This window comes from Pinus tabuliformis, chromosome 7, assembly GCF_031772625.1.
Source record: "Pinus tabuliformis cultivar Carrire ecotype Pingquan chromosome 7, CPIR1, whole genome shotgun sequence".
Lineage (NCBI taxonomy): Eukaryota > Viridiplantae > Streptophyta > Pinopsida > Pinales > Pinaceae > Pinus > Pinus tabuliformis.
The window spans coordinates 248,936,546-249,008,634 of NC_142293.1; positions in this window are offsets into that span (position 1 = coordinate 248,936,546).

Genomic DNA, 72,089 nt, shown 5'->3' on the forward strand with positions numbered 1-72,089 from the left:
GTGTACAAAGCTACACCCAAGAATTTAGAAAAAGAGCTTTGATTCTAGGTATTTCTTTAGACTCACTTGAAACTTCGCTGAAGCATATAGGTGGTCTACACAACTATTTAAGGCACACCATTCTCATGTTTAACCCTACTAGCATAGATGAGGTGTCTGTCCAGGCTACCCATCTAGAGGCTAGAGGCAAGAATGTGAACCCAGAGATTGGGGGATCATCAAAACCCACTGCAAGCAAGAACAAGGAAAAGAGGAAGCAGAAATGGAAAGAGAGGAAGGAAAATACTGTACAAAAGGCCAAACCTTCATGCACTCACTGCAAGAAGGATGGACATGATGATGAACATTGTTGGTCTTTACATCCAGAGCTGAAACCCAAGAAGTTCAATGGCATGAAGAAAAAGACTGCTGTTGCTATACAAAAATATTTGGGGTCAGACTCAGGTGATGAAACAACAATCTCAGCCACAGGTATAAAATGTAAAAATTCTAAAGCATCTACTAGTAATTCTGCCCAAACTATTGATAGTGAAGAAAATGAGAGGAAAAGACATGAGCTTTTTCACATTGGAGTTATTTCCAAGCATCAAAAGATTGATACTTTGTTTGAAAATGGCTCACAAGTAAACTTAATTTCTGAAGCAATTGTAAAGAAATTGGGACTGCTAACTACACCTCACAAGAAGCCATGTCCATTAGGTTGGGTATGTGATAAAGCAAAACTACAAGTGACTAGAGAATGTAAACTTAGGTTTTCTTTTGGGTCAACATTTGTGGATGAGTTTTAGTTAGATATTGTTCCCTTAGATATATGTGGAATTGTTTTAGGAAGTACTTACTTATATGATAGAAAAGCCATATTCTATAGAGCTGAAAATAAGTATCAACTCGTTAAATATGGAATCGAATATATTGTAAGAGCTCATAAACTCAAGAATAATTATACTCATAAACTCAGGGCAGATGAAAAGAATTATAAATTCATGCAAGCAATTTTTACTGATGGTTGTAAAGGAAAAGAGACCCGATAAAACCAATATATTTGAAGGTTGTGATGCTAAACAACAAGCTGATTTAGAAAAAGTTGTTTCAGAATATGATATCTTATTTCAAGAACCAAAAGGTCTGCCACCCAAAAGGGAAATTGTACATGATATTAATTTGCGACAAGATGCTCCATTGCCTAACATCGGAATGTACAGGTTATCCGCTTCAGAGAATGCAGAAATCAAGAAGCAGGTACAGGAGCTGCTCGAGAAAGGGTTCATAAGGCTAAACACATCACCATGTGGATCTCCAATCGTGTTGGTGAGGAAGAAAGATGGTTCGTGGAGGATGGGCATTGATTACTGAGCACTGAATAAAATAACGATAAAGAATCGTTATCCCCTTCCTCACGTTGATGATCTATTGGATCAGTTGAAGGAAGCTGTTTACTTTTCCAAGTTGGACCTACGTAGTGGTTACCATCAGGTCAGAGTAGCAGAGCAAGATGCATGGAAGACTGCTTTCAAAATGAAGAAATGGATGTATGAATGGCTAGTTATGCCTTTTGGCTTAGCTAATGCTCCTGCCACTTTCATGAGAGTTATGAATGATGTACTTAGGAATTTTATTGATGATTTTGTAATTGTATATCTAGATGATATTCTTGTATTCAGTAAAACATGGGAAATTTAAAGCATGTAAAGTAGACTCTAGATGTTTTGAAGCAAGAAAATCTCTATGTTAAATTATCAAAATGTGAATTTGGTAAAACATCTTTGAATTATTTGGGTCATATTGTAGGGGGCGGTGAATTGAAGATAGATCCCTCTAAGGTTGCAGTCATTGTAAACTGGCCTAAGCCCAAGTCTGCTACAGAAGTTAGAAGCTTCTTAGGAGCAACACAATATTGGGGAAAGTTTATTGCTAACTTTTCCTTAATTGTAGCTCCCTTACATGCTTTGACAAGATTGAACAAGGTGTTTCAGTGGGGAGGAAAACAGTAGAAAGCTTTCGACACCTTGAAAGAAAAAATTAGTACAACAACAGTACTAGCATTGCCAAATCTTCAACAACCATTTGAGATCGAAATCGATGCCAGTGATTATGCCATCAGAGCAGTGTTGATGCAACATGGTAAACCCATATGCTACCATTCTGAGACTTTTAATTCTGCAGTAGTTAATTATCCTACATATGATAAAGAATTGTGTGCATTAGTCCAGAGTGTGAAGAAGTGGAAACATTACTTAATGGGCAAAGAAACAATAATACATACTGATCATCAGCCACTTCAGTTTTTGCACTCACAAACTAAATTACAACAATCAAGACACTATAGGTGGATGGGTTTCCTACAACGGGTTCATTTAGTCATCAGATATAAAAAGGGCATACACAACAAAGTTGCAGATATGTTGTCCAGACCAATTATAAATGCATCTACTATACTTAAGCATAACTCAATAATGCACGAAAGATACATTGAACAATATGCTCAAGATATAGACTTTAAAGATGTAAACGCAGCTTTAAGTAATGGCAAAAAAGTAGAAGAATTGGATTACTATGTTAAGGACCTGTTATCACCCCAAGAAACTCTCCTAGGTTGTATCTCAGAGATGCTCGAGAACATTACAAACTCAACAAAATGTTGGAAATGGATGAATGGAAGGAATGATGCATATTCAAGCCAGATAACCACTTCTACTATGCTTAACTCCAGACATGGGTGAACACCCCCAAACTACAAGGCTTTGGACCACCAATTACTCACAGTTTAAGAATTTGGTGAAGATGGAGAATACTGACCACACCAGCAGATGCACAAGACCATGTGATGGCCAGCTGCAACCAGTAAATAGGTCTGAAAATCTATTTCCTAATGCACAGACAGGATGACAGTTCTCTGGAACTAAGTAAACAGAAACCTGCATAACACATTCAATGATACATACTAGACTTCAACACAGAGGTGGGATGACAGCCCCTCTAATGCTAAATATCAAGAGCACATGAACAAATGCATAACAGGCACAACCTAGAACATAGTAGAAATGGAAAGTGAGCAATTAACAACAAAAGAAGCTTGTATTAGCTGAAAATGAAGACCAGACGCTGCAAGTATCAAAGTAGTTACAGTCTCCAGAAGTTGAACCTTACATCAAAATTACAACCATCAACCCTGATTACATCTGTCTTCTGGATATATATAGAGGTTGATTACAAAAATGCTCTGCTATTCTATGCGTGGAGGGGTCATAATGGACCACCAACCACTTTAACTATCTAATATGGGTCTCTGCTGCAATCTGCTTGCTTTAATAAATGAATTTGATCTTTTCTAATATTCTGTTGTCCTTCTTGAGCAGATGGAGTGTTGTACAGAAGAAGTTCCATAACTGATCAATGCTGCGATCTGCTTGAGGCACATCCTTCTCGTTCTTGGTCATACTGCTCTTAAATGTAGTTGTTGGAGAGAAAATGCGCCGGGTATTGAATACTGGCCTCCTTCTTCCTTCGGGCACACAAGACAAGCTATGGACGTGAAGACAACATGGTAGATGAATGGGTAAGACGGGAACAAATATCAGTTGTTGGATCACATGGATGGACGGCGGATATGGCTCAGTGGGAGGTATCGGGAGGAAACGGGAGCAGACAACCGTGAGCCGTTGGATCCCGGGCGGTGGATATGCACGAGGGTTAACAAGCGGGGATGACGGACAGGCGGTAAGCAGTATTACCCGCACCACTTTTTGGATGTGGGTGGTAAACGTACAAAGGCCAGCGAAGCGAGTTATCGGGTGACGCGTGGCAGATGGGACAGGGTAGAAACCGCTTTGATCGCGCGTTAACGCGCAGTTAGTTTGGGGGCGCGGGAGATGCGATCGCCGTTGGATCGCGAGGTAGGAACGATCGTACGGTGAAAGAAATAAACGTGTTAACGAGCAGGGAAAGTGATGGAGACCATTAGATCGTGATGCTATGATCAGACGGTGGACGATTAGCGCGAATGTTTTTTTGTCGGATGCGGCCGGGGAAGCAACAAGTTAGGGATTTCGTGAAAGCGCGCGGCTATATGGGTTTAAAGCTTAGCGCCTGGGGGGCTATACTGAAACGGGGCTTATGTTGAGTTATGGAGGAAAAATAGATAAGGCGGGGGTTAAGAGAGTGTAAGGAGGATGAAGAAGAAGGAAGGAACACACTACTGCGGGCTCTCTTTTGAGCATAACAGACGGCCAAACTTGTATGCGGTGCTCCAAATTCCGAGTTGAATAGCAAAGCTAACACCGGCTCCTTCTGGGGATGAGATCCTGCTTGTGAGGTCTCAAGAACCTGCAGATCAATGCCTTTCCGATGAAAACCAATTAACAAAATTTCCTAGTGTTCCATTAGGCATGGAGTCTAACTAGAACTGATAAAACAACATATTTACAACTGTAAGGCCCCAAGACCTTAAATCATATAAATTTTCAGAAAACACCCATTAAATGGGCCATCAAAAACTGTCTCCCCTCCCATACTTTTAAGCATGAAGGTATTGTTCCCTTGGATCTGTGAAATAATAAAAGGGTCTGTCCAGAAAGCATCAAACTTCCCATGGTTGCCTTTCTTTTCTTTCAATGCATCCCACTTCAGGACCAAGTCTCCAACCTGAAAATTATCTGATTTTGTCTTTCTGTCAAAAGCCTCCTTAATCTTCTTCTGATGTGCTGCAGACCTTTCAACCAACTGTTCTCTGATTTGATGTATTTCTACTAAATCAGTGATCCTTTTTGCCATGTCCTCTTCCTCGTTCTGCTCTTCTTGAAGGAATATTGCCACGGGGAGAGTTAATTGAATTGGGAATACAACGTCAGTGCCATATACCAGCTTGAAAGGAGAATTCCCTGTGGATTTCTTAACGGTCACTCTGTCAGCCCGTAGTGCATATTTGAGCTTAGAATCCCAATTCTTTTTATTGTCTTCTAGCAGCTTTTTAATTATCCTTATGAGGCTCTGTTGGAAGATTCTGCTAGACCATTGTCTTGAGGATAATATGAGGTGGAATGAACCAGCTTAACTCCCATTGAATCACACATATCCACCAAATCTTTTGCCCTGAAGGCTGCTGCATTGTCTGTGACTAATTTATGTGGACAACCAAATCTGCTGAAGATATTTTCTGTCAAAAACTTCATGACCACATTATGATCAGCCTTCCTGATAGGGATTGCTTCAATCCACTTGGTAAAGTAATCAGTGGCAACTAAGATCCATTGGTGCCGGCCACTAGAATGTGGATTGATTTCTCCAATGAAATCCAAGCCCCACTGCTGAAAAGGTCCTTTTGCATGTATTGGTTTTAAGAGCAGGGACTTCGACTGCTATTTTCCTTCAAATCTTTGGCACCTGTCACAAGATCTAACAAATGAAAACACATCAACAAACAATGTGGGCGAATAGTACCCAGCTCTGAGGATCTTGTGGGTTGTAGTTTTCCAATAATGATGCCCTCCACACATGCTGGAATGAAATTGCTGCATAGCCTCCATTGATTGTTCTTTATCCAGACACCTTAGCAGGATTCTAGAGGGATCCTTCCAATAAAGCAGATTTTCATGAATGCAATACTTTGTTGCCCTAAGTTTAACAATTCTGGCTTGACTTTGAGTAAAACCTGGAGGAATTTCTAGCTTCAGCAAGAATTTAGCTATTGCTAAGTACCAATGACAAGAAGCTAGATTTTCGGCCAGTGTCTGATTCTTTTCTGGTTCAACTGTTTCTTCTTCATCTGTCTAATCAATTTTTCTAATTGTGCACAGGAAATCTATATCCAATGATCTGCAATTTTCTTCAGCTAATAGTCTGGCAAGACCCTAACCTCTAACAAGCTTAGTGGGCTTTAGTTCTATATTAAATTCAATCAACTTTGCAATCCATTTAGCCCTTTTTCCATTAGCATCAGGTTGTGTTAAGACATCTTTTATTGAAGCAGAAGGCACATATACAATTATCTTGAAATGAAGAATGTAAACCCTTAAGGCCTTCAAAGATTTGATAAGAGCATATGCTTGTTTCTCCATAATATCATACCTCAGCTCAGCATCCCTTAATGTTTTGCTGAAAAATGCCACTGGATGCTCTGAACCTTGTTCATCTGCTTGCAATAAAACTGTTGCAATGGTGTCTTCAGAGGCAAATGAAAATATATGGAACTCCTTGCTGCAATCTGGACTGATTAAAGTAGGAGCCTCCATAATAGCTTTTTTAATGGACTCAAAGGACTTTCTAGCTGCATTAGTCCATTTGATTTCCGACCCCTTCTTCAACATGGAGGTAACATGCTTCACCAGTTCTGCAAAATTTGGTATAAACCTCTTCACAAAGTTAATCTTGCCCAGAAAGGACTGGATGTCCTTCTTTGATCTCGAGACAGACAAGGTCTGTATTGCTTTTACTCTTTGTGGGTCAATTCGGACACCTGCAACAGAAACAACATGTCCTAACAGCTTTCCCTCTTCCAAAGCAAACTGTGACTTTTTAGGATTGACTGAAATCCCAAACCTTCTACACTTCAGAAACACTTTTCTCAAATGCTGCAAGTGGTCTTGATGGCTGTTGGAGTATACTGTTATGTCATCAAGGTAGATAAGGACAAATTTATCCTTCTCTCCCACAAATTCTATGTCCATAGCTCTCCGAAAGGTGGCTCCAACGTTCATCAATCCAAAAGGCATTTTGGAATACATAAAGGTGCCCCAAGGAGTGGTGAACACAGTCTTCTCTTGGTCATCTGGATGTACAACAATCTAGTTATACCCTGAAAATCCATCCAGGAAAGACATCACTTTGGCTCCTGAGACCTTCTGCAGCAAATGCTCCATCTTGGGCAGAGGGTAATTGTCCTTTTTAGAGCACTTGGAAATCAACACAGAGTCTGATTTCTCCACTTTTCTTCCTCACCACAACCAAATTGGCTACCCATTTTGAATATCTGAGAGGGACTATGATTTTGGATGCCAAAAACTTTTTAATTTCTTTTTCAACCATAGGGAGGAGCATAGGATTTATGGGTCTCAGCTTCTGCTTGAAAGGAATGGTGTCCTTCTCTAAAGGGATTTTATGCTGAATAATCTTTTTATCATAGGTTTTCAGGTCACTATATTCCCAGGCAAACACATCAGCAAGTTGCTTCATTAAATTGCAGTATTTAGCAATTTGGGCAGCAGATAGATGGGTGGACAAATTTATATATCTAGGCTGGTCTGGACTCCCTATATTATGTTTACGGACTGCAAATTGATATTCTGTCTGGGCAGCTTTATAGGGCACGTCATTCTGGTCGAACAGTCTTTCTAGAGGAATTAAACCCTTAGGAATATGATTGCTGGGATGCTGGACAATACTATCTTTACCAATTTTGTTTCTAAGCTGGGATTTGGGGCTTTCTTCCAAGGCTTCATTTTCTTGGTCAATTTGCATTTCGGAAAATTCATCAATGACTTGTAGAAACCTATTTATTTCATCGTCATCTTCAAAAACTTTCCATTGGTGGACATTATCAGGCAAGGATGGTCTGTACTTCATTTGGACTTCTTAAACTAGTCTGGGGGGCATGGGAGGGATAAACATGCTGGCAGACACAGCAAGGGAATCATCAAGCTGATTTTTGGCTCTAGGGATGTATGAGATACAAAAACTGTCAAAAGAATCTTTGAGTCTCCATACCTCATCTCTGTATGCTTTCAACCTTGGATGCTTTGCTTGAAATGTCTTGTTTACTTGCTGAATGATCAAATAAACATCTCCAAACACCTTTATGTTTCTGATTCTTCTGTCTTTAGCTGCAGTGAGCCCCAATATCAGAGCCTCATACTCTGCTATATTGTTTGTGACTTGAAAAGCCAACTTGAAAGACAGATGTGTGCTTTCTTGCTCTGGAGATACCAGCACCACCCCTGCTCCTGCAGTCTCCCTGGAACATGCTCCATCAAAGAACATCTCCCAAACCTGACTTCCTTGCTCTTCCTCGGCCTGATTTGTTGGTTTCTTGAGCTGAATTGAGGCCTTCTAGGATTCTATTTGGAGGATACATGCTCCAAAATCAGTGTCCACAGCATATATGGGATGATTAGTAGGATTCTTCTCATCACTGATGATGTATGCCAACTGTGCTTCCCTGTAAAATCTCCTGCTTTCTCCTCCAAAAATTGGGACAGTGGCATAATACAAATCATTTTTCAATGTCCCACCTAGTATCTTAATCCATCCTCTAGACAACAACATGCCAAACTTAGGAGGGACATCTACTACCACAATATCCATCATCATACTCTTCATGGGCAGCTAAGTTAGGGTAATAGCTAAATCTTTAATCAACCCAAACTTTTCACCTTTCTTGAATCAAATGAGAATAAATCATGATATGGTCTAGTGATGTCAAGGCCTAACTCTTCCATCACAGCTTTAGGCATCAAATTGTGGCTAGCCCCCATGTCTAGCAGGCAATTGTGGAGGATTTTGTCATGAATGGTCAAGGAGACATAAAATGATGGAGAATTATTATCAGCAGGTTCGATCATAGGGCTAAGCGCAACTGCAGGCTTTTCATCTTGCAAATTGACAGAGTTAGTGGAGGTATGTGTGGTTTCCAGCTCAAGAGCTTCAAGGATAGGTTTTCCAAACACTTCACCCTTTACCAACTCTACCAGAGGCACAGACATTTTTAACTTCTGGACTTCTGACTCAAAGCTGAAAGAAGAAGGTAACTTATCAGAACCTCTTACCTCTTGAACAAGTGTTTTGAGGATGACTGGGTCAGCTGCTGGTCTTCTCTGTCTGATATTCTGTGACTCTGTTTGGACAACAACTCTTTCGGCAGGATTCTCCCTGACATTTTTTGCATTCGACCTCAGATTATATCTTTGCTGCTCCTTAGTTTGTAGAACAACCTCTCTATCCCACTCCTGACTGTCTTGTTCCTGCAGCAAACATTCTTCGTATGCAGCCAATGTCAAAAAGGCAGCACTGCCTTTACCTTCCATACAATTAATTTCATCCTCATCTTCAATCTGATCCTCCTCCATGACTACATTTTGAAAAGGAGCTTTAACTTTTTGATCTTCGTTAGCTTCTTTACCCTTCTAAATTATTTGTAACTGTTCATTTGCTCTTCTGAATGGATTGGGATTTCTTGGAGCAAATGTATTTGGGAGCCTTGTCTTTCCTGAGTTCTGCTCAACCTCCAACTTAGATATTTTAGCAGCCAATGACTCGAGCATCTTAGTCATTTTATCAAATTTTGGATCGGAAGGTGAGGCAGAGGAAGAAGATGCCTCACCTCTCTGCCTCCTCCTATCAACATGACTCCTGAGCTTTTCTGCAGCCATAATGTTAGATTCTACTTCTAGTGCTGCATCTTGCATTTCAGCTAGGGTAGCACATCTTCTTTCTCTCAACAACAGGCAGAAATCAGAGTCAAAAGCATTGGCATAAGCGAGTTTGGCAGAGGTGGGGGTAGGCTTTACTTCAGCTGGTATCTTACTATACATACGATTGAATCTTTTATTAAAATCAGGCAATGATTCCCCATTTTCCCTCTTTAGGTTTCCAAACTCAGTATGGTAATAGAGTAGATCCTTTCTATCTCCCCATTGCTTTAGGAATGCATCATCCAATGCTTCAATGTCTGTTATGGACCTATGGGGTAATTCTCTGAACCACTTCCTAGCCTCACCATCAAGGCTCTGGACAAAAACTCTCATCCATACATCATCTTCACTGATATCTAGGTTATCTGCATAGCTATAAAAAGACTCAAGGTGTTCTTCAGCAGTTACTCCCTCTGTACCCGTGAATTTAGGCATACATTTTTGATACTCTCCTATGGGCATGGCATTCAAAGGAACAGGCAAGACTAGGGGTCCATACCTAGCAGCAATAATTCTTTCCATCTTTGTAGGTGCTTGCTGTCCTGCCATGACTAGGGTATGTGGAAGGACACTGGCAGATTGAGTAGTATAGGAAAATGCAATGGATGACAAAGACACGGGGATGTTAGGGACCGTATGGGATGCTTTCTTTGGACTGAGATCCAAAGGGGAACTAAACGGACAAGGAGCCTTATGAATCTCTGCAGGTATTTCTTCACTAGCAATACAGGGCTCTATATCTTCAAATTGTGTATTCTCAACTAAAAACTCCTCATGCAGAGATAAATAAGATTTCTTGGGCTTACCTAATCCTGATGCTCCTTTCTGTGATGTTTTCTTTGGTTTAACAATCTTCTCAGGGTCAGGCACTAGAACAGCTGGTGATTTCTGAGGATTTCTCCGAGTGTGTCTCACGAACTAAGCCAGGACTATAATGTGGAGTCGCCAAAGGTTGGTCTTCCTCTAGTGGAGTCGTCAGATAGATGATTACAACCAGAAATGTGCCCAGACTTTGTCTATCATCAAAATCTGGAACTATGTCGTTTTCCCAGGGAAGCTGAGCTTCAATATCCTCTCCTCGGCAACGACACCAATTAACTTGTCCTGACGATGAACCACACTAGTTGGTTCGAAATGCATCGACAAATGATACTCCATGTGATTTTCGCTGAAAAATCTTTCACGACACCAATTAATGTTATCACCCCAAGAAACTCTCCTAGGTTATATCTTAGAGATGCTCGGGAACATTACAAACTCAACAAAATGTTGGAAATGGATGAATGGAAGGAATGATACATATTCAAGCCAGATAACCACTTCTACTATGCTTAACTCTAGACATGGGTGAACACCCCCAAACTACAAGGCTTTGGACCACCAATTACTCGCAGTTTAAGAATTTGGTGAAGATGGAGAATACTGACCACACCAGCAGATGCACAATACCATGTGATGGCTGGCTGCAACCAGTAAAGAGGTTTGCAAATCTATTTCCTAATGCACAGACAGGATGACAACTCTCTGGCACTAAGTAAACAAAAACCTGCATAACACATTCAATGATACATACTAGACTTCAACACAGAGGTGGGATGACAACCCCTCTAATGCTAAATATCAAGAGCACATGAACCAATGCATAACAGGCACAACCTAGAACAGAGTAGAAATGGAAAGTGAGCAATTAACAACAAAAGAAGCTTGTATTAGCTGAAAATGAAGACCAGACGCTTCAAGTATCAAAGTAGTTACAGTCTCCAAAAGTTGAACCTTACATCAAAATTACAACCATCAACCCTGATTACATCTGTCTTCTGGATATATATAGAGGTTGATTACAAAAATGCCCTGCTATTCTATGTGCGGAGGGGTCATAATGGACCACCAACCACTTTAACTATCTAATATGGGTCTTTGTTGCAATCTACTTGCTTTAATAAATGAATTTGATCTTTTCTAATATTCTGTTGTCCTTCTTGAGCAGATGGAGTGTTGTACAGAAGAAGTTCCATAACTGATCAGTTTTGTGATCTGCTCGAGGCACATCCTTCTTGTTCTCGGTCATACTACTCTTAAATGCAGTTGTTGGAGAGCAAATGCGTCGGGTACTAAATACTGGCCTCCTTCTTCCTTCGGGCGCACAGGACAGGCTATAGACGTGAAGACAACATGGCGGATGAATGGGCAGACAGGAACAAATATCAGCTGTTGGATCACATGGATGGACGGTGGATATGGCTTAGCGGGAGTTATCGGGAGGAAACGGGAGCAGACAACTGTGAGCCGTTGGATCCCAAGCGGTTAGATCCAACAGTCACCGGGCGGAGTATATGCATGAGGGTTAACAAGCGGGGATGACGGACAGGCGGTAAGCGGTATTGCCCGCACCACTTTTTGGATGTGGGTGGTAAACGTACAAAGGCCAGCGATGCGAGTTATCGGGTGACGCGTGGCAGATGGGACAGGGAAGAAACTGCTTTGATCGCGCGTTAAAGCGCGGTTAGCTTGCGGGCGTGGGAGATGCGATTACCGTTGGATCCTGAGGTAGGAACGATCATACAGTGAAAGAAATAAATGTGTTAACGAGCGGGGAAAGCGGCGGAGACCGTTAGATCGTGATGCTATGATCGGACGGTGGACGATCAATGCGAATGTTTTTTTGTCGGATGTGGCCGGGGAAGCAATAGGTTAGGGATTTCGTGAAAGCGCGCGGCTATATGGGTTTAAAACTTAGCGCCTGGGGGGCTATACTAAAACGGGGCGTATGTTGAGTTATGGAGGAAAAATAGATAAGGCGGGGGTTAAGAGAGTGTAAGGAGGATGAAGAAGAAGGAAGGAACAAACTGCTGCGGGCTGCCTTCTGAGCATAATAGACGACCAAACTTGTATGCGGTGCTCCAAATGCCGAGTTGAATAGCAGAGCTAACAGGACCAACTCTTGTATCATTTGGGAAAGCTATGCATTCCAAAAACAGAAAGAGTTAACATAATTAGGGAGGCACATACTTCTCTGATATCAGGTCATTTTGGTGTAAGTAAAACAGTTGCACAGCTGCAAAGATACTGCTATTGGCCAAGAATGCATGAAACGGTTTCTAGATATGTAAGAGGGTGTACCATGTGTGCTAAAAGTAAGCCCAACAATAGAAAACTAGGCTTGTACACTCCACTACCAGTCCCTTCCCGTCCTTGGGAAAGTGTTTCCATGGACTTTGTTGGGGGATTACCAAAATCTAGAAAGGGACATGACTATTTATATGTTATTGTGGACAGGTTCAACAAAATGTGTATTTTAATACCTTGTAATAAGTAGATTACAGCTGAACAAACAACGAAATTGTTCTTTCAGCATGTCTGGGTACATTTTGGGTTACCCACTTCCATAGTATCTGATCGAGACTCCCGATTTGTTGGGAAGTTTTGGTCAAGTCTGTGGGAATTAATGGACACCAGACTGAAGAAAAGCACAGCCTTCCATCCACAAATAGATGGCCAAACAGAGGTAGTCAATAAGACAGTGATCCAGTTGCTTAGGGCTTATTACAACAAGCATCCCTAGCTTTGGGATGAACATTTATGTTATGTGCAACATGGTTACAACCGTGCTAAACATTCTTCTACACAAAGATCTCCTTTTGAGACCTGTTTTGGTTTTATACCAAGGTCTCCCTTGGATTTTGTCTTTGAAAAAACATATCAGTTGTTGGACACAGTGATGTGGACAGGGCAACCAGATTCATTGAATAGATCCAAGAAATTCACCAGGCAGTGCAGGAACAACTGGAAAAGAGCCAAGCCAAGTACAAGGCAAGGCATGATAAACACCGAGTGGAGCATAGCTTCCAAGCTAGTGATCAAGTCTGGCTGTATATCAACAAGGACAAAATGCAAGGTGAAGGAAAGAAGATGAAGCCAATAAGGTATGGGCCTTCTAAGGTACTTGAGAAAATTGGTGAGAACGCTTTCCGCCTTGATCTGCTAGCATACATGCACATCTATTCAGTGGTAAATGTGGAAAATTTAAGACTGTTTGAACCTTCATTAATTGAATATCCTGAAGAGCAAAGTCAATTGCCTTCCATTGATGATTTGTTGCTTGAATACCTCAATGAGCTGCAGGAAGATACAGTTCTGGACATGAAGGTGAGGACTACGCGAAGAGGGGACATGGAGTACCTTAGAATTGGACTCAAAGGTTCAAAACCCAGCAGTGCCAAATGGATAGAGATTGGGCAAGTGAGGTAGCTGTATCCTCACTTAAGCAATGCTTGAAAACCAACTTTTGGTGGTCCAAAAGCCTTTTTCAGTGGGAAGGCGTGATCCAAATGGATCCAAGAACACTCTCTAAGTCTTGAAATCTCTCAAAAACATGCTAGAAATCAAAACCATCGCATGCCAAGAGCCATTTGAATGACTGGAAAACACTATCGGGAAGCAAAAAGACTGAGAAAACAGTGGAAACAGGCGTATCGACAGTTTAAAGCAGTGTTGAATCAGAGCCATCGGATCTGGCCAATCAATGGTCCAGATCCGATCGGTGAATCGCAATTGGCAAGGATGGACAGAGGATATCGGCGCAGACCACATGCCACTTGCGATGGCGATTGGCAGAGTTAATCTGGACCGTCGATCAAGCACACAGATCGAAGGCCCATATTACATTGCAGGATCGCTATCGGGGGGTTTCAGGAGCGCTTACAATGTCCCGGGGGCATTGCGATGAGCGATTGTGATATTGCAATCAGAGCAACCATGATGTGCGACCTGATGAACCAGACCCGATGGGTTTATGAGCAATATTTCATAAGATTTGAGATTCGCAGCAAAGCCATTTTTAATGTATTTTCGCGATTTTCACATATTTCAAAAATACAAAGGGGAGCTTTGGAGCAGGGCCATTGCGACATGCGATGGCGACTTCCAGGCGGACCTGATAGGGGAGTAAACCATGTTTAAGGGATTTTGAAGTTCGAAATGAATTATGTTTGGCGGCATTTCACAGTTATGCATGCATTTTCCTGTGTTAATCAGAAAATGACTGCGTTTATAATTCTGAAGGATTTCAGGGGACCGAGGCACTCTTACGTTGTGAATAGGTGGCCACCTCCCCTTTTGGCATTATGCAATGATTGTAAGAGGGATTCGAGTAGACAGAGGCTCGAGAGACAGAAAGCCGGGAAGGAGAAACACAACCCAGATTGGCTTTAAAGCCACAAACAGATAGCAAATGGAGGAAGCAATATTGCAGGCAAATGCCGAGACAGAGTTAGGACAGAGACAGAGAGCATTGAGGGAGTCTGTGTACTCAGAGAAAGCTTGAGAGGTGCAAGCAAAGCTCTTATTGTTCCAACTGTTGTGTGTGAGGCTCAATTTGAGGTCACTGTTGTAAAAGAAAACTCTGCTTGAAGACATAATAGAGAGGCCACTACTGAAGGTTGGACTAGGAGATGTAGCCCAGGAGTATTGGGTGAACTACTTATTAAATTTGATGTGTTATGTGTTGTCTATTATGTTTTTTTTGTTTACTGATTCATTGTCTATGCATTTCACAATCTTATCGATCTATTGCGTAAAATGACATAGACAAATCCATGCACATAAGTCTGTAATACCTTATTATTGTCTTAGATCACATTATCAGATCAATTTCGCTATTTTTGAAAACCACACCACAGGAATTGGCTCCAAAATTTTGAAGAAAATGGGCTATGAAGGAAATGGCTTGGGCGTTAATGGCCAAGGCATTGTCAACCCATCAAAGTAGAGGAATTACCATGTCGAAGAGGACTTGGTATGTCAGAAAGGAAGTTGGGGAATGCGCCGAGACAACTAGCGAACCACCAACAACAGATGATGAGAAGCCCTCATCAGTTCTTTCCAAATTGGAAGAGGAGGTAAAAGATTTTGATTTCCTTTCGGTTTCGTCTTCAAATAGTATGATTTCTGTTGGAGATTTGGAGATCCCAATTACAGGGACAAACATGAGGCTCCTTACCAGGATGAAGCACGAGAAGGAAAAAGAACTTGGTGTCAATAACCAAGACATAACTCAACCATTGGAGGTTATGCAGAGACCTCAATTTGCAGGCTCGAGATACACTAAATGAGAAAGCTCGAAGGTGTCAGATTCGTCCGAGACATCGTCGAAATGGTTGAGGAAAGAGAATGATGGGAAAACATCCCCATCATCCCATGGTAGTTTCCATTGCAAGGAAAGAGCTGAGGCAAGCTCTTATTGCCATAATGACATCAGAGACAGCAAGGGAAGGTATAACCACTCTCGATGTTGGAATATTCATTTCAATTATAATCATGTCATTAATGATGAACGTAAAACATGGCATCGAAAAACATGTACCTTTTGTGGATTACATAACCATACATTTTCTAAGTGTTGGAAAAGAATGGCAACACCCAAAAGGAGGAGGCGTGAAATACCCTCTCAACAGCAGGTAAAGAAACATGTTAAGCATATCTGGAGGAAGAAAACCTATTGTAGTCATTGCAATATAAGTGGCCATCAAAGAGCCACTTGTTGGAGGCTCCATCTAGAGCAACGCCTTAAAGACAAAGTGTTGGTGCATGAACCAGGTGAAACGATTGTTCGACAAGAAAAATCACCACAAGGAGGCGACCCCTTCACCTTGATAAGTGAAAAATGGTTTCTAGATATGTTAGCATTTCATGGTCATGCTTTTGTAAATCATTTGTTGCATTTTATCATGTAAAAGTGATGATGTGTTTTCCATCACTTGTTCAGCAACAATGATGTCTAGTCTTATTTTTAGTAGCATGGTAAACTGTGAAAGTGATGTCGTGTTTCCATCACTTGTCAAGACAATAGTGTTTGGCCTTATGATTGTAAATCATGTGTTGCAGTGATGATGTGTTTTCCATCACTTGTTGAAGCAACAACGATATTCTGACCTTGTTTTCGTAGCTCGGGTATTGCATCCATCTTGTTGTAAACTTGACCACCGAGTATGTAAACTCGTGGCCAGTGTGGGACGCTTGGGTCATTAGTTTATCATGAAAGTCAAGCACGTAATTTGAAAAACAATGTACTACAGGTTGCAAAGGTTGCAGGTGTCAGCTCATCGCTTAAGGATCCGAAGAACAAAGGTGAAGGAGATGGAAGTGAGACCTTTCAGGATGCTTGTGATGCAGACAAGGTACAAAAAAGTTTCAGATTGTTTTTTATGCTTTTGGAGGACCAAAATCTCCTCAGTGGGGAGGATTGATCCAGGTGGCTCCGGAGACACACACATGACAAAGAGGGCCTATGAAATCTCAAAAATCAAAGTGTTTGGATTATGCTTGAACCAGTTTCATGTTAAAGATCTCGTCGTCGTGATTGTGGTGGTGTGAACGGTTCGTCAATCCGAGTCCAGATGAGGAAGTTAGAAGCAGTCAAAGTTCGGTTGACTTTTGCTGACTCGACAGGTTAAGGGAGACATAATTTGGACTTTTTTCGGCAAACAGAATCTGGCCAACTATGGCCAGATTCCGGGAAAAATTGTTGCCTCACTAAAAAGTTTCCTTCGGTCCAAATTCCAGATTTTAAAAACGGGCATATGGTTATATTAAAATAAAAAAATATTAAAAAAAGGGTGGTGGGCCACTAACCCCACCACCCCAATCCGTATCAACATGTAATGTTGGAGGGGCAGGCCACTACCCCCATACTTGGAAAGCCCGTGGTTTAAGTGCGGGCCTTCACCGTTGCACGGGAGATTGGGTGGTGGGCCGGCCCTTGGGGCACGGACCCAACCACAACACCATTTAACAAACTGCCCATGGAATATGTATGGGCCACCGTAAAACAAGGGTTAGGTGAGGTGGACGGGCCGCCCAAGGCTGGCCCAACCTGACCGCCCTTCTAAAAAATGGTATTTCTGTTATGTAAAATGGGAGGGGGCGGGGTTTGACCACTCGACCTCCTCCTTGTAATTCGGATCTCTAACCACTTTGCCCAATGGAATTTTGAAAAAATCTGCCCACCTGTAAATATTTAAATGCTATTTTCCCAGTGCACCGAGGAGGGAGGAACCAGGGGCATGCACGAATTTCGAGGTGGAGGAAGACAATACACGCCGTTCGAGGCAGAATTTTGCAGGAGGGCCGAATTTTCATTTTGTCAGAATTTGTCATATGGTTTCAGCACTTCTTGACACCACGAACGCAATGGAGCTGTCCATTTCTCCATCAGAGTTTTGCAACTTTTGGCCATTTTTCAGTATGGAGGTGGAACCATGACTGCTGCAGAAACAAGGAGCGGAACCATGATCATTGAAATTTTTCAGAGGAGGTAATTTTTCTCCATGTCGGAATATAGTCAAGTTTATAGTAGTTTTTCATGTTTTTCCGCAGGGATCACAATGGCGAGGTTAGATTCACCCTTTGAGTTGCAAATTTCCAGTCCACCCATGGAGCAGAATATTTGAGGAATCTAGGGGGAATCTAAAAGATTCCTTGAGCCCCAGATTCTCAATTTCTCAGAATTAAAAAATTGGACAGTCGATTTTGCACTATTCGACGCCGCAAATCTGATGGTGCGTTCATATTTCTCATTTTCTCATTCTATTCTTCAGCCACTCTTCTAAGTGGAATGTAGGGGTAAACATTCATGTGCGAGCAGCCATTTCCATGCGATTGATGCCGTGAGATTGATGGAACGAACAACTTCAGCAGTTTGACATCTGCTTCTTCAGATGGCCCTTGGTTGTGAGGTATATGCAATGTGTTCATGTACTTCTTTGCTATGGAGTTGCAACACAAATCCCTGTTTGATGTTGATGATGGATCTTGTTTATTAGATGTTTTCATGATTCTTGCTTGATGTAACACAGAATCGTCTATGTGATGTACTTGTTGTCATGATTCGTCATGCTATGCTTTGAGATCCCTTTGTTGTATGTTGATGGGATACTCATGTTGTCATCATGCATGTTTGCATTGAGATCCATTTTATGCCATGTTGGCAGGATGCTCATCATGCATGAGTTTGTGTCATATTGATAGGAGTCCTTTTGGCTGAGAGTCCCTGTAGCGGAACATCTCTTGGAGCCACTCCTGCATGAGGGCATTTTCCTAGTAAGATAAAGACATCACCTCTTATGTACGTCATCACTATTGACAACACTTAATGCAGTGGCCTACACCATCTTGACACCGGGGCTCGGAGACATAGTCCCTCTTGGACGAACTCCGTTATCAATGGCTTATGTTTTCATGTGTTGATGATTGATATGTTCCTGTTCTTTACAACATGCAGATGTATTCATTTATGTTCTTTTAAAAATGCAATTTAACACATCACTAAAGTAAAAGGTTTTGGAAGGGTCCTTTGTCACACCCAGATCTGGATTAGTAACTGTCTTGAGTGTAACCAAGTCAACTTCACATTAGAATAAGATAATTTTAAAATGAAATAACTATTTGTTGTGGTGCCTTCACATTTAGAGGATTTGACTTTCTTTGTTGAGCCTATGGGGGAGAATGAGTGGGCTCCACGCATCCTAATAGTTGGTGCTTGCGTGGTGATCAAAGGGATTTTTCCCCAATCCTCTGGTTGCTCTGTCACGGACTACATTGGATGTAATGGCGGAATGGATTGTGACATGGAAGAGACCTTATCTATCACAAGATTTTGTTTAAAGTGATTCCTCAACTTAGCAAATTTGTCCCACTCCGAGGTAGACAACTAGGGCACATTCTTATATTTGGTGATTACCACCACCAGCCGAGATTTGATATGATACCGAGTAGTAGGAAGATTCTGTATAATCTTATTAATCCTGACTAGAATGGTAAAATCCCTGTAGAGACCATTTACAACTATATATGAATATATTTCTTCCTTGCTCTGCATAACTAGACATCCCAGATCTTATTATGTACTCTTTAGTTGATCATAGAAGTTTTCCTAAGATACCACCCAATTATCATTTCCCTAGAATGAAGGCACACCAAACCTCTCGAGATAATTCTAGTCAGTCCTGAAATCATTTATCTCTTTAACAACCTTCTCAAATTCATCCTACATTATTTGCATAGCAAGCCCTTTTTCTTTTAGCATGCAGAGGGAGAAAATACACTGATCTCTGGGAGGTAGATCTAGTCCTTCCAAAGTGTCATCTTCTAATGTATTGACGAGGTCAATGAGGGAGTCAATATCTTTCAGTATTTCATCAAGGGTTGCGGCTGTGCTCTTTGCTTCCAAATTCACACTTTTTATTATGCCCTTTTCACAATTTGAGAGGATCTCTACATAAGCTCTGACTGTGGAGATCTTCTGCCAGATCTCCCTCCATATCTCTCCCTTGGCTTGCACTAATATTTGCTTACTTGTTGAAGTGAGTCGAAGCATTTCCCATAAATACTTAACTTCGTTATGCTCATCCTTCAAGGCAACTTGAATATGCTTGATCTCTTCATTCTTCCGACCTACTAAGTTCTCCACTCTATGTTCAACTCTTGCCTTCCCTGCTTCGGCCAATTGTAGTTCTTGCTCCAGTTGGGTTATTTTGATGTGTAATAAATTAGAATATTTAGTTTCAGATGTTTACGAAGAACTAATAGCTTGATTGATCGAAGTTTTGTATTCTGCCAAAAGTTTCAGATGACGTTCCTCCTTTTTGAGAGATTCTGCTTTCAATAGCTCTCTCTGTTTGAGACTACATTATCATTATTCTTCTTCTTTAAGTCATAAGGTTACATCACTTTCTTGGAGGTGAGATTCAATTTATTCCTTCCTTTCAAAATCCCAGATCAGGACGTGAGGATCATGACCAAGGATTTTAAGGATTGACTTAAGGGTTTTGATTTCCTTTTCTTTCTCCTCCAACAATTTCTTAATAGGCCCAATATCTTTGGGTTGGCCAGATTGTCGAACGAATATATCCTCTAACTCCTTTATCCGATTAGTCTTAGTCTTCAAATACATGCGTGCTACTTGTAATTGCTTAGACACTTTCTTGAACATTGCTTGCATCTTTTTGTTCCCAACAATAAAATCAAGTAATCTTTGGGCCACGATCTCACCTACTTGTTGTTGCAGGTTGATGACATCCATATCTGACACTCTTCCCAAGTTAATGGCCAATAAAGAGGTCCTAAAGCCTACCATCTATTGATTCTCCCTATATATGGCTGGATGATTGTAAAGTTTAAAACATTCGTCTTGAAGTCAATAGTAGAGATAAATCAGGGTCCACCTTCAGGGATCACACCCTCAAGTGCTATGGTGCCTACTGACTAGGATTTCTCTAGGAATATGACCAAGTCCGCATGAGTCACAATTATTTTCTTATGTTCAGTAAAAGTATGTTTAATGTCAAGGGCTTGCATCCCCGAATCCTTGGGTTTTATATCTTCCAAGGCCTGCCAAATTTCTTTATTCAACTGTTCAACTTCCCATTTGAACATGTCAACATCCACATCATTTTCCTTTGGCTTTACCCGTCGTGACACTTTAGGCAAGTTAAGGCTTCTGATTTTCTTTTGGATGTAGGGGTAGTGGGAAAAGAAACCACATGATCTACATCCCCTTTGTGTATCTGGATTTCAGAATTACTTGAGCCAATTTGGGTGGCTGTCTCTGTCATTCCTATAGATGTTGTTGATTGTACGATATCATCAACAAGAGTTGCAATGTTTGCCAAATTTTCCACTTCTGGTATTTTCTCATGAACATAGGCTGATAATCCAGCTTGCTTCTTTAAACCTGAGATGATTCCCATAGGATCATAATGCCAAAGGTCGTCCTACAGAAATCCAAAAGACAACATTTCCTTTTCCAAAGCATCTATTGCATTTTTATTTTTAGCAATCAAAGGGGAAATAGCATATAGATAACTAAATAATGATCCTTTTTTCTTGGAAACAAAGTGTGATTCATTTACTATCATTTTCTATCTAAGGACTTCATAAGAAAACAATAATGGCGACACATACTTAGGTAATTGAAAAGGTTGCTTATCGAATATGTATAATTGAATTATAATATAATCAGGAAACATAAACCAACTCCCGATACTCTGTTCCTTAGTCAATCTTAATGTTCTGATCTGTTCTTCCGAAAGCCTATTTATCCCAACCTCCGTTAATTTAATATTCAGAGGATGTGCAAAATAGTCAGTTTACTATGAGTACGCAAAGGGAACACGATGGGGATAGATGACATCAAACCAACGAAAATTTTATTTCTCTTCGTTGTCGACATTTGTAGTACTCAGGAGAAGCTTAGAAGATAAAAAATAGGAAGGGTAATTAAAAAGGACCAAATGGATGAGATATGAACAATGACAACAAGAACTAAAAGGAATAGCAGTAGATAAATCGACTGTGAGGGCTCGGTCAAGTATTTGGGAAAATTAATGGTTTGATGATCAAGCTGGAGAGTAATGAGTCATATAGCCAAGAATATTGACTCATCTATTTTAGTATCGTCAGCCAAACCAAATATGACAAAGAGGCGAGAGGTCAGAGGCTAGAAGAAAGGTTTTAAGGGATACATAGTTATAGGAAACAATAACTTTAATGTGAGATATGGGCTTTCAAATAGGGTCTTCAAGAATTCAAGCTTATCATTCTCTGCCCAAGTGATAAACTTGCGGTCTAGCCCTTTATCAGTTATGTCGATTCCTTGGGCAGGAATACCTAGCATTTTAGAAATTATCTCATCTACCTTTAGAAAAAGCCTACGACTAGACTTAAAAAAGAACGCTTGTTGTTCGAGCTCATACTGCTCAACCAACAACAAAATTGAGTCAGGGTCAAAGTGGACAGGAGGCAAAGTTGCATGCAGAACCCCAGATTTCAATAGACACATCAGTAGAGAGGGTAAGAGTCCTCTTGAGGGTAAGGACGTCTGTGAGACACACTTTCGTGCCTTGAACCCCAACCAACTTGTTAATCAGAGCTTCTTTCCCTGATGACTCAGACATCATAGCTTCCTGTGATTAAATTACCGACCCGACAAGAAGAAGGTGAGCTAGGATGACTTACTGAATGAAGGAGGTGAGTCCTTCAGCATGAGACCTACTTCGCACTTGCTCCCGACCATGGACGAGCTTTCCCAGAGGACATGAAAAAATAAGGTCGAACGAGGGAATGGCGAAAGGTTGGCGACATTAAGGTTAAATTGCTGATTACGAGGATAATTAAATGTCAGAGACAGGTGTCAATCGACCATTGAGAAACTCACCAACTGAGGAGAGGGGGAACTGCTCATCGCACTAAGGTGCACGGTTATATCTCGTGCAGTTTTTGGTGCGACCGTCGTAGATCTATGAAAGATCAACGACTAGGATGACTTTGGGTCGGAAGGGAGGCTGTAATGGTCATGCAGGTTTCGATGCGGTGTGATTTAGTGGCCTTTCAATTGAATGTACGCCAACGATCGAGATTTGTCAAGAGGGAAGCTCGCATATAATCCTCATGCTAGTTTAGGGGCGATGATGATTCTTAGCTGATGGATTAGGCATTGAACAACTAACTCACGGCAAGTCGATCAGGGCTTAAACACATTGGGGTTTCGGCAATGCATTAAAGAAACAATACAAGTAAGTGTAATGGACGTGTTTGCACCGTCGATCTTCCTGCTGGGAGATATCTGTTTCTCATACCTACGCACTCCATAACACCCACCCGACTTCTTCGTAGTTCAAGGATATATAGCTAATTAGTTTTAATTATAACTTAAAAGCTTGAAAGGATGAGGGATTCTTAAGAACCTAACATACACTCCTTCTGGATATGGTTCTCCCATGCAGAGAACCAAGAAAATATTAGGTGCCTTACGGTTGGGCCATGGAGTCAGGATTAATTGGTTGCGAGAATTCTATGATGAGACAAATCCGTATAGATATGGCACGAGGGATATTTCTGCGATGTGATGGGTTAAAGTGAAGAATGAATGAGGAGACGACATGAACTAATTAAAGGAATATAATGAAACTGTTAGCGCTTGAGATTTCACCCTAGGCTGAGGAAGGTAAACCTTCAAGGCAACATCAAACCATTTCACCTCGTAGCTAGCCCTCGGGGTATGAGAAGGCTCTCTCCGGTCTATCTCAGTAAAATATTCAATGGCGAGATGACCCACAAAAGTAACACTGATATTAGGCTAGTAAACTGATTAGAATGATTGATTTGGGGGTTTTAATTAAATAACGGGGTTTTTCTGGGCTGCTTGGGCAAAATCACAGCTTCAAACAGAGAAATATAATGAACAACACAAGTTGACGACTGAGGCAAGGTAGGCAAGGAATTTAGCATCAAATCTAGATTTTTTAAATGGGATGGCAAGACTGGTGAGGAGCTAAGGAGGGAAAATAATACTTTGAATCCTCCTTAAACAGAAGAAAACATTGAATTGAACAAACTTAAAAGTGGAGCATGGCAGGCATGAATTCTCACTTTAACACTTCATTTGTTCAGCTAGAAATGATCGTGAAATGAAATGAAACATAACGGTTTACATATGTAACAAAGGAAAAACTAATGCTAAATTAACATAGCACATGAATCTCAGAAGTTAGAGCTGTGAAATTTCATTAAAAATCCCTGCAAAAAACTGTACATTGAAAGCTCTGTTCCAGCACTCAGCACTTAGAAAAAACTCCCCTCTAACTCTCTCCTACAAATGAATTTTTTAATACATTAAATAAAACTGCTGCCCAAAACAGGGGCGCTGTTTTAACTAACTACACAAAAATTGGAAAGAACATTTTCTTTTTAATATATGAAACAAAAAACCACTGGGGGAAAACAAACCGACCCCAAGACCCGGCATTTATTTTTATCATTATTAATAAAAATAAACTAAAAAACCAATCAGCCCTTCCTGAAGAGAGAATGGCGCTCTTTCCACTGAAATCTGTCGATGATTTGGCTAATTTCGAGGCAAATCTGGTGAATAGGTGGCATTACAGGTGTCCTTCCATTTGCTAAAAATAACATAGGCAATCGCTCCTTGTTTTCTGCTCGAAATCTTTAACAATTTCACACTTGTGTGCCAGTTGTATTCATTGAGTGCTCTTATCGGCCTGCGCTGTCTCAAATGGCCCATAGGTAGTATTTGCGGTGGACATGGTTCAAATATAGGTACTGTGAATGTAAGTTTCTATGGACCTGATCATTTTTGCCTTGTCTAGTGCACGAGCAGCATCTGTAACAAGTGCTCTTCTTCTTGCAAACAATGCAGGATCTAAGCATATGCAACGCCTTCCAGTAGCCCTCATAAAGGATACAGTCACCATACAATACAGTAGAAGTCTTTGTTTTACAATCTGCAAATTATGCTTCAAGCCGTAATTCATATACCTGGCCAGTGTCCTCTCCAATCTGTACACAAAACTCATCTCGAGTTTTCTCAGATAACAAGACAAATGGACTGCTGTCTTTTTTGGCCTTTGATTCTCTTGATTGACTTTGTAAGAGCGTTGTCTCATTTGCATAGACTACTCGATGTTCCAGTGATGAAGGCATTTGTGGAAATTCATCAAAAGCTTCCATTGTTATTGGATCCAATCGTCCTTCAGCAATGGCAATCACCATTGACGGTGGCAATTCTCTGAATATTGTCAAATGCCTGAGAGAATCCTTCTGGTAATGGCTTCAAAAATGAGAGGCATTTCATATCAGCATTATACACTCGAGCATGATGGAAAACCGCATTTGCTTCTGTTATCATCTGAATATTTTCCAACTGGAAATAGAAGCCCATGTATTCCATCTTCAATATATTTTTGAATTATGGGGAGTTTGGGAACAATTATTGGCTTTTCCAAGGACATTGCTCGTATCAGAATAGCTGGAAACGCTTGTTCCTCATGAAAGGATCCATAAACCACCAAATCTGCAGTACTCAGTAAGATGTTTACATTGTCATCTTGAGAAGCATGTTGGACAATTCCAGTTCGAAATCCCAGTTTGAAGTGCAACTGTCTGCAACGCCATCCCATAGGTGCTGTTGAAGTTGTTACTCACAATGACAAGCCTTAAAGAAGTACCAATAGAATCATTCATTTTAAACTTTGCCATTAAATGCATGGTAGCTTGCATTACCAGTGCATGCTCCCTCCATATACCTGTGTAAGAAAATTGACTTTCAACAACTACAATTACAAAATCATCAGATTTGAAGCGTAATTTGGATAGCAAGTACTTTTTCCTGTTCAATGCCATAAAATGCTTCACCTCCCATGTTTCCTTTGGGGAGCCAGGGATAACAAAGAAGTTGCCAGAATTAAATACAGAATACATCATCGCCATAGCATAGTCTGAAAAAACAACCACATTAGCTCTCTCAAATGCAGACTTCCAGTTGCTAATAATGGTTCTGTGTGTGTCTGAAGCATAAATCCTTAGACGCTTTCCTAATGTATCCTCATGAATGATCCATATGACAGGTACCATTCTAAAAGGTTCCTGCATGAGGCTAGAGTTTATGACTTTTGCTTCAAGAGAGCTCACAACCACACCATCAAAATTTAGCTAGTCGACTTGAAACTGTTGATGTGAATTACTTTGCAGTATATTGACAATAGTTCCAATCTTCTCCCAAGCACCACGGACAGACCCTATCTTCAAATGGAAACCAGGTTCAGTAATTCTCTTCGATAGAGCACCGCCTATCCAGTAAGCGCCAACATGTCCTTTTAGAACTTGGTGCAGAATACCAAAACAAGAACTGACAGCTTGAGGGCATTATCCATTGTCAAAGTAAAACCATTCTTTAATAATGGCAGCAGAAAATTATATATATTTGCCAAGGCAGAAAGAAATTCTCGATTATCTTCATTGGAAAACCCTTCGTGAGATGAAATATGAGGCAGCAGCAGGATATGCTTTCACAATAGCATCCAGAGTAGCAACAACATCATTAAAACCAAAGTAATAGATGCTAGTATAGGTAAATAATCGATTCTCAATATAGCAGACTAGCAATGTGTGGATTATAAGACCGCATTCTATCACAACACAAGCCTTTGGAGGAAGAAGCGCTAGGCCCAGAATCATCATGGCCAGCACAACACTTGCAAGTTGAAGTCGCTGCCAGTTGAAGAGCTGAAGAACAAATTACATAATCTAAAACAACACATTAATGATTTCTTCTTCAAAACCCTGTTTTGAAGAAGAATCAATCTCTGACATGAGACAGAGTCTAACATCGGCTCCATTTGGGATGGCAGCTGCAGCTTCCTGGAGGTGCCAAGAACCTTAGAACTTTGGGAGAGCAGACAGTGCCTCCACCCATTGGGCAATGGAGTCATCATCAACACAACTCTTGACTTATTTTCAAACTGAAACTGAACTCAAACAATCTTCAAGCAAACTAAAACAAGATGCTGCCCTTATGGCTGCTTATTTATTTACAAAACCTACTCTAATCTGCTGTACAAACACTAGATCAGGTAATACTAAAATGCCAAATTAACCATGCAAGTAGACCTGAAAATGAAGCCGCTTGAGAATGCTGCCACGAAGTCACAGATGCAATTGCTGGCAGCCCTTCATGCACGAACTGAGCCTGGTCACGGAAAATACAGCCTGATCTATCAATCAAACTGAAAAATGTGTCCATGTATACCGCAATAGGATCACGGAAGCCAGTCTCTGTTGGCTGCCCCAACTCTGCAACACATACTTCCAGCTGCACATTGTCAATGTAAACCTCTATAGGCAAGTCTATGATTTCTTGTTTCGATGGAGGAAGGATTTCCAAAAACTTTTTAGGGTCTTGGAAATCATATGACTGGATCTGCTCATCGAGATACTGAATCTCCTTTTCAACTCTTTCAACAACTAACTCACAAAATCTAGTTTTGCCTTCAAGATGAAGCTTCGGAGATTTCAAACATTGAAGGAAAATACTGAAAAATTCTTCATTAATTTCAATATCCACTAACCACTCTCTAATTCTGTTTAGAGCTTCACAAAGTGCAGGGTCTGCCACATACCCTACCATTGCATGAACAGATCAGCATGCGTTGGAATGTCTGGATCGAGTTGGAGTCGCCAGGTGAATGATTCAGCCTGCATAAGTGTTTGACTGCTGTCCACCATCAGCATCAGATCTGCACCTTGATTGCATGTACTGGGACAAAACAATCAACAAATTGAATGTTCTCCCCAGCAGAGTCGCCACTATGTTAGCGCTTGAGATTTCACCCTAGGCTGAGGAAGGTAAACCTTCAAGGCAACATCAAACCATTTCACCTCGTAGCTAGCCCTACGGGGTATGAGAAGGCTCTCTCCGGTCTATCTCAGTAAAATATTCAATGGCGAGATGACCCACAAAAGTAACACTGATATTAGGCTAGTAAACTGATTAGAATGATTGATTTGGGGGTTTTAATTAAATAACGGGGTTTTTCTGGGCTGCTTGGGCAAAATCACAGCTTCAAACAGAGAAATATAATGAACAACACAGGTTGATGACTGAGGCAAGGTAGGAAAGGAATTTAGCATCAAATCTAGATTTTTTAAATGGGATGGCAAGACTGGTGAGGAGCTAAGGAGGGCAAATAATACTTTGAATCCTCCTTAAACAGAAGAAAACATTGAATTGAACAAACTTAAAAGTGGAGCATGGCAGGCATGAATTCTCACTTTAACACTTCATTTGTTCAGCTAGAAATGATCGTGAAATGAAATGAAACCTAACGGTTTACATATGTAACAGAGGAAAAACTAATGCTAAATTAACATACCACATGAGTCTCAGAAGTTAGAGCTGTGAAATTTCATTAAAAATCCCTGCAAAAAACTATACATTGAAAGCTCTGTTCCAGCACTCAGCACTTAGAAAAAACTCCCCTCTAACTCTCTCCTACAAATGAATTTTTTAATACATTAAATAAAACTGCTGCCCAAAACAGGGGCGCTGTTTTAACTAACTACACAAAAATTGGAAAGAACGTTTTCTTTTTAATATATGAAACAAAAAACCACTGGGGGAAAACAAATCGACCCCAAGACCCGGCATTTATTTTTATCATTATTAATAAAAATAAACTAAAAAAACAATCAGCGCTTCCTGAAGAGAGAATGGCGCTCTTTCCACTGAAATCTGTCGATGATTTGGCTAATTTCGAGGCAAATCTGGTGAATAGGTGGCATTACAGGTGTCCTTCCCTTTGCTAAAAATAACATAGGCAATCGCTCCTCGTTTTCTGCTCGAAATCTTTAACAATTTCACACTTGTGTGCCAGTTGTATTCATTGAGTGCTCTTATCGGCCTGCGCTGTCTCAAATGGCCCATAGGTAGTATTTGCGGTGGACATGGTTCAAATATAGGTACTGTGAATGTAAGTTTCTGTGGACCTGATCATTTTTGCCTTGTCTAGTGCACGAGCAGCATCTGTAACAAGTGCTCTTCTTCTTGCAAACAATGCAGGATCTAAGCATATGCAACGCCTTCCAGTAGCCCTCATAAAGGATACAGTCACCATACAATACAGTAGAAGTCTTTGTTTTACAATCTGCAAATTATGCTTCAAGCCGTAATTCATATACCTGGCCAGTGTCCTCTCCAATCTGTACACAAAACTCGTCTCGAGTTTTCTCAGATAACAAGACAAATGGACTGCTGTCTTTTTTGGCCTTTGATTCTCTTGATTGACTTTGTAAGAGCGTTGTCTCATTTGCATAGACTACTCGATGTTCCAGCGATGAAGGCATTTGTGGAAATTCATCAAAAGCTTCCATTGTTATTGGATCCAATCGTCCTTCAGCAATGGCAATCACCATTGACGGTGGCAATTCTCTGAATATTGTCAAATGCCTGAGAGAATCCTTCTGGTAATGGCTTCAAAAATGAGAGGCATTTCATATCAGCATTATACACTCGAGCATGATGGAAAACCGCATTTGCTTCTGTTATCATCTGAATATTTTCCAACTGGAAATAGAAGCCCATGTATTCCATCTTCAATATATTTTTGAATTATGGGGAGTTTGGGAACAATTATTGGCTTTTCCAAGGACATTGCTTGTATCAGAATAGCTGGAAACGCTTGTTCCTCATGAAAGGATCCATAAACCACCAAATCTGCAGTACTCAGTAAGATGTTTACATCGTCATCTTGAGAAGCATGTTGGACAATTCCAGTTCGAAATCCCAGTTTGAAGTGCAACTGTCTGCAACGCCATCCCATAGGTGCTGTTGAAGTTGTTACTCACAATGACAAGCCTTAAAGAAGTACCAATAGAATCATTCATTTTAAACTTTGCCATTAAATGCATGGTAGCTTGCATTACCAGTGCATGCTCCCTCCATATACCTGTGTAAGAAAATTGACTTTCAACAACTACAATTACAAAATCATCAGATTTGAAGCATAATTTGGATAGCAAGTACCTTTTCCTGTTCAATGCCATAAAATGCTTCACCTCCCATGTTTCCTTTGGGGAGCCAGGGATAACAAAGAAGTTGCCAGAATTAAATACAGAATACATCATCGCCATAGCATAGTCTGAAAAAACAACCACATTAGCTCTCTCAAATGCAGACTTCCAGTTGCTAATAATGGTTCTGTGTGTGTCTGAAGCATAAATCCTTAGACGCTTTCCTAATGTATCCTCATGAATGATCCATATGACAGGTACCATTCTAAAAGGTTCCTGCATGAGGCTAGAGTTTATGACTTTTGCTTCAAGAGAGCTCACAACCACACCATCAAAATTTAGCTAGTCGACTTGAAACTGTTGATGTGAATTACTTTGCAGTATATTGACAATAGTTCCAATCTTCTCCCAAGCACCACGGACAAAACCTATCTTCAAATGGAAACCAGGTTCAGTAATTCTCTTCGATAGAGCACCGCCTATCCAGTAAGCGCCAACATGTCCTTTTAGAACTTGGTGCAGAATACCAAAACAAGAACTGACAGCTTGAGGGCATTATCCATTGTCAAAGTAAAACCATTCTTTAATAATGGCAGCAGAAAATTATATATATTTGCCAAGGCAGAAAGAAATTCTTGATTATCTTCATTGGAAAACCCTTCGTGAGATGAAATATGAGGCAGTAGCAGGATATGCTTTCACAATAGCATCCAGAGTAGCAATAGCATCATTAAAACCAAAGTAATAGATGCTAGTATAGGTAAATAATCGATTCTCAATATAGCAGACTAGCAATGTGTGGATTATAAGACCACATTCTATCACAACACAAGCCTTTGGAGGAAGAAGCGCTAGGCCCAGAATCATCATGGCCAGCACAACACTTGCAAGTTGAAGTCGCTGCCAGTTGAAGAGCTGAAGAACAAATTACATAATCTAAAACAACACATTAATGATTTCTTCTTCAAAACCCTGTTTTGAAGAAGAATCAATCTCTGACATGAGACGGAGTCTAACAGAAACCATCATACTAAGTGTGATTATTACCCAACTACTTGTGATAGGAGAAGTTGATTTCCATGGTAGGTGTTGGGAGCAGTAGCATATGCAGGCAGGAGATGCTCCATGACAAACTGGACATGGTGCTATGTTGGGGAAAATACTGAGAGGGGCGAGGGGTGGGGGTGAATCAATATTTTAAAGACTCCAAACTTTTTAATTTCATAGCATATTTCTGTACGCGAATTTACTGAAAGGAACCCGTGTATGTACGAGATTGTAATGCAGACAACTAGTGTATATCCAAAAGAAAAAAATTAGTTGATTTATCATTTGTTTAACTTGAAACAATGTATCAATACCTCACTAAACATTATTTAAAAAGTAACCATGTGCATAAAGAACAAAATAAACCATCACACATAAGAAACACATCAACACACATGAACACCATGATTTTTAGGTGGAAACAGAATGTGGGAAAAAACCACTGCTATTGTCGTCTTTATCTTCATATTTTATTATAATGAAAACTTCATACAATCTTGTACTAATGCAAACACATACCAGCATGCAGGAAACCACCCGTAGAAGGATATAACCTTCTCTCGTTCTCCAACAACCACTAGAAGGGAGCTCCAACCCCCTGATCTCGTTTACGGACACCCACCGGAAGGGAGCTCCTACCGCCCAATCTAATTTACCAGCTACCACTGGAAGGAAGCTTCGACTCCCTTACTGAAGGCACTAACCCTCAACACCTCTGTGGACCATGTTTCATAAATTTTCATACTGTATCCACCTGCTACAAAACATCACAACTTGTAGGCCACGTTTCATCAAATTTTCAGACTGGACCCACTGCCATCGTTTAAGCCCATTACCAAATATAAAAACTGAAACTGATCACTGCAAAAAATCACTAAATCATTGAATCCACTCAATCAATCAATCACTGAATCAACCGAACCAACCAATCACTAAAACTCAACTCAAAAAAATTATTTTCAAACAACCAAAGCAATTAGATCACTGTAGCCAGAACACCAATACTAAACCCAAACATTACTTCAACTCACTGAATCAATTGAAAACCACAATCAATAAAATATCATAATATATACACTTTACTATAGAAAACCCACGTGTATATGCGCTTTCCATGATGCATACCCGCGTACATATCTTAAAACACTGAGCCTTGAAACTAAATCACGGTTATTCTGAAATAAACTCATTGTCACAGACAAAACCAATGAATCATTACGAAATATTCATAGAACCATCATTGATCACATACAACTAGTAACATCATCATTCTTCAATCAATCAATTCAACTTCAAATATCACTGTTAAACCCAAATTATCAGGTAAGACTTCATTGACAGACAACATAAACACAACAAGACTGATTACACTGATAAGACAACCTTTTGAACAAAACCCTAGCTTATATACATGCTTTCCATAAAGAATTTCCACGTGTATATGTGCTTTTCAGGAATGAAACCCACATACAGATCTGAATAGATACGTGACTTACCAATGTTAAACCCGTGTGTGTACGTGCCTTTCAGGTTATCAAACCTGCGTACAGATATGCAATTATTGACACAAAACCTTCGCTGCACAACAAAACTTTAGACATACCCAGATCTCGACATACACAGAATAATCACATGTCAAATCATTATCATCTCAAATCAAATCAACCCATAATCAATATTGTCATTTCAGATCTATTGGATCTAATCCATCATCAAATTCCTGGGTGCAATCGTAGTTTCAGATCAAGCAAATCATTAATAACCCATTACATGCACACTTGCTTTGGATCTAACTATTCATGAAATATTCATCACTTGCACACACTCAGTAATTTGATCTTCATATCCTTATATAGCTTTGCCCTTAGACAATACCACAGGTCAAAACCATACTAGTGCCAATGGTATTCTTGGAGTGGATCAAATATCCATTATTGGGATCAATACCATGGTAAAGACCCTTGGTATTTTGAATACCATGTTGCGGAATATGTATGTGCCTTTTCTTCTTCATACCCATGTGTGTACGTGGCTTTTCTTCATAAAACTTGCGTATACTCTACTTTTCTTCACCAAACCTGAGTATGTACACGACTTTGCTTCATAGAACCTGTGTATACTCAACTTTGCTTCACCAAACCTGCATATACTTCTTCAAACTTCATCTTTATCATTCTTATGTCTCTGAACTGATATTCCTTTTCTGTCACATGTAGACATATCCTGTTGACATCTTCATCAAGTAGGTTTCCATCAAAGGAAAACTCATCAAGTAGGTTGCCATCAAGGACAACACATTAGTCATAATGCCAACAATATCACCCTTTGGACTTGATGGAAACCACTTTGGTGTTTGGTCACCACTACCTGTAAGACACATCAAGCTAAGCACCAAGCTTTTCAAACACCAAGTTACTCTGCACCTTTGACATCAAGGAAAAAAAAACGTTGACCAATGTTGAATGAAGGCTTCTCTCTTGAGTGGTGTAGATATGAAATGCTGAGTATGAACACTGAATACTGACCATGCTCCCCCTGAGCACATGCTGAAATTTATAAAGGATGTACAATGAAGTACATGACTCTATGACTCAACTAAATATGACTTTTCCTATCACCAAGGACTCAAACTTACATCAATCACCCAATCACAATGGGGTTAAAATTACATTACAAATTACATCACATGCCCAAAAAGACTTGACCACAATAGTCCATACATGACTGAATTTGATAATTATTACATCATAGGTCTTTACATGACCTTTACATCAAATGAAAGATATGACATGTATAACCAAGACCAAATACCACTATAGTGAGGTATCAAGACCAAGATAGTCTTCAACAACCATCATATACTATGTACGATGTGCACCATAAGCATATGCCAGCAACAACCTACACATTTTCATCATCAATTTGTAGCTTTAATACCATAAACCTGTGACCAAGTATGCCATGTATCCTGCATTAACCTTTAGGAGATGTCTTCATGAAATCTTGCAGTAACACCATTTTCTTCATGCAAGAAAAACTATCACACTAACACCACTTCATCAAGAGCTATTTCACCAATATGCAACTCAAACAGACATCATAATCAACTACTCATCCCATAGGTTTCATCCATGATAACAACATTATCAACAAGATCTACATGTTCTTTCCACAACTGATAAGCATCAACCATAATTAACAACTCATGCATCATCATTCAAGAACTTCAGCAACATAAGCAACATCACCATTGATAAGCATCATTATGTACCATGGGTGCTATGTTGATATAGAGAGCGGAGGTCATCACATTTAGCGGGGCTCAATATATATATATATATATATATATATATATATATATATATATATATATATATATATATATATATAAGCATGTTTAGTAAAAGCTCTAGTTTTGAGGCTTTGATGATGAGGAGTCATTAAGCCTAAGTAAAGTTGAGTGGAAAAAAAGAAGAAGGATAATTCTATCCCATTCTTCTAATAGTATTTGAGGGGTTGGGTTTGATATAGGTGGTGTTAGAGCATCCAGGGTCAATACTTGGACTACATGGGTTCTATCATAAGCGAGTAATGATTTTTAGAAGAGTAACCAATAAATTATTTAGGCATTAAAAGTTGGCCTAACTAATTAATTGCAGGTCTAATGGGTGTATTGAATCTGCGATCTAATATGGAATGTACACAATCTAGCTGCTTCTCTGTTGACGAAATTACATATTGTGTGATTAATGCATATGCATTATTAAATGTGGTTAGTATGCTAACATGATTGTTATGTTATAATAGGGTTCTCCATGATAGCTCCATGAATGCAAGGTTCATGATTATTATGATGTTTAATCAATTATTACATGAAAATCTAATAGTGTGTGTGGTTGAAAACACATCACAAGTAGAATAAGACAAAGGAAATACAATAATGGTGACTGTTACAGGCCATTTTATCACATCAACCCAAAAGGCCTATAAACCGGATCAATCAACATCCTTTAACACTTTTCCATATTTCATTTGTAAATTCCTAAGCATAATTTCTCCAAAAAGTCAGAGTTTTTGGGTTTATCTATTAAAAAACCATCTAATTAGGGCCAACACACTTGTCCTCTTTTCCACCAACGTTGGGTGCAAGTTGCATTCCTGAGCATTAGCACTGAACATCACAGGTTGCCCCATTCTGCAGGTGCACTGATTCTAGAAATTCAGGAAAAATAAAATTAATTTTGAATCTTCTCCTTCCATAAGCTTTTGAGGTGGTTTTAACTATATGCCACGGATAGAGATCTTAAATTCCTATCTCATCCTTTATTGGAGACCTTATCTCTTGACCCTTGAGTTCATCCTCCCATCATAAGTGGATCTCAAGCCTGGATTGGTAAATCCTAAACTACCTCTTTCACCCTATAAATTTACTGCCTCCCATGGAGTTTGGGTTGGATTTTGGATATTGCTAGTGCCCTTATGTTGTTGCTTTGAGCTTAAGGAATCATCATTCATTTGCATTAGGGTTGAGTGTGAAGGTGTGATTTGTGACAAGGAAGGACAAGTCAAGTGGGGAGACACATCTACAAAGTCAGCTTCTATTTATGGTTGTAACTCTCTCCTTTATTATTAATACAAAAAGCATATTGTTTTCCTATACTTGTGTTATGCTTATGCTCTTATATTTTAATTCCATGTTGACTCATTGAATAAAGATATTGGATTATGCTATGTGGATGGTGTAGTTTCTTTGCTTGTTTTAGTCATTGTTGCAGGTTCCTTTTATAGTGCGTGGAGCTAGGATTAGAGCTTACAAGAGAAGAAGAGAGAAGGACTTGCTACAAATTCCAGGTAGGTTCCTTTTCCACATTCCAATCTCTTTAAGAAAAGTGTTTGGTAAATTTAATGTTCTTAAATTGCAAGCATAAATTATCGATCGAAGTTGGTAAACTTATGAAGTGCAGGTGCACTATATATGCTAGAAGCCTATTCTTTCATTTAGTAAGATGATGGTTATGTTTGTTTTGAGATTTTTGTTGTTATCTAGATTTCATTAGAGTTAGATTTCTACAAATTAATACTTGTAAGTTAATCTACTGTTAGAATAAATGAGAGTTAAGCTATTGTTATATTAATCTATCAAATCGTATCTAATTGAGTATCATTCTAAAATGATTTAAGCTATTTTATCCTAAAATCATGAATCTATATAAACACCTTGCTGCTATGAAAACAAAGTATTGGAATTCAAACAAAAGCTTGCCTACAATATATATATATATATATATATATATTCTGATCTTAAAGAGCATGAAAGAAATCTCTAATTACAAACTATAGAGCGATATAAATTTTGATTCTAGAAAGCATGAAAATATTAACTGTGATGAAGCAAAAAACGTTGAAGGACTAATCTATTAAACGACTACAAGCATAACGAAATACGAAATGGTAAACGAAATAATCTGAGCTATACGAAATAATGCAATCAACGAAGTAATTAAACCTGAATGCAGTGATAACATCAAGCAATTGAATGAAAACAATCATGAAGCAATAAAATGAAAATAAACTAAAAACATTGACTGTCTATCGGGGCCCTCCGTATCCAGTAGGTATGATTCACAATCACATACGCATCGAATCAGAAAGGTAACTTCAAATTAATACAAGAATGAAGTGTTGGTTCACAATTTCTTCAGCAGTTAACTAATACTTCCTCCCTGATACGTTTACAGGGGATATATATTTATATAAAATGCGTGCTCAATCAGTTGGGATTTCTATTCCTACAGGTCTATTGTTCAATCCTAATTCAAATATGAAACTAGACAGGAAAAGCGTTATTTCGTTGATTTTCTATTTGGAAAGAAAATCAAGAAAACATGTTGTGCCTGGACTCTTGCAGCTGCGTGTTGACCTGTATTTTTGACCATGCCAATGTGTGATTCCTTCGGTGAATTGGCTTGAGCGAATAGGAGGAGATCCATGAGGGGATCTATCATCAACTACCCATATTCTTAGTTTCCTCATTAGCGCACTAGAAATCTGCGAGCCATGGAGGTAGCTGCAGATTTATAAAAATGGCCGCAGAATCATGTTAATTCTGTAGCTAATGCACTCTTTAATATAACAATAAGGAACATTAACGCATATGAAAAATAAGACATGTAAGAGTTGTTACCTTATCAAAATATTTAGTTTACTTCCTTTATTGAGTTGATAGTGATGATGAAAGAGAGGAAAATGGTGGAAAAAGGGTGTCAAAACAAAACAACTATGGAACTCTACATTACCCCACACTGAAGATTTGTATGTCCTGCCCTCATACAAATTGCAAAATTGATATCTTGAACTACTGCATTTGCTTGGACACTTTTGCCAGTACATCCAACTTCATCTTTTTCACTTTCCTTCCAGTAATTTCCATGCTTGGTTTCCTCATGAGGATCTTGTATTTCAAGTTTATAACCTGTTTCTGTAAAGCCTTGTTTTTCTTCTTCAGTTTCTTGTTCTTATTAAACCACAAACTTATATGTAAGAGGATGTTGTCACTCTTAGCTATTTGAATTTCGTTTTGTGCTTTCAAGGCTTGATTTTCATTTTTAATGTACCTGTTTAATGTCTCCAGTTCGAAGATTTCTTGTTTCAATATATTGACTACTGGAGGTTCTTGTGGCTCATTAAACTGACTTTCTTCTTCCTCTTGAATTGGAATTGATGTTCTTGCTGCATCCCTTTTCTCCAAGGACTCAATATAATCATAGATCTCCTCCTGCACCAGATCAATCTCTGGCGTTCTTCGTCTTGGACTTTGAGGAGGCGATGTGACAGTTGGTGATGAAACCCTCGGTGTTGAAACCCTTGGTGATGAAACCCTTGGAGCCCTTGGTGATGAAACCCTTGGAGGAGTTCCTGAATCTTCTTTTTCAGCTTCTGAGTTTTCTTCTATTTCTATATTGACATGCTCTATGCTATTTGAGGGTAATCCTTTTGGTGAGTTGAGTCTGGTACTCCTTCAAGCTATGACAGGGGTCTTTTGAGTTTTCTTCTTTTTTGTTTTAGGCTTCTGTGCTTGTGATGAAATCTCTATTTCTTTTCTGTCTTTCTTTCTTATAACATTTCTTTTGTTTATTTTCTCTAGAATTTCTGCAAGTGGGATGTCATCTTTTGACAGTTTTTGTGGCTGCTGTAGTTCTTGTTCCTGTGTATTATCAATTTTTATTTTCCTTCCCCTCTTAGGTCTGCTGCTATTTGGCTGCCCATGAGTTTCTTCCTGAAAGTGATTTCTTACTAAAAATCTCTCCCAATTATCACCTATGTTTTGGAGATGAAATTCAACAAGTATTTTGACTTGACCATGGTGATACATTGTATTATCTATAAACTGAATTCTCCTCTGAACATTTCCTGACATCTTTCTAAGACTATTTAGCAAGAAATATGGAAGGTTTATCTCATTTTATTCAAGAAAATTCATTAGCAACCGAATATGATAAAAAAACATACATCCAAACCTTCCTTCACAGGTAACAAATTGTTGCATTATTAGAAGTAGGTTCCTCCACTTACTTTTCAATGCCGTGCTTGGGATTACCTTCTTGAAAATGGTGGTGTCCCTGTTTGGTTTCTTCAGGAAAACCATCCAGTCCTCTGTTTCAATACCTCTGTTCTTGAACCATTTCTCACCAATCTATGGCAGTCCAGTGGCTTCAATTATAAATGACTCTATCACTATAAATTTGATGTCCCCTATCTCTAGTTTGACTCCATCAAAGGCCTTGACGAAGGATTTGGTAAATTATCTATGGAAGACATCAGATTTCTCTACAAATTCGAGCCACTGTGCTTTCTGCAGTAATTCTTTTGTTTGTGGATACCCCTCCAAAAATTTCTTGCCTGTCAGCTCCGTTCTGACTATCACACCCATGGCCGAGAAGCATTGTTTCAAAACTATTTTATTTGATAGGGTAGGATGGTTTGGTAGGGTTTTTAGAGCGGAAAGGCCAAGAGTGTGAGTGATGGAACAATGAGAGCATAGGTAGTGAGGGTATAAGGAAATGAGGTAGAATCTAACTGTTAAGTTCATTCATGTTTATGTTTTGGATGACCGATTTAGTGGATGGGGATATGAGCGATGATGATTGTAAGTGAATGGTGGATTATGCAAGATTTGACATGACACGACCAATCTTTGCAATAATGATTTGATTTTTCGATAGTACTATGTCTTACAATTCATATATGTAATGTTTTAATCCCTATTATTGAATTAAAGAAATGTATACCTTTAAGTTATTTGCTTGCTAACCTTTGGTTTCCTTTTATGCTGTCTTCAGGTACTTTGCAGTGGAGGGAGTCAATCATTCCTTCAATTGCATGATCATAGGTGTCTGTCACATTGGCTGCAGAAAGTCATCAGAGTTGAAGAAAATCAATAATTTTGTATCTATTTATTCTTTTTGATAAAAAAGGGACAAAATGGATTTCTAGAAAATGGGATACAAATAAAATTTAAGATGCCAAGAATTCTTGGTTTTCGTCTTTAATTTCCTACATAAACATGCCAATAATTGTTGGTTTTCATGTTTATACATTTTTATTTTTGAGAAGAAGAAGAATTCTTCTTAACGAACTTCAAATCAGAGTTGTCCTGGAAAATTTTTACGAATTCCTCCTTTTTCATTGGCTTGTTATAGATCCCAAGTCGATGTCCATTCACTAGGAGAGGAACTTTTTCTTCATCAATAGTCCTAATTCTGATTGCTCCATTATCAAAAATATTTTCTTTCTCATAAGGCCCAAGCTAGTGAGTTTGAAATTTTCCTTGTAAATTTTTGAACTTTGAATCAAAGAGTAATGCCAAATCTCCTGGATGAAATTTTCTTTCTTTGATATATTTATCATGCCATCTGGATCTCTTTTGCTGGACTAAACTAGTCTTCTGGATAGCATCTTGCCTTATTTCATCAAGCTCATTGAGTTGTCCCATTCTTTGCTTTTGTGCTTCTGATAAGTCAAGTCCCAACTTGACTGCTGTCTTGTAGGTATGAATCTGGAACTCAATTTGAAATAGGACATGCTTCCCATAAACAATTTCATAGGGAGTATGTCCTGTATTGTTTCTCCATGTGGTGCGGTAGGCCCATAAAGCTTCTGGAAGCTTTTCTGCCCAGTCCCTTTTGTGAAAGTGAACTATCTTGGTGAGGATTGCTTCAATCACTTGGTTGGTAGGCTCTACTTGTCCATTTTCTTGTGGATGGTATGGAGTAGGCTTCCAATGCTTGATTTTATATTCTTCTACTATCTTTTTCACTACTCTGGATGTAAATTGCTTTCCTTGATCTGTTACAATTTCTCTTGGGACACCAAAACGAGTAAAAATATCCTCAAAAAGAAATGAAACTACAACATTTTCAGTAGCAAAAGAAAGTGCTTTAGCTTCTACCCATTTAGTAACATAATCAATGCATACAAGAATATATATTTTTTGTTTTGAAGATGGATTAATTGGTCCAACAAAATCCAAAGCCCATTTTTCAAAAGGTTCAATGAGTACCTGAGGCTGTAGTGGCATTCCATCTGAAGGAACAGGTTCCCCATTCTTCGACAATTGTCACACCTCTTAACATATTCCTTGGCATCCTGAAAAAGGGAAGGCCAATAATATCCTAAGAGAAGGAATTTATAAGCAATTCTTTTGTCAGCAAAATGATCTCCACATGGTTCATCATGGCATGCTTTAAGTATTTCAAGTATTTCATCTTCTCTTACACATCTTCGGATGATGAGATCTGGTCCTGTCTTGTATAATTCTTCATTTATCCATGAATAAGATGCACTTGATTGGATTATTCTTCTCTTTTCTCTAGGAAAAAAATAGGAGGGTTACTTTACTAAAACTAAATAATTGGCAATATCTGCAAACCAATGTGATTTAGTCGACACTGCAAAAAGATATTCATCAGGAAACTTATCCTCTACAGGTATATCATTGTTATGATTTTTAATTCTAGATAAAAAGTCAACAATTGTGTTTTGTTTTCCAGGTCGGTCCAGAATGGTGATATTGAATTCTTGTAACAGTAATAACCATCTTGTTACTCTACCATTAGTAACTGGTCTATTCATTAAATATCTAATGGAAGAATGGTCTGTATGAACTAAAGTTTCATAGCTAGTAATGTAATGTCTAAATTTATTAATGGCATGAATGACAACTAAAAACTCCTCCTCAGTTACAGGATAATTTAGCTTTGCAGGAGTTAATTTTTTATTTGTATAATAAATGGCATAAGGAGTGAGATATTTTTGTCCTAACACATATCCTAGAGTTGTATCTGAAGCATTAGCAGATATATGAAAAGGCAATTTCCAATTAGGTCCTTTTAAGATGGGTGCTTCAGAGATCTTCTTTTTCAAAGTTACAAAATCCTTTTGACAATCAAAGTTCCAACTAAATTCACAGTCTTTGGTGATTAATTTGAAGAGTGGAGATGCAATCTTTGTGAAGTTTTCTACGAATCTTTTATAATATCCAGTAAAACCAAGAAAACTCCTAACATCTCATTGACAACTTGGGATTGATAATTTGAAAATAACTTCTACCTTAGATGAGTCTATCTTAATTCCATTTCCTGAAATATGGTGACCTAAAACAATTCCTTCATTAAACATCATAATTTTTTTTCATGACTTAATGAAAGATTTGCTTATTTTGCATCTTATGAGAACTTTTTCTAAATTTTCAAGTGCTTCTTTAAAAGAATTTCCATAAACTGAAAATCATCCATATACACTTCCACACAATCATGAATAAGATCAGAGAAAATTCCTAGTACTGCTCTTTGGAATGTTGCTGGAGCATTGCATAATCCAAAAGGAAGTACTCAGTAAGCATAAGTCCCCCATGGATAGGTGAATGTGGTTTTGTCTTGATCTTCAGGTGCTACCTGAATCTGATTATACCCACTAAAACCATCCAAAAATGAGAAATATTTCTTCACTGTTAATGTATCTAAAACTTGATCTATGAAAGGAAGTGGAAAGTGATCTTTCAAAGTTTCTTTATTTAGTTCCTTGTAATCAATGCATACTCTCCATTTTCCATTTTTCTTAGGAACAATTACTAGGGGTGAAACCCATTGACTGTCTAATATTGGATAAATGAAATTTACATTTAATAGTTTCTGCAATTCTTATTTAACAATTTCTTTTAAGTTTGGATTCATTCTTATTTGTGGTTGTCGAACTGGTCTAGCATTTTCTTCAATATAGATATGATGCATGCAGGTTTTAGGATCAATTCCTTTCATATCAGTGTATTCCCATGGACATGCAGAAGAGTCTTTTTGTAATATTTCTACCAGTTTATTTTTCTGTAATTCTACCAGGTTTTCGTTGATGTTCAAGGTTTTTCGTGGAAAAATATCTATTGAAGATTTTCCAAATTTTTCCATAGAATGTAAAGACATTTGTCTAGATGATAGATTGTCAAAATATAAAGATGGTTCATGATTTTCTATTGAAATTAAAATTTGATCCTCCTCATTTATTTGTGCAATAGTGAAAAATGGTTGTATATCATTATCTTCATCTATCCATTCTTCATTTTCTACTTCTATCATTGTTTTTTCAGGTGGGTACAATGTAAATTTCTTTGTCGAGCTTCGATTTGAGATAAATATGTCTCCTGATCTACAACTGATAAAAACATCGGCTGTAGCTAACCATGGCCTTCCTAAAATTAATGGATGTCCTCCTAAATTATTCTTGGGGGTTATAATCATGAAATCAACAAGATATTCCCAAGAATCTAAGGATACATATATATCTTCTAACACACCATCGGGTTTAATTACATACCTGTCTGCTAATTGTAACAATGTTGGTGTGCATTGAAGATTAGGAAGCTTCAATTTATCCATAGTTTGTTTTCTCATTATGTTTGCGGCTGCTCCTAGATCAATCAAAGTGTTTGGTATTTCAATTCCATTGATGTGTGTTGTTACAATGGGGCTTCCTGGATCTAAATATTTCTGAATTGTCTTCCCCATCATAATATTTGCAATTTTCCCAACTAATTGAATTCTTTTTATTTCTTTTCTTTTTCATTTTGATCCTTTAGTATTCAATTCCTTAATTTTTTTTGCAAAATCGACATTTCTTTTATTTCTTGTAATAAAGGAATTTTTATACAGACATTTTTTAATTCATCTGGCATATCATAATCAGGCAATATGATTTTTTTTTCTACTCCTTTATCGATTTTCAACCTTCTAGGAAAAGGTGGTCTTGAGATAGATACTGAAGGTTGTTCTATAATAGGAGTATTATTAGAATGTGTGGTACTTTTTTCTATTTCAATATTTTCTTTCTGAGGAAGGGAAATTCTTCTTCAAAGTTATTATTATCTTTTTGAAAATTCTTTTCTGTTTCCTGAATAACAACAGATGGTTTCTTCCTTTCTAATACTCTACCAGACCTTAATTGAACATTATTCATATGTAATAGAGTTATCATATAAGTTGAGGATTCCGTCCTTATAAGTTGTAAAGGTTGTGAAATTTTATTGTTTGGATTTGGAAGTGGTTGAATGGGTAATTGATTTGTTCTTTGTGCAAATGGCAAAGAAAGTTGTGGATTTGCATTTTGAGCTTGATCTTGAGGTAATTGGTTGGTTTGAGGGAAGTATTGTGGTGTAAAATTTGGATAAGGTGGTGGTCTTGTTGATATTGAGAATATATTCTATAAGGATTTTTCCATCCTTGATTCCATGATTGTGGTGGTTGAGCCCAAGGTTGCCATGGCATATGTGGATTCCAATTATTTTGTGAAGATTGTGCAAATTGTTGAGGATTAAAACCTTGAGTTTGATTTGTTTGAGGATTTTGCCATGGTCTTTTGGCAATAAAGTAAAGGGGGTCTACCTGATTTGGCATTCCTTCTTCACTAAACACAACCTTAAGACTTGGTATAGAGGGACATTCTTTTGTATCATGATTTTCTGCACATATAACACAAGTTTATATGTTTTTTAAATCTAAAGGACATTCTCTTAGAGCATGTTTCTTTCTACACCTAGGACAAAAGATAAATAATGCAACATTTTCGGCTTTCTGCTTGTTTTGTATTTTAAGGGTGTCAATTTGCTCACTGAGACTCCCTAAATTATTGGTTTTAAATTTATCGAGAAATACCTATTTCTTCCCTACTTACTATCCCGGTTGCAGATTTATTTACTCTTGATAAAAGAGGATCCCTTGAACTTTTCCCTGTTCTTGCTTTACCTCTTGAAATATGTACACATAAATCACAGATATCTGCAAATGGTAACTGAGAAATATCTCCCTTTCCCATTAGATTGAGAAGATCAATCCACTCATCTTTAATGGATTTGAGTAAGAGAGCTTTCAAAGTTTCATCATCCAGATTATTCATTTTTTTCCCTTTTGATTTTATAAACAAATCTCTCGACAAAGTCTTCAAGATTCTCATCTTCTTTTGTTACCATTTTGAAGACTACATCTTTGATGCTATGAGGCATACAATAATCCTTATATTTCTCTAAGAACACATCTTTGATTTGTGCCCATGTCCTTATAGAATTTGTTTCTAAACTCATAAACTAGTTTAATGTTGCATCCTTTAAGGTGGCAGGGAACAATTTTAGTTTTTGAGCATCATGTAGATAGTCATATGATCTACATAATACTTCAAATTCAAAGAGAAATGTCTCTGGGTCTTCACTTCTTATTCCATGAAAATTGGGGAGAATAGAGGGTGAGATGTTCTTCATTGTTAATGTTGTATCCTCATCAAGGATAGGGAATCCAAAAGGTTCTGGATCTCCTCTTCCTCTACCTCTACCACCCCCTCTTCCACCTCCTCTGTTTCCTCATCCTCCTCCTCCTCCAATCCTATGTTGTTCACCATTGACATTGTGTACTTCTCCTTCTCCTTCTTCAGCCATGATGGATTCCTCAGAAGATATATCTGGTTCTACAATAGGATTATCTAGTTTTTATGGTTCCTATATCAATGGTTTGAAGTAAATTTATTCCTCTTCTTCTTCAGAAGGAACTTCTAACTCTTGAGATAGAAGTTGTTCTCCAATTGAAGATAGAAAAATTATTCCAGTTGTTGGAGATGTAGGATCTTCTTCTATCACAGCCTCTGTTGATGAAGTTGGTGAACCTTTAGATTGGATTTCAGATCTTAAGACTTCAGGAAGTCTATATTGGTCTGCTATGGATGGAATTCGAGTTTGTGTGGGTGGTATGGCACTACGAGGTGGAGTGAGTGATGATGTAGAAATTGAAATTCTTCCTCGACCTACAAACCTACCTCTAGAGTATCTTTCCCTATGCATGTCATGTTTTTATTTGATTTTTTTTTAAGGCTTCTATTTACACTTCCCTAGCAACAACACCAAAATGTTTGGTCAATTTAATGTTCTTAAATTGCAAGCATAAATTATTGACCGGAGTTGGTAAACTTATGAAGTGCAGGTGCACTATATATGTTAGAAGCCTATTCTTTCGTTTAGTAAGATGATGGTTATGTTTGTTTTGAGATTTTCGTTGTTATCTAGATTTCATTAGAGTTAGATTTATACAAATTAATAATTGGAAGTTAATCTATTGTTAGAATAAATGAGAGTTAAGCTATTGTTAGATTAATCTATCAAATTGTATCTAATTGAGTATCATTCTAAAATGACTTAAGTTATTTTATCCTAAAATCATGAATCTATATAAACATCTTGCTGCTATGAAAACAGAGTATTTTGATCTTAAAGAGCATGAAAGAAATCTCTAATTACAAACTACATAGTGATATAAATTCTGATTCTAGAAAGCATGAAAAGATTAACTGTGATGAAGCGAAAAATGTTGAAGGACTAATTGATGAGCCCCAAAAATGGATAATTATTTGGGCTCATTCAACCTCCTAATTCGACTTAATCCACCATTCTCATTAGTTTATTGCATGTTTTTGATTATATTTATGCTAATAGAGTGAATTGGGTTAGTCATTATGCCAACAAGTCTAATGTGTGCTTTGTGTAGCCTTTTTGGTCAATTTGGAGACAAAAATGAAGGGTTTAATGAGCACTTGGCAGCCAAATTCGTGGGAGAACAAGGGAGAGGATTTGTAGGAAGGTGTCCCCTTCATTTATGGGCCCTTACCTCGAATTCTCCACCATCAGCTCGGAGTTCAAGGGCCACCAAATCAATTAACACAAGGGCAGCCAAGCAAGTCAAGTAGGACTGCTGTTAACTACAAGTTTTGGGCAGCCGAGTCCCTAAAGTTTAGGAGGACTGTTGGGGTCCTCAATTTGTATAAATAAGAAGGCTTAGGGCCTCATTTTGGTTAGCTAGTGGTTAGTCATTTTTGTAGCTAATGGTTAGTCATTTTGTAGGCAGAAGTTAGCTAGTTTGTATTTCAATTTTTAGGCAATAGATTAGCTTTGCTTCTAGCTCATTTTCAAGTTCTCCTTGTGGACAGTTTTGATGCAACTCTTCTTTTCTTGCTCAATAAAGATGAATCTAGCTTTGCCCCAGCTCTAAATCTCTCTTAGGAGGTTGTAGCTCTTGGGGTTGGGCCCATCTCAAGTGCCCAGTACCTCCTTTGATTATCTTTATGTGTCTTTGCTGCATTCTTAGAATAAAATCTGCCATTTAGATCTAAATCTTGTTTTGTTATTTAGGTTGCTTTTGATGATTAAAGTAGATTTTCATATTCAGATTGATTTGATAGGTTAATAACATAAAGGATCCTTGGAAAAAGGGCTCAATCACCTCTGGTCTTACCTCTCCCTTAGTGGGATCGTGAGTTGGGACAAAGGTGACCTTGCTGCCCAACAAAAACACTAGTTTGCTTGTCCATGCAATCTTTGGTGTAATGTTTTCATTTGTAGGAGTTAATCATGCATTCAGGCCTTTTGAAATGTTTCTTTGCTTAAGTGCTGTACATGGTTCTCTTTATGAATAAAGCTACTATTCATTTGTTTCATTGACAGTTAGACTAGCTTAGCTAAGATTTCGATCATGTGCAGGACTTAGTTGATTCGGTTAAGTGTACACCGTGCAGGGCATCTCCATCTCCCTCTCATTCACCCAAGCTTCGTCCAGGCCAACTGCTCCATCTCCTAGTTAGGTTCCCCATCTCACAACTGTCTTTCTGCCCACGTAACCCTACCTTATTGCTCCTCCATTGTCTTAGCCTTCTTTAAGCCAAGCCAGCTTTCCACACCCTCTCACCACTCCAACCATCAGTCCTTAGGTCATTTCAGGCCCCTACCCTACCTCCCTATCCATTCATGCACCTTACCTCACTCACCCATCCTCCAAAATCCAATTTTAAAACATCCTGTAGAAATTTCTGAACATCCTATAGAAATTCCTGAAACATCCTGTAGAACCCCTGCAGACTTCCTGTAGAAGCTCACAAACAAGATTTTTTTGGCAACCAAACTTTGTGAAACTCTCTAGAAGAGTGTTGGGGACTCCTTAGACCCTCTCTGAACCTTCCCGACCTCTTCCAAGCATTTCTCCTCCTTGATCCACCTTTGCACAGTCAAAAATAGTTAAAAGCACATGCATGCTAATTCCAACAACTTAATCAAAAATACAAAAAGATGTTTTCTTCAGATAGAGGTAGTCTAGACACATGTATTTTACCTTCATAGAAGTAATGGCATCTCTTTCAGTAGTTTGCATGCTCTCCTTTGCGTCAGTAGGACTAGCTGGTAGAATTAGGGTTTGCTAGGGTTTGCGTTTCTTTTTGGCTTTCAGTTACTTTTTGCAATTAGATTAGCTTCCTTCGAGTTAGCTTTCATCCATCAATTAAAAAGCTTCTTCTAAGAGCTCATAGAAGTTGGCTTAAGCTCCTAGTGGACTTGTGCCAGCTGACCAAGTGACAGCTGCGGCAAGAGCTAGTACTTGTGCATACAGCACCGTCGCTTCCAAGTTTGTTACGAACTACCGGGTTGATAAAATTAAAGAAGGGAGTTCCAGGAGTTGTAGCATTATTGCTACAATACTGGAGCCCACCATCTTTTTGGCGCCGTTGCCGGGGAAGCGTCAGAGTATTGGTGATTGCTGCTATTCTTCTATTTTCTACTACAACCTTCTGCTAAGTAGTTTATTTCATTTCCATTCTGCAATTTCATTTCCGCAAAAGTAGCGTAGACATTTCCTGCTTTCATAGATTAGCATTTCAATTCCGCAATTTCATTTCTGCAAGCGTAGATTAGCATTTCAATTCTGCAAGCGTAGCCTAGCATTTCATTCCTGCAATTTCATTTGAGCAAAATAGATTAGTCCTTTCCTGCTTTCATTTCAATTCCGCATTTTCATTTTAGCAAGATAGTTAGTTGCAGTTCAATCTATTTTAGTTTTGCAGGTACAAGAAGAAAAATACAAAAATCAACCAAAAAGATTTCTTTTCATGCCTTGTAGGAGTAGAGATAAGTTAGAAAAATGATTGCACAACACCCCCACTGCTTCACAGAGTCAACCTTCTCTCTTTTTCGATGGCTGTGATTAAAGAACCCTTAGGTGGACAGCAAGACATATTTGAAGAACCTCAAGGGAAGAAGAAGAAGAAACCATTCCTCTGGAGCAAATGGCTACAAGCAGAAATGTTGGGAGCAGTCCCTTGTCCAAAGACGAATTTGAAGATCAGATAGAAGATTTCAAGAGTGATATGAGGCAGTTTCTTGCCAGGCAATTGGATACCCTGTGGATCCAAAAGAAGCAAGAGGAAGCCAAGAGGGCTTTGGTCATCTTTTGTCCCAGGTGCACTAGAAAGCATCCTAGGAACGAATGTCCATTGTACTCTATAGAAGTGTGTTTTGTCTGTGAAGAATACCATCCTACAGATCAGTGCCCTTCCTTGCCCGGAATTAAAGCTGCATATCAGAGAGCCAAAGGAGCCACTGAACCACTCTATTATATGAACCAAAGGAGGCCGCATGGACCTAGATCTTACCAGCAGGAACTGCAAGGGACACACGAGACCTATTATGACCCCTATCAAGCCACTTTCATGTCTTCTTGGGGTCCCCCTGCTCATCCTTCCTGGTTCACACCTCCTCCTTGTTCCTTCACAGATCCATATTATGCCCAACCAGTTGCTCATTCGTTTCACTCTTATGCTCAGCCACAACCTCAGTGGAATGCACCTTATCAGGGGTGGAGGCCCCAGTACAACTCTCATCCCGCTCATTTTCCTCCAACACCTGCTCATCCACAACCATCACCTCATGCTCCACCAAGGCAACCCCAAATGCCTACCCAACCACAACCCCATCCACATCCATCTCAAATATACACCCCCACTCAGCTTCCCGTACCACCATTTCCAAATCCACACCTTGGAGTAGCTCAACTCCATTACAATGCTGAGGAACAACATGTCCAAACAACTCCTCTTGAGCTCCAAGATGTTCACCATAGCTCAGGAAGAGTGTTGCAAACCAGAGACTATATTGAAAGCATTAAAGGACCACATCCGGAAAAAGAAGATTCAAAAGAGGAGATCAAAGAACCATGGGCTGCACTTGATGAAGAGAAGAGATCAGAATCAGAGATTGAGAAAGCTTCCTCATGGTTACCATCAAATCTTCCATGTATTCAAGAGAAAGATCATCAAAAAGAGGAAGATGAGAAAGTCATGATATAAGGTAACATGAAGAATGATCCAGATCAGCAAAAGCACCAAGGATATCAAAGCTATATTGAGACATGGTTCCAGACAGTCACTAAGTTGCAGCAATACTCTCTTCCTCAGCCATGTTTGATCCCTTCAAAGTCAGATCATTTGGTCTCTGAAATCCGGATACTTGTCAAAGAATGCATTTCGAGCCTTCACATCATCTTGTCTCTAATCTCGATGTGCACATGGCTCCATTGGAAGTATTCTTACACTTGAAAATGGTTTTGTTTTTCAAGTAGGGTAGGGTAGAAAAAAAAAAGATAAAAAAGAAAAAGAGAAAAATGAAAATAAGATGAAAATAAAAATCTAAGGTGAAAACCTCCTCAGAGGCACCTTAGATTGGCTCATTGATTGAAAACCTCCATGAGGCGGTCAATGGGTTGGGAAAAAAGAGAAAAGAGAATAAGATCTCTGGGTGAAAACCTCCCTTGGAGGCGCCCAGGGCAGGCAATTAGGGTGAAAACCTCCATGAGGTGCCCTAGTTGTTTTTCCAAAAAAAGAGAAAAAGAAAAAGAAAAATAAATCTAATTTCCATTGAATAATTTCAAGTTGCAGCAATGACATTGCAGGTCAGGAGGATCACTCAAAACAAAGACAAAGGAGTTTTTGTGCCTTCTAGAGGAAGTTCTATATTTCTACAGGAAACATCCTGTAGAACCTTCAAGCGAGCCAGATTCGATTTTGGAAGGGGATCTAAAGCTTGGAATCCATTGGTTATGCCTACAAGCATCCATGTTCCCATTCCTCACCCTTTTCCATCATCTTTTCCACCTCATTGTGCTTCTTCATTGTGCTTCTACAGGAAGTTCCTGTAGAAATTGTAGGAAGCTAGAAATGGATTTCAAAAAGGCGGTTTGGTGAACATCGTAGCTTCCTCAAGGGTTCAAAAGTCCTCCTGCAATCTTCAAACTCCTCCTCCATCATCTCCATACCTGCATCACAGCCCAAGCTCAGTTTTTCTTTCCATGCAAAAACTTGCAAAATGCTTTGAAGAGAAAATACATAGAACAAATTTTTTTTTTCCCTAACTTGAAAACCATGCATCAATTTGAAAAAATGTTTTACAGGGAATTGTATAGGGATGATGGCAACATGCTCGAGCAGTTTCAGGCCATTCCGGTGCACGGTTTCCAAGAAATCAGCCTCCATCACCATCAGCCATTTTTTCATTTTCTCCATATTCGTGCATCCGTTTCAAAAACTGTTTCATGGGGATATGCATATGGGTGATAGTAACCTACCCAAGCAGTTTCAGCCGATTTCGATGCATGGTTTCCGAGAAATTGATCTCTGAAATCTTCGGCCATTTTCCAGTTTTCTCGAAATCTGTGCATCCATTGATCGCAATTTTGCTATGGGAGATGCATAATGATGATAGGAACGTGCTCAGCAAGTTTCAAATCGATCCGGTTTACCGTTTGGGAGCAATGGCGAAAACAAGTTCTGGTCCTGTGAAATTCAGTAGCAGCATCTTGAAGTTGCAGATTTGAACGTGGAAACAAATGCTTGTAGCTTAGATCTGGTCAGAGGACACCTGCACAAGGAAAACAACCAAAAAAAATCAGCAGCCAAGCCACATGCAACCGCAAAAACCAGTGCATGCAGCAAATGACAGGCCACAACACCTCACAGCAGCCATTGGACTTCCAGGTACGTGACTGAAACTCATTCCTCTGATTGCATGAATGTAATTTAGAAACTGCATGAGCAATGAGATGGTCGGGATTAAAAAAATCAGTGGCCAGCTAACTGACCACCGTCATCCAGTTCAATAGCGCTCGGTGGGTGAATGAGGCACATGCACTCAGCCATCTCAAGAGGGAATTAGAAAACAGGTAGTGATGGACAATTAAACTTCAGCCGGATTGATGGACGAAATTACAGGCAGAGAAAAAATAGTTAAGCACTGTAGGGGACCAACAGTTTGCATGGGCCAACGCATGTCTCTGCCACCTCACCACAAATCACACCACAATTAAAAATGCTCGGCTGACTCTCACCATCCGCTGATTAATTTGCACTTGCAACATTCTTAGCTGAAGTATGTGTCCTCTGCTCCCACAATTGTTTAACCTATCGTCCTCCACTGAGCTTTGCGGCCTGGTTCAAATTTCTCTAGTGTATTGGGCTCACTCAAAGGCAGAATAACATTCTACAGGAAACGGGAGGGGTCTTCTACAGGAAGTACGTTATATCCTTCTGAAGTAGAGGAGCCTGAGTTTTTCTTCATCAAGTTTGGAGCTTGAAGAAAGGTAGGCTCAAAAACACCATTCCCATGCATGATATTTCGAAACGTGGTGAACTAGCTTGGTTGAAATGGGGACAATTAAAACCAGTCTGCCTGTGGGTCAAGAATGGTGGTTTGCTCGTGGGATACACGGAATTTCTTTCAAATAGCGCTGCATCACATTCTCTTCCAAGGTTCCTGTTAACAAATGCTCCATATGATAATGATAAACCACTGTAAGGCTTAATTGTGCATAAAAAAATTTGTGACTGTTATGTGGTTGGAATAAAAAAACAAGCTCTGTGCCCTGTCTGAGAGAGCCTAATTCCCTTTTGTCTGTCGAATTTGGGCAGCAGCAGCATTCTAAATGGGAATTTGGTGCAAAGGAAAATACAAAAAAATTGAGGGGAACTCCCGAGGTGGTAGACCTGTTTACCCATGCCAATTGGATGACCTTCTGTGACAGAATCCAAGGCTATGATGATGAGGTAACCGAAGAATTCCTAATATCCCTGCAGCCTAAATCCAAAATACTGGCCACTGTAAATTTCAGAGGGTTGACCCTAAAACTGACCCCACAACTCATTAGTCGAGTCACTGAGCTGCCATTGGGGACATCATGGAGTAAAGAGGAGAGGTCATTGGGCAGAAGCCAAAAAGGAATTCTTCCTACCAGAAGAGCAGTATTCAGAGGATAAAAATGGGATCTGGAGAGCTAGCCTACAACCATTTTGGAGTGAAGTCAGCCTTCAAATTATGAAGTATATTACCTATGAGGGGCAATTTAGCATTGTGTATGGTTATCACTTCCGCTTGTTAACAGAGCTCAGGCACGATGGATTTGCCCTCAAAACAAAAATTGAGCATTCCATACTTCCTCCTATAGTCATTGGTTGAGTGTAGCATGAAACTGAAGGAGGGAACACTAGACCAGCTGGCCCATCATGGGCTTATCAAGATCCTTGTAGAAGATGCCCTCCATACTTATACTGTCCCTATTTCTTGGGAGGTTTTCCACAATATGTCCAAGGGTGATGACATCCAGACACTGGCCGAAGAATTCACCTCATCCAACAGCGAGGACAAGGAGCACATCGAGGCAGAGAGGAAAACAAAGGGGAAGAAAGCTAAGGTTAAGAAAACCCAGGGCAGACCATCACAGGAAAAATCACAGGAGAAGCCACAGGAAAAGCAAGAAAAGGACAAGCTGTTGAGGCAAGCGGGTGAAATAAAGACACAAATGCCAAAGGAGAAGCGGTTGCAAACTCGGGCAGAGAAGACTGAAAAAGGCCAAACAAGTAGGGATACACCCAAGGCAACCACAGCACAGGTCAAGGAGAAGGCACCCCCAGCCAAGCAAGCCAAATCAGAGAAAGTTGGTTCTACAGGAAGCCAGCAGACTATTTCTATAGGAAGAGAGAGAATTGTTTCTACAGGAAGCCAAAAATCAGCTACAGTACTTTCTACAGGAAGTCCTGAAAAAGGGAAGCAGAAGGAGAAATCGGCTGAAATCCTAGCTAGGGAGGCAGCAGCTGTGCTGGCCACCCTAAGTACCTCTCCCAAGCTGAAGGAGAAGTGAAAGAGGGAGCTTCCACTATATTTTAAGGCAAGAAAGGGCATGCAGATACTCTAGAAAAAGAAGCACAGGCAGTGGGAAGAAGCAAAGAGAAAAGCATGGTTTCATGACAGAGAAGAGGGCATCACTTCAAAAGCTTGGCATGACAGGGAAGCCACCAGGGCCATCAAAGATGAGGAGATAAATTGGTTGCTCAGAGGATGAGCAACACTTTCAGTAGGGGGTGATGATGAGCCCCAAAAATGGATAATTATTTGGGCTCATTCAACCTCCTAATTCGACTTAATCCACCATTCTCATTAGTTTATTGCATTATTTTGATTATATTTATGCTAATAGAGTGAATTGGGTTAGTCATTATGCCAACAAGTCTAATGTGTGCTTTGTGTAGCCTTTTTGGTCAATTTGGAGACAAAATTGAAGGTTTTAATGAGCACTTGGCAGCCAAATTCGTGGGAGAACAAGGGAGAGGATTTGTAGGAAGGTGTCCCCTTCATTTATGGGCCCTTACCTCGAATTCTCAACCATCAGCTCGGAGTTCAAGGGCCACCAAATCAATTAACACAAGGGCAACCAAGCAAGTCAAGTAGGACTGCTGTTAACTACAAGTTTTGGGCAGCCGAGTCCCTAAAGTTTAGGAGGACTGTTGGGGTCCTCAATTTGTATAAATAAGAAGGCTTAGGGCCTCATTTTGGTTAGCTAGTGGTTAGTCATTTTTGTAGCCAATGGTTAGTCATTTTGTAGGCAGAAGTTAGCTAGTTTGTATTTCGATTTTTAGGCAATAGATTAGCTTTGCTTCCAGCTCATTTTCAAGTTCTCCTTGTGGACAGTTTTGATGTAACTCTTCTTTTCTTGCTCAATAAAGATGAATCCAGCTTTTCACCAGCTCTAAATCTCTCTTAGGAGGCTGTAGCTCTTGGGTTTGGGCCCATCTCAAGTGCCCAGTACCTCCTTTGATTATCTTTATGTGTCTTTGCTGCATTCTTAGAATAAAATCTGCCATTTAGATCTAAATCTTGTTTTGTTATTTAGGTTGCTTTTGATGATTAAAGTAGATTTTCATATTCAGATTGATTTGATAGGTTAATAACATAAAGGATCCTTGGAAAAAGGGCTCAAGTACCTCTGATCTTACCTCTCCCTTAGTGGGATCGTGAGTTGGGACAAAGGTGACCTTGCTGCCCAACATTGTTAAACACTAGTTTGCTTGTCCATGCAATCTTTGGTGTAATGTTTTCATTTGTGGGAGTTAATCATGCGTTCAAGCCTTTTGAAATGTTTCTTTGCTTAAGTGCTGTACATGGTTCTCTTTATGAATAAAGCTGCTGTTCATTTGTTTCATTGACAGTTAGACTAGCTTAGCTAAGATTTCGATCGTGTGCAGGACTTAGTTGATTCGGTTAAGTGTACACCGTGCAGGGCATCTCCATCTCCCTCTCATTCACCCAAGCTTCGTCCAGGCCAGCTTCTCCATCTCCTAGTTAGGTTCCTCGTCTCACAACTATCTTTCTGCCCACGTAAGCCTACCTTATTGCTCCTCCATTGTCTTAGCCTTCTTTAAGCCAAGCCAGCTTTCCACACCCTCTCACCACTCCAACCATCAGTCCTTAGGTCATTTCAGGCCCCTACCCTACCTCCCTATCCATTCGTGCACCTTACCTCACTCACCCATCCTCCAAAATCCAATTTTAAAACATCCTGTAGAAATTTCTGAACATCCTGTAGAAATTCCTGAAACATCCTGTAGAACCCCTGCAGACTTCCTGTAGAAGCTCACAAACAAGGTTTTTTTGGCAACCAAACTTTGTGAAACTCTCTGGAAGAGTGTTGGGGACTCCTTAGACCCTCTCTGAACCTTCCCGACCTCTTCCAAGCATTTCTCCTCCTTGATCCACCTCTGCACAGTAAAAAATAGTTAAAAGCACATGCATGATAATTCCAACAACTTAATCAAAAATACAAAAAGATGTTTTCTTCAGATAGAGGTAGTCTAGACACATGTATTTTACCTTCATAGAAGTAATGGCATCTCTTTTAGTAGTTTGCATGCTCTCCTTTGCGTCAGTAGGACTAGCTGGTAGAATTAGGGTTTGCTAGGGTTTGCGTTTCTTTTTGGCTTTCAGTTTCTTTTTGCAATTAGATTAGCTTCCTTCGAGTTAGCTTTCATCCATCAATTAAAAAGCTTCTTCTAAGAGCTCATAGAAGTTGGCTTAAGCTCCTAGTGGACTTGTGCCAGCTGACTAAGTGACAGCTGCGGCAAGAGCTAGTACTTGTGCATACAACACCGTCGCTTCCAAGTTTGTTACGAACTACCGGGTTGATAAAATTAAAGAAGGGAGTTCCAAGAGTTGTAGCATTATTGCTACAATACTGGAGCCCACCACTAATCTATTAAACGACAACAAGCATAACGAAATATGAAATGGTAAATGAAATAATCTGAGTTATACGAAATAATGCAAACATCGAAGTAATTAAACTAGAATGCAGTGATAACAGAAAGAAATTGAATGAAAACAATCATGAAGCAACGAAATGAAAATAAACTAAAAACCTTGATTGTCTACAGGGACCCTCGGCATCCAGTAGGCATGATTCACAATCACATACACATTGAATCAGAAAGGTAACTTCAAATTAATACAAGAACAAATGTCTGGTTCACAATTTCTTCAGCAGTTAACTAATACTTCCTCCCTGATATTGTTTACAGGGGATATGTATTTATATAAAATGTGTGCTCAATCAGTTGAGACTTTTATGCCTACAGGTCTGTTGTTCAATCCTAATTCAAATGTGAAACTAGACAGGAAAAGCATTATTTCTTTGATTTTCTATTTGGAAAGCAAATTGAGAAAACATGTTGTGCCTGGACTCTTGCTGCTACGTGTTGACCTGTATCTTTGACCGTGCCACTGTGTGATTCCTTCGGTGAATTGTCTCGAGCGAATAGGAGGAGATCCATGAGGGGATCGATCCTCAACTACCCATATTCTTAGTTTCTTCATTAGCGCACAAGAACCCTGCAAACCATGGAGGTAGCTGCAGATTTATAAAATGGTTGCACAATCATGTTAATTCCGTAGCTAAGGCACTCTTTAATATAAGAATAAGGAACATTAACACATATGAAAAATAAGACATGTAAGAGTTTTTACCTTATCAAAATCTATGATTCACTGCCTTTATTGAGTTGATAGTGATGATGAAAAAGAAGAAAATGGTGGAAAAGGGGTGTCAAAACAAAACAGTTATGGAACTCTATAAAAAGCATTGATTCTTTTTGTCCTCTGTTGCTCTAGATCAAACCACTAGATCTAGGGAATTCATTTTTGTCCGCAAAAGTGAAATTTCGTATAGAAAATTGGCGACCATACTAGGGATCGATATTTTCCCTTAGTGGTTTCTTTGACCTTAACATATTTTCTCTTCTCAAAGTGACCTTAATCGACTTATTCAGACAACGATTTACCTTAGGAAACATTTTTTTGAGCTTGGTTGGGTTTCTTGTGTCGTGTTTTGACCAAAATAGCCCCAATGTATTCCCTGTTCTGAGAAAAAGCACCCCAATGCATCTATTTTTCTTTGTACCTTCGTTTCAATGCACTCGTTCTTGTTCTGCACCTATCTTGATCCCATAGGAAGCACAATTTGCATTCCTTTGCCTTGCTCTTTGCTTTGATTTGGTCCAGTAGGGTTTTCCTTGTGTCTTTGGGTTTTCCTCTGTCTCTGAAAGCCATTATTATGTTTACTTTTGCTTTTATTAGCCTTTGATGAGAATTTCTTTGGATTTTTATTTGTTCTTATAAATTAGATATTTTGAGAACGTTTTGTTTGATCATTGATTGACTTGAATAAATTTGTATTACAGTCATATTCTGTGTGATTTCTTTTATAGTGATCTAGCTACATCTTAGTTTTCATTTCATTTGAATATTATGAGGAACGAAAAGACAAATTTCATTATTTGCATCATATAGGATTTTTAACTTAAATTGGAACAATTTCATTTACAAAATATTCTTAGGAAGCTTTGTTTGCTGCATTATTGTGTTCTACATTACTCTTTGTTTCTTCCCTCCTGGAGATAGATTTTTATTGAAAATAAAAGAGTTATTATTATCTTGCTAGATTGCACTGTAGGGAATTAAGGTGAACTCATGGTGTACCTTGAAAATAAAACATAATCAAAGATCAACTCTAAAATTTACTGAATCAACCTAAGGAGAATTTGGAACATTAACGGAAACATCTAGAGGTCTAGGCTAGAGACGCGTTGCAATGTATTTAAACGCAAGATCTGTCGTTCTTTTTTTGCGTTACATTTTGGAGGTAGTCAATATTCCACATACATAAGTGTATCAGATCATTCTCCATGTACCTTTGGGTATATCGAATGACGCTCCATGCATGAAAAGTATATGGGAATGCTTCTTATTATATATGATGCATTAAACATCACTACTATGGACTACACTTCCACATACCTCAAGGTATATTTTGTATGTCCCCTATAGGTCGCTCTCCTACCATAGGTAACCAAGTCAGTCACCTTATACACTATGATACACTGAACACAATATTCAAGGAGATTTCCTGCCCATACATAAATCCTTGGTTTAACAAGGTTTTATATTGTAGTTCATAGTGACTCGATAAACCCTTTTGCCTAGTTACCCCTTTTTTTTGTTAATTTCTAAAATTTATTAAACCACCATGGAAGAAAACCCCAACAACCTCATCGTTTGCGTAGGATAAAAATATTTCCTCCTCCACCGCCTGAGGCAACTCCTAGCCTTCAAAAGAACACAAATATGCGAACTATCGAATCTGGTACTTTAGAAGCTACCCCTTCTGGACCTACATATGAAATTAACTAGCCAAAATCATCCCTTCCTGTAAGTACTGAACCTGAGATCACCTCTTTACTAGTTGGTGAGTCTGACGCAGTCGAAATTGAAGCACCTAAAACTTTACTACCTAAGGTCATTGAACCTAAATTTCTTGATTAAGAAAAACTACAACTTGAGGTTATACAACCTAAGGAACTTCAGTTAATTACACCTGTTACTTTAGGACCTTATTCTTCTCTTCCTCTATCTTTGACTCAACCCCAACCCATATTTCTTGGTCCTAACGGTGAAAAAATTCCACCCGGTGTTTTGAGTATTGAGGAAATCCCTCAAGAAGAGTCTTGACCTTCTTCTCTTGTCCGTTTAAGAGGACTTCATATTTATCAAGTCCATACTCCTCATACTCTGATATAAGCTCCTTTGTATGATACTCCTCGTTTAAGCTTGCCTTTGAGTTTCCCTCAACAATCCTCTTTAGGAAATTTAACCATCACTAAGTCTACCACGATTTCTCAGCCAAAATATACGATTATGAGTGAGACAACTGATGTTTCCGCTACATCCATGTTTGCAACATCACTAGAAAAAAATTTGTATGGTGGTCCATCAGTTCCACCTAGTTACCAATCATCATCTAGAACCTTTTTTGCGGCATCGACCAGTCCATGGATTTCTCCCTTGTCATCCTCTTCTGGAATGACATCTTGTATTTCTTTGACGAGTGCCATGCAACCTAACCCTCCTATTGCACGCCAACCTTCAATGGATGAACAATATGGTTCATATATAAGTGGATTTGGACATCTACAACAACCAAATCCACCTTACACTGGGTACCCTCCTACAGGAGGGTAGTTACTTCCATATTCCCCTTATCTTTCAGTAGGGGGGTAACCTGTTGCTGGAATGTATCGATCTACTGATCAAATACGACAACCTAGTGCTATATCTTATTCGAGTCCTCCATTTCCAGGAATGGCTGCCAATCCTTGGCATCCTATGTTTCCTATACAACCTGGTTCAGTTTTGAATCAATTCTAAAATTCTCAACTTGTTCTAGCTACACCTCAGGTTCCTACTTGCCAACCTATATCCAACCTGCTCAAGCTTTATCTCAAGTAAGTCAACCTATGCAAGTTGCACCTCAAACTCAATCTATTCCACCGATATCTGGGACCTCTCAAGTCCCACTTACCCAACCTCCTCAAGGTGCCTTACAACTTCCACCACTTGGTCAGTCTATACCTGAAATTCAAGTGAATCAACCTATGCATAACATGGAACAGATACCGACTTGTCATACTAACATAGGGATGATGCAAAATCCCTCGGGGCAACCATACCAAGGTATTCCACAAATGCCTTACCAAGGTCAACAAATTCAAACCCAACCATTTCAACCCTTTCAAGGTTATCTTGGAATTGGGAAATACAGTTATATTTACTCGGGCTACCAAAATCCTCCTTATCTTGGTGCGAAAATACCTGTTGCTCAAGCCATTCCATCTTACCTAGGATACCCTCCACCAGACTTTAATAGCCAGTTAACATTTGTATCAACTCTTGAATTTCCATATTTAACTTGGCTGATGAATGATCCCATTTGTCATTCTCCTTTTTGGCCAGCCATTCCTAACACATTGCCGACCGATATCCAAAAATTCAATGGAGATCTTGGAGATGACCCACCTACGCATGTTATGACCTATCATTTATGGGGTTCACCCAATTCCTTATGTAGAAATTTTGAATAATATAACACTTATTCACAGAGGTTATCCCGATTATACACTATTGCGGAATGCATGCATAATACATAACCTCCTCTATGTTGATCATCAATTTTGCCGAATTAAAAACAATGAAACATCAATCACATGCGCACATTAACATCAATCACACATATCAACACAGTATATCACGGGGAAAGCATACCGCTGAAACCCCCCAACTATTTGTATATTATATTGATTGAGAACATGTAACAATACATAGTACAATACTCCTCGCAAGTACTCAGTACTATCTCCACCTGTTACACACAAACTAGCTCAGATATGAATCAATCATAGGTTCAAATCTCCTCCGCTGCTTGCCTGGCTCTACTGCGCAATCCTGCATGAGAATGGATGAGTATGGCTGATCCAAACTCGTATTTCCTTGGCTGAACCGCGCAATCCTCATTGGCAATACTCAATCCATTGATTGTGCAAATCTCATGCACAACTATAGTCACAACTGACAGCTATCTTGCCCTTTCACTCACCTCTAACACTTGTCTCCACTGAACTGTCCATGCACTGAGTTAACTGATGTATTCTTTAGTTGATTTATGAGTTAATAATTAGTGAATTAATTAATAATTAATTCACACCACTCATCACTAGTGTATTCTGTAGTTAGACTAAATACAACTAGTTCAACCAAGTCAAACTGAACACAACTCCATCAACTCCACTAAACTCAACCACTTGAGTTCTAACTGAAGTCCTTCATGCAATAGCTCAACTGACCCATAAGAAAAGCATATTTCCTTCTGACAGCTGCATGTGCCACATCCGTAGCTCGAACTGAAGTGCTCCAAGAGGATAAGATAATGTTTATAGTCCAAATATTATTATGAGCTAATAATATTCGACTGTTATATTTTTAGCCTGGTAGTCTAAAAATAGAAACCGTCCATATGTCTAAAAATAGAAGTCCATCTATTTTTACCAACATGACCAATCATCCACAAATAGTATCCTGCAACTCATAGACCATGATCCATATGTCTAAAACTAGACTTTGTGCCAAAAATAGCTTGCAGGCCCACTTAGTGAAGGCGACTTCTTTTCACTAAGCTCCATCATCTCGTTGCATTTTCAACACTCCCTCTCAACAAGATATGGATTATCTGCAACCCCTATCCTGCAACTCTGGAATGTTCTACATGCAACACATTTTCCCGGTCCACTTGCTCCAACAACACTTGGAACAAAAAAACACTCCCAACTGACCACTTTGTTGGGCTAGGAACATACTCTGATGCTAAAGCTCTACCTGCTACTGACAAGTGCTCCCTCTCTGACATCTGCACTACTGAAACATATCCATGCATCTCGCACCATTGCACACCTCTCTGTGCCACCTAGCACTGTGCAAAACACTTGTGCCTCTCGCATTGCTGCAACCTGCTAGCTATGCGCTGTCCTGGGATTCCCTGCACTGTCGCTCTCTCTGCTGCTCCATCTACATCTGTCTCTACCCAATCAATTAGTTCCTGCTACTCCACATTGGGGCTCCCGTAGCAAGGTCTCATCCAAGAGGTTGGGTACCTCAAGGATCCTGCCCCTCCTCCTTGGGATGATCAATCCACATCACCCCACCTCCTACCTGGAGGTATGGCTGCATGTGATCCCTTAGCCCACCTGGCTCAAAGTCCCCCCCTACTAGAGTTCTCTGCATGAGTAGATGTCTCTACTCGATCTCCTCTCAGCTTCCCCTGTTGTGGCCGCTCCACAACCTCCTAAAGCTGCTGCACCAATCGTGGGTCCTCCACAATCGTCTGAGACTTCTTTTGGCTCTGCATGTTGAGAGGTAATATATGCTCCCTCTCCACCACCAAGTCTCCATCAGTTGCCTTACTGCTCAAGGCTTTGCATGCATCTTGAACCTCAAGAGCATACAGGTTCTTGACCCATGAACCAATCTGCTTCACCTGTCTAGTAATGATGTGTCTAAGGAAAACCTTTCCCTTACTGAAGACTACATCATAGCCTCTGTCTTCCAGCATCACGATCGACACCAAGTTTCTCTTCAGTCCTGGTATATACTTGACATCAGTCAAGGTAAGGCGAGCTCCATGCTCCCTCTAAAAAATAACCATGCCTACACCTGAGACACTATACTTCTCATCATTACCCATCGCTATGAGTATCTGGATATCATTATCCTCCAAAGTACTAAACAAACTCTTGTCATCGGTCATGTGGAAAGAAGCTCCACTGTCAAGAAACCAACCACTTCCCATCATGGATGAAACCATGCATGCAAAGAGTGTGAAATCCAACTCAAACTATGAAGCAAGTGCCTCACCTTCAGATCCTTCCCCGGATCCCTTCTTAGATTTCCTCCATGGACAATTTACAACATAATGGCCCACTTCATGACAACGAAAGCATCGCACTTTTGATTTGTCAACCTTCTTCCCATCATTGGAAGAACTGGATTCGGAAAGAGAACCCTTCTCCTTTCCCTTCTTTGCTTTGGCAGCCAAAGCGCACTTTTTTTCATCAGATGCCTTTGATGAAGATCCATCCCTGGTATTCCGCCTGATCTCCTCTTGCACAAGATCCGACCAAAGTCTCTCCCATCCTGGCAATTTCTCCCGACCATTGACAGAGTCTTGATAGGAATGCCAACTCTTCGGAAGACCAAGGAGAGCCAAGCTCACCAAGTCCTCATCATCGATAGTCACCCCCACACTTCCCAGCTCATCCTGGCATTGGGTGAACTTCGTGAGATACTTGGGCATACTATCTCCATTCTCACACTTAATGTTTCTGAGTTTATCCTTGAGCGCCAACTTCCTCTGGTCGCTCTTGCTTTGGAATAAATCTGTCAATGCTTTCCACATCAAGTATGGAGAAGCCTTTCCATGCAGGCTAGATACAATGTGATCCTTCACTCCCTCCAACAGAATCCTTCGACACTTTGCTGTCTTCTTTTGCCAAGCCACAGCTTCAGCAGCATCAGTAGGTTTTGGGACTTCAACATCTATGAAATCCTTCAACCCATTGTCATCTAACACTGCCTCCATCCTGTCTTTCCATGCAATATAGTTTGAGCTGCCTTCAAGAGCATACTCCAATCGCAATCCGTTGAAAGACATTTCAACTTTGACACCAAGAAAACACTGCTGCAAATTCGAATTCCACCAGCTCAAAACTCAACCGCTTCTGATCTAAAATTCATGAGAACAAATTATTTCTTGTACAAAGATTGACTGTATGGGCTTTTACCGGATATCTCACCTTCCAAAGGAAGGATGAATCCAGAGGCTACCTAGCCCGATTACAGACTGTGCCTGAAGAAATAAAATGTAAACACTTTTTGAATAATAGATCTGATGATCAACTCTGCTCTGATACCATGTAGAAATTTTGAATAATATAACACTTATTCATAGAGATTATCCCGATTATACACTATTGCGGAATGCATGCATAATACATAACCTCCTCTATGTTGATCATCAATTTTGCGGAATTAAAAACAATGAAACATCAATTGCATGCGCAAATTAACATCAATCACACATATCAACACAGTATATCACGGGGAAAGCATATAGCTGAAAACCCCAAACTATATTTATATTATATTGATTGAGAACATGTAACAATACATAGTACAATACTCCTTGCAAGTACTCAGTACTATCTCCACCTGTTACACACAAACTAGCTCAGATCTGAATCAATCACAGGTTCAAATCTCCTCCTCTGCTTGCCTGCCTCCACTGTGCAATCCTGCAGGAGAATGGATGAGTATGGCTGATCAAAACTCGTATTTCCTTGGCTGAACCACACAATCCTCATTGGCAATACTCAATCCATTGATTGTGCAAATCTCATGCACAACTATAGTCACAACTGACAGCTGTCTTGCCCTTTCACTCACCTCTAACACTTGTCTCCACTGAACTGTCCATGCACTGAGTTAACTGATGTATTCTTTAGTTGATTTATGAGTTAATAATTAGTGAATTAATTAGTAATTAATTCACACCACTCATCACTAGTGTATTCTGCAGTTAGACTAAATACAACTAGTTCAACCAAGTCAAACTGAACACAACTCCATCAAATCCTCAATCAACTCCACCAAACTCAACCACTTGAGTTCTAATTGAAGTCCTTCATGCAATAGCTCAACTGACCCATAAGAAAAGCGTATTTCCTTCTGACAGCTGCATGTGCCACATCCATAGCTCGAACTGAAGTGCTCCAAGAGGATAAGATAATGTTTATAGTCCAAATATTATTATGAGTTAATAATATTTGATTGTTCTATTTTTAGCCTGGCAGTCTAAAAATAGAAACCACCTATATGTCTAAAAATAGAAGTCCATCTATTTTTACCAACATGACCAACCATCCACAAATAGCATCTTGCAACTCATAGACCATGATCCATATGTCTAAAAATAGACATAGTCTAAAAATAGACTTTGCGCCAAAAATAGCCTGCGGGCCCACTTAGTGAAGGCGACTTCTTTTCACTAAGCTCCATCATCTTGTTGCATTTTCAACACCTTAAATGATGATTTAATTAATTTATAGCTTTTCCAAAGAACCCTTATTGGTACAACCATTAGGGGAGTTTCGAGGTCTAAAATTGGCCTCCTAAGGAAATTATAAAATAATAGTAGAAATAATAAAATAAGATTAGATTACATCATCAAAGTTTAGATGGAAAAAAGAAAAAACAAAATTTTCAACTCATATTTTCAACTTCACTCGCTATGGATTTACTCAATTTTCGAGCGGAAACACTCATTGAATGCATAATTTGATTCCTCATCCAAAGAGTACCCATGTTGCACAATTTTGATGATCTTGGTACATGAAAAATTAGAAATACATGAAAAACGTGATTATAATCACGTTTTTTCATGTATTTCTCATTTTTCATGTAGCAGGGTCCACCGAAAATATGCAACATGGGTACTCCTTGGATGAGGAATTAAAGTTTGCATCCAATGAGTACTCCCGCCAGAAATTTGAGTAAAACCTTAGGGAGATCAGTTGAAAATACGAGTTGAAAAAGTAGTTTTATTATTTTATTATTTTTTAATCTTTTTACTTTTTTACTCCAAAAATGGTGAATCATCCCCCATGGTTGACATCATCATATTGAATCCTATTGGTTCTTATAAATCTTATTTTGGTTGTACATTTTTCTTAGGAGGCCCATTTTAGACCTCAAAAATCCCCTAATGAACAAAGTGGTATATCGAATTACCACGAGCTTCATTTAACAACTTAAGTGCCTTAGCAACTATGTTTTTAACTCATTTTTAGTTGCCCATCTTTTATGAAACTAGAACTGAACTTTTGACCTTTTTCAAACAATCTGACTCCACTCATATATCAGATCATATTCATGAGTGGTGACATCAGTGTCATTTGGTCAAAACCCTCATTCCCGATCAATTATTAGTTGAATGGTTTATCAAGTCTCTCTTACCATCTATAATTGAAGACATTGTTAAGGGTGGAGTTGTTACCGAAAATAAAGTCATTGCTCGTGCCCAATACCTTGATCTCATTTATACTCAATTTGGCATGCTCTACAGAAAAATACCCAATGTTTCGAGACCACAACACACTGTTCCACCACCTCTTGTTAAAGAATCACATACCGTTGTTGACATGATTGGTTCTGCTAGCCAACAGATAATGAGTAAACCATATGGTTCATCTCTTGTTGTATCTACTCAAAACTCGTCCTCTGCTACTCCTGCAATTACTTCCGAGATTAATGTCATCCAATCCATGAAAGGCAAATCTCAAAAACGAGGAAGTGAGAAGAAAGGAAAAGGAAAGAAGAAGAAAGAAAATCCTTTGTAGGACAAACAAAATAATTAGTCTCCTAAAGACAAACAAAAACCTCGTTATCCTTTCTTAATATGCAATGAGGAACATTTTACTCACGACTGTCCACATCAGATGTAAGTTAATCAATTACTTAAGTTGTCATCTGTTGCACCTATTGTGTTAACAAATCCCTTTCTTAATAAGGAGACAAACATGGTTGCACGAGATCCAACTTCCTCTTCTTCGGTTATGATGCATCCTTCCACCAAACAGAAAAATGAAGTTATGGTGGGTACGAGAAATAAAGACTACGATAACTCGACTCCCTCAACTAGTAAAGCTACTGATCAACCTGCCAATTCTACCTCATCTACTTCGGATCCTTATCCAAATGTGGTTCTGACTCAATTAACTATTGAACCTCTCAAGGGAATTATTCACAAATCAACATTTAGTCCTCGTGCGAGAGGTGCATAGAATTATAACATAGTTGAGGACTTGGCTCAAGCTCCTTTTGCTATGTCCACTCTGAAGGTTTTGTAGAATTGTCTTGCCCAGAAGAGGGATTTACTTTCCACAATTGGGGGCATCGATCCTTCGGATTCGATTCTTGTGGTATTTAGTCATGAGAATCATACACCCAAACATCCACCACAACTGGCATTTATGATCTAGTTCATTGTTTGAATTAAGACTATCCATTAGACAATTGTGGATGAAGGTTCTTCGACCTGTATCATGTCACTTTCTTGTTGGAAGGCTATTGGTTCTCCTCAACTCAACCAATCACCCACCACTCTTAAAGATTTTGATGGAAGAGGCTTCAAGCCTTATGAAATTTTGAATATGTTGCAAGTAGAATTAGTTGGAAAAATGGTGTCAGTAGAAGTTGAAGTTATATAAAAACCTTTGGATTATAAATTTTACTCGGCTGCACATGGATTTATTCCATGGACGCTATCGTTTCAACCTATTTTAGGATGATCACTTTCCCTCACCAGGGGGGAATCATGGCCATCGATCAACTCACCCTTTTTTCTAATAATTCTCAGACTACTGGAAGCATCCCTCTTGTGGGTGAATCCCCACAGTCTTATCAACATGTCGGGGTAGGATTGCTTAAGGATTCCTCTTTGACGGGAACTTGGCCCCTTCCTCCTCCTCACATTAAGAATTTGGTTTCCTTCATCAATATGATCTCTTCTTGTAATATTCCATCTAATCCTTAGATAGTGCTAGATAGTTCTAATGTTGATTCATTTTGTGACCGCATGTCACTCAGTCCTATTGAGCTCGAATATGAAGTTATCTATTCATCCTGTTCGACACATTTTGATTTCCCCTCCTCGATAGATTGGGTTGATCATTCCCAATATTATGGTTCATCTTCTGATCCTTTCTCTAGTACATTTTCTACTAATGAAAGCCTCATGGAAATCATGAAGTCAGATGATGCACCATGGGATGATAATCATCATCGTTCTCTAAGGATAATCTTGGAAAATTTTATTCATCCAATGTCATTGATATATCTATGGATTCCATATCTATTCACGACGTTGATTCTGAGAAAAAATTATCAAATATTGAGGAGATTTTTCTTCTTAATATTTCGATTAAACCCATAATTGTAAAAAAGGTACACATTGGTGCATCTTTTTCTCCTGAAGAGGTCAAGATCTATAAATCCCTTTTCTAGGAATTATGAGATTTTTTTTGCCTAGACATATAAATATATCCTAGGTATTTATCCAAATATTGTTGTACATGAGATCAAAATGTATTTTGATGCTAATCTAGTTCAACAGTGCTTGCGTTCAGTTCATCCTAAGAAAGTTTCTGCCATTAAAGCAGAGGTTGAAAAACTTTTGCATGCTGGTTTCATTTACCCAGTTCCTATTACTGATTGGGTCTCAAACATTATTCCTGTAATGAAGAAATGAGGCACGATTCGTGTTTGTGTCAATTATTGGGATATCAACCGTGCTTGTCCAAAGGACAATTACCCAACTCCATTAATCGACAAGATTATTGATGATTGTGTTGGAAGTGATTTTTTCTCGTTTATTGATGGTTTTTCATCTACAACCAAATCAACATACTCCTATTAGATCAACATAAAAATACATGTATTTTTCCATGGGGCACGTTTGCCTATTGAAATCTCCCTTTCAGTTTGAAAAACATTGGTGCAAATTTCTAGAGGGCCATGAATTATGCCTTCCACAAAATCAAGCACACTGTACAACCTTATTTGGAGACATACCTACCCACTATAAACATCGTGAGGATCATCCAATGCATCTCGGGGCTATTTTCTTACGTTGTTAACATTATAATATCAGGCTAAATCCGAAGAAATATGTGTTTTGTGTTCAATCCATTCAACTTCTCAACATCGTTGTGTCAAATAGAGGAATTTATATTGATCCACTTAAAGTGAAAGCGATCCTCGTTTTTCTTGCGCCATCCTCTCTTTTTCATTTACAACGCCTTCAAGGGAAGGCTAACTTTCTATGGATATTTTCTCCCAATTATGCTATGTTGACCAAAGGATTTACTCAATTGTTGAAGAAAGGGTTTCCCTTCCATTCTGATGATATCGCCCAAAAGGCTTTTGATGTTGTGAAAGATGTTCTAGTTTGAGCATCTTTGTTGTATCCCCTCGATTATCAACGCAATTATTTATTGTATCTCACTTATGTAGTTACTACCATTTCTATGGTATTGGTCCAATAGGATGACATATGGGATGAACATCCCATTTATTATTTGATTCAAAATTTGGATGACACAGAAATCAAATATAATTACGTTGAAAAGTTAGCTTTAGTAGTCGTCCAAGGTATCCAAAGGTTTCTCCACTACATTCTACTTCGCAAGACTATGGTTGTTTCTGATTGCAACACAATGACATATGTTCTGTCATGATAATTTCTAGGGGGAAAGTGCTCTAAATGGATTTATTCTCTAGGAGTTATATTTGGAGTTCATCAAGTCCAAATCTAAGAAATCCTTAGTCTTTGTCGAACTGATATGTGGCCTTCCCTCATTCGAAATTGAGTCTACATCTAACAGTTCTATTCCTGATGAGTCATTGTTTCTGATTGATTCATTTGGTCATTGGTATGGGTATATCATCATCTATCTCTAGAGCCAAACTTTCCAGCCCAATACATCTCACTCTTACCAGTGACGTATTCGATACCAGCCTAAAATTACATTATAATTGGCGACACACTTTGTTGTCGTGGTATCAATACCATATTTAGACAATGCCTCACTCATGAGGAGGTCGAAAAATCTCAAAGTGTATGACATGCTAGAGCCTATGGCGAAAATATGTCTGGCTATGCCACCACCCATAAGATTTTTTGTGCTGGTTACTTTTGGCCTACTATGTTTCATGATTGCATCCTCGTGGTTCAAAAGTGTCACACTTGCTAGATCTATGATCATAAAACTCATGTTCCACATTTCCCTCTACATCCTATTATCGTCATTGCACCTTTTGCAAAATGGGGCATTGACTTTATGACTTGTAACCATCACTCGGTTGGGGGGAATGGCTACATCATTGGGGTGGTAAATTATTTTACCAAGTGGGCCGAGGCGATGCCTACATATAATGACACTGATGAAATAACTGCTTTGTTTATTTTTAGTCATGTCATTGCTAGGTCTGGTGTACCACAAGCCATTGTTATAGATCATGGGAAACATTTTCAGAATCACATGATGTCTGAGCTTACTGCCAAGTTTGGCCTTCAAAATGCCAACTCAAATCCCTATTACCCATAGGAAAATGGACAAGTATAAGCTATAACAAAGTTTTGAAAACAATGCTACAATGCATGATATGGATTCAAAAAATAAATTAGCACCTCATTCTTTATGTATCTTTGTGGGCATATCGAGCCTCTGTCTAGACTGCAACTAGATTTACACCTTTCCAATTGGTGTATGGTCTAGAGGAAATCCTTCCCATTGAATGTGAGATTCCATATTTGAAGCTTGTTGTCGAACTTCTCCCTGCAACTTCTGCAGAAGAAGAGCGTCTCTTTCATTTAACACGTTAGATGAAACCCAATGCAATGCTGTGATGGCCAAAGAGGCCCATAAGAAATGCATCAAAGCACAATATGACAAGAATTTTAAACCTCGTGCCTTCTCAAAAGGTGATCTAGTCATTCTGTATGATCAAGAAATTGATAAGTTAGGAGTTGGGAAGCTCGAGCTGATGTGGCTAGGCCCGTACATAGTTAAACATGTTCTCGTGAAAGTGTCTTATGAGCTCATTGATTTTGATGGAATCCCCTTGGCTCAGCCCATAAATGGGTTGTACCTAAAAAATACTATGCTTAGATCATCTTTGCGTAGTCGTTGTGTACATACTGTATAGGTGTATTAGTGTGTTTGTAGTAAGTTTCCTTCAAAGTTTCCTACCATCTCTGTTAATATTGGATTACATTTGATTTGTAGATGTTAGCATCCCTTCATGCATATGTTGGTTATGCTGATGGCGCTAGTCATAGTACTCATAATATTTCCTCCACACCATGGGTTATTTATGCTCTGAGTGGTGAGTTAGTGAGTTTACAAGGGATTTGTATTGGTCACTCTACTAATAATATAGTTGAGTATAGCGCAGTGATTGAACTATTGTGTGACACTAGTTCACGTGGAATTCGCCTTTTGATGGCAGAATTGATTCACAACTCATAGTACTACATTTGAATAATGTCTATTTAGTACATAGTCCAACTATGCTTCACATGTTTTTGAAGGTTCACCTTCTGAAAAGACACTTTGATTACATTCAATATCAGCATATTATTCCTAAAGTATAAACACTTTAACTGATCCATTGGCAAAATATGTTTTAGACAAAAATTTGCAGCATATGTAAAATTTCAATTCACATCACACATTGAACAAAATATAGAGAAAATATGAAACATACATATCTAGAGTGAGAGAGTTTATTTTACAAAGAATTGTGTCTGAGACACTTATGGCCACATAGCCTATACTATCAAAATACATGTAGACAAAATATGGTTCTATGGCCTTCTAGTATACTAGTCCCACTGACGATCGCGATATCAGACAACTGTGTAGGAAACCTTACACAACTGTTGACTGATGCACTATGGTAGTCCAATAATGAATCACTATAATCTCATGGGGATCTTGTTGACTCTAGCCTCTAGTATACCATGGGTCAAACCCTCAACATGGCACTCAAACTCAACAAGAGTCTCAACCATGTTAATATCTTACATCTCCTCTTCTGCTCCTTCAGCAACTGCAACTCCTATTGATGCAAGTTGTGGCTCTCCTCGCCACTGAATATATGAAGAGCCTACTGGTCGTACTGGCCCAATACCTGCATGGGAAATCAATAGTTAGTCTCAAATACAAACAAAAAAAATGTAAAATATCAAAAATAAAAAATATTCAAAATGACATTGTTTTACCTGTTTTTCCCATTGCTTACCTTCATGTAAAATGAGCTTCAGATCTCCTCATAAGTTAGTTCTGGCATAGGGATATTCCTCGATCATAATGATTTGTACCCGCATCCATCGGAAGAAATTAGGTGTGAATCTCATCAAAGATACACCTACATGATGAGACATGAGATCTATTGATTACCTCATCTATGAAACTATAGGATCTGGAAGCCCAAGATCGATATGCAGAGGTCAAAGTAGTGGAATCCTCTCTAAAGAAAATGATGTCCGAATGGATCCATATCCAAAGTTCTTCAGCCACCGATCCTTTGCCCTATCGAGTTGTTCCTTCATATTTGTGAACACTCCCTCACTCTAGTTAAATATAGTAGGTTCTATGCATTCCATTGCATACTTCATGTGGGACTTGCTGGCCAAATGCAAAGTGGTAGGGCTAGCCAACCGAAAAATGATGAAAAGGATTGCCCTAAGAGGCAGTCAAGTCACATTCACAATCTCTATTTTCCCATCATTTTTTGGCTAAGAACGAGGTCTACAGTAAGTAGTTATATAATCCTTGACAGTTTCATCGCCTCTTCTCATTCTAGACCACGAGACATGAACTCCTCTGCAAGATAAGCTTGTCATAAAATAAATGTCCTCAACCTTTATCCCGAGAGTATGTGCTCCAATCTTGAAGCACTATCCTTGAATATCAAATGACTTGACTAGATATTCTAGTAACGCAAGATGAGCTCTCATCCCTGGAAGCTAGAAAAAGTTGAGTCCACAATTCCTTAAAGCTTTACTGTTGCCGGGTCATTGGAAGCTTCTAAATATTGGGACTCATGTTCTCTTTCTTTCC